The sequence below is a fragment of the Vigna angularis genome, chromosome 3, assembly GCF_016808095.1.
Source record: "Vigna angularis cultivar LongXiaoDou No.4 chromosome 3, ASM1680809v1, whole genome shotgun sequence".
In the NCBI taxonomy this organism is placed as follows: Eukaryota; Viridiplantae; Streptophyta; class Magnoliopsida; order Fabales; family Fabaceae; genus Vigna; species Vigna angularis.
The window spans coordinates 18666392-18738480 of NC_068972.1; the positions used below are offsets into that span (position 1 = coordinate 18666392).

A 72089-nucleotide genomic window follows, 5' to 3' on the forward strand; every position below is an offset into this window, starting at 1 on the left:
ATTACTTACTTTGGTTCATAACTATTTCCCCATTTAACATATTAGGATCCATTTTTATGTTTTCATGGATATTTTTCTTTCCTTCAGATTTCATAGCATTTGTCTTCTTTAATTAATAGCAATTTGCTCTCTTGGATTTCAAAGTGCACAATCATCTTAAGGACTCATGTATGTATTAATGAAGGTGCACCTTGAAATACGAAGTGATGAAAACACATTTTGGAATATACAAATGTGATGAAATCTTATTGAAAGGGGAATCTTCAGAATACTTAAACCATGGTTCACAATATGTTTAATGGTGAAACAAATAGCACTACCATTGCATAGTTTGATCTAATATAGTCTAAATGTTTATCATATTTGGATGATTCATTTATTAAGTTTTTCTGAAGTTATTTTCACGATTAGATTTTAGAGCAAATCATTTGTTTATGTGAAAAACAACTTCAAGAAACTTAAAAAATGAATCGCACTTTGACTTTGACGTCGGACGCTTGCATTGGTCGATGTCTATATATACAAAATGACGTCAGATAATATTAGAAAGTGGGTTTTTATATAAGAAAATAAGCCAATAAGTTGTGATCTTGTATCTGATTTACTTGCCATTAATTTAATCCATGTGTATCTAGACATATCATCCACTATAGTTAAGAAATATTTGAAACCATCAACAGAAGAAGTACTATAGGGCCCCCAAATATCAACATGAATTAAATCAAAAGGAGCTTTTGAAATAGTAGTAATTAATTGAAAAGGCAATTTTCTTTGCTTAGAATAATGACAAGCATCACAATGAGTGTATGTTGTATTGGGTAAAGTGGCATACATATTGCATAATTTGGTATAACAAGAAAAAGAAGGATGCCCTAGTCTATAGTGTCAAATATCTATAGAGTTATGTCTTATTGTAGAACAAGCAATAGAATTCTCAGAAGTAATAGCAGCTGGTGAACCAAGGGGTGTGGGTGCAGGAACTATCATGACATACAAGTCATCTCTTTCTTCAGCTTTCCCAATCATCTGCAGGGTTGACTTGTCCTGTATTTCACAGGAAAATTTAGAAACGTTAAGTTTACAAGATAGAGATTTAGTTAACTTTGTGACCGAAATAAGATTGACAGAAAAATTAGGAACAAACAAGACATTATGTAAAGTAAGGTGTGGGCTAAGTGAAACTGTGCCAGAAAAATGAGCAAATGAAGAGTTCTTGTTGGGTAGTGATACTGTAATTGGTGAGATTCTATGATAAGAAATAAAATGAGACAAAGAATTGGATATATGATTAGTAGCACCTGTGTCTAGAATCCATTGGGAATAAATATTACCTTGAGCTTGAGAAGAAGTGGAAGCATTATGAGAGCTCACTAGGAAGCATAATGGCAAGTAAATTAGATACAAGATCACAACTTATTGGCTTTGTTTCTTATATAAAAACCCACTTTCTAATATGGTATTAGAGCCATACTTAGAGTCTATCCTAGCGAGTTCTAAGTGGGCATTCTATTCTTCTATTCCACCCGCTATCGGGTCGTTATCGGACCACCCAATTTCTAATATCACGCACGAGATGTCTATACCTCGGCGTGAAGGGGGTGTGTTGGAAGTCCCACATCGACTAAAGATAAGGCCAAATTATAATATATAAGTGAGGTGTAAACCTCACCTTACAAACCGGTTTTGTGGGGTTGAGTTAGGCTTAAAAGTCTACTACTAACAGATAATCAAATCATCCAACGTCAAATACCTTCTAGGATTTTAAAAAAAAAATCCATTATTACAAAACATAGGTTCAAAAATGAAAACCAAACCAGCAAAAGAACCATAGGTTATGTAAAATGGAGAAGATTTTTGAATTCCAAATCTGTTAACTTTTTGCTCTAGATTTCTATCATACATTCAAGTTAACAAAAAATTATTCATAATGACGATGAATCAACAACAAAGAAATGTCTTACTTTTGTGAACTTGAAAGAATTAATACAAATCTAAAGACAAAGTTAACAAAATGATTGTTGCTTACGAAAGCTTTGTAGGAAAGCAAAAGTTCAGTGAGACACTAAAAAAAATGTTAAAACAAAATTTTATTGACGTCGATAACTCAGAATTTTTGTTAGTGAGGAAACATTCTTGATAACAAATCCATCAACAATATCCATTAATAATTTATAATGTTTTGTATCAACAAATATTTTTGTTAATAAATTTTGCTGACAAGTTATAATATTTAATATTGACAGATATTTTCTTTGGTAAATTATGTCAATAAAATGGACATCAAAGATTTTGTTGAGTTTTGACCATGTCGTGATAAAATATTTGAGAAATTTATCAATAAATTTGTCAATAAAATGGAAGTCAATTTTTTTGTCAAAAATTTGATGAAATATTTAATAAATTAAAGATAAATGAGAAGAAAAAAAGAAAATCAAACACTACAAAAATTATTAATATTACCGACGGATTTTTACCGACGAATATATATCCGTCGATATATTTTAATTTCCGCCAGATTTACCGATGATTTTTTTTATTTTTTTACCAACGGCCCAAAGCCTTTGATAAATCCATCGGTAAGTGAAATGCACATTACCGACGGATTTGTCGAAGGCTTTTGGCCGTCGGTAATGTGTATGTCATTTATCGACGGATTTACCGAAGGCTTTGGGCCGTCGGTAAAAAGAGCGGGAATTTTCCCGCTCTTTTTCCACTTAACGGCGTTACCGACGAATTTACCGAAGGCTTTTGGCCGTCAATAAAAAGAGCGGGAATTTTCCCGCCCCTTATTTCACTTAGCGACGTTACCGACGGATTTACCGAAGACTTGTGGTCGTCGGTAAAAAGAACAGGAATTTTCCAGCCCGAATTTCGCCTCTAGTGCCAATATATGTGGCAAACATCACACTCTTTTCTCCTTCTCATTTCTCTCCATCTTAGTGTACAACTTCTTCCCACCGGTAGTGCCACCCTCCAATGTTTGGTCACCGGAACTTCTTGCCACCACTACTCATTTCTCCTTCTAATTTTTGCTTACCGTCACGTAGTCTCATCACTATTGCTCTTCACCATCGCAGGCTCGCCACTGTTGCAACCCACCATTGTCCACTTTTCAGTCTTTCCGACAAGCTCAACTTTTCCGGCGAGCTCAACTTTTCCGGCGAGCCATTGCAAAGTTGATCTGTGCGATTAGGACCATCACCGGTCCTAATAACATCTTCTTTCTCTTACAAATATGAGAATTGCAGAGAAACTCTCTATGATTCTCTGTGATTTTAACTATTGAAAATAAATTGGTTGTTTGATTGTTTGGAAATGAGTTTGTTATTGGCGTGATGCTTTTTTGGTGGCGAAGTTCGTGAAAACGAAAAAATGACACGGAGGTAGGAAGGAAGACGAAGAAGATGAACCAGATCGCGGTAATTATCGACGGATTTTCTGAAGACCACAAGCCTTCGGTAATTACCAACGAATTTACCGAAAGTCAAAAGCCTTCGGTAATTACCGACAGCTGAAAAGGCCGTCAATAAAAGTTACCGACAATGATTTTACTGACGGTATTTTGATAGTCAGTAAACGACAATTACCGACGGATTTTATACATTACCGATGAGTTACGACCGTCGGTAATATCAATTATTCTTGAAAAGAAAGAGAAGGAAGAAAAGAAAAAAAAATGACGATAATGATGATTATAATCACCACATAAACAAAGGTGACGACGATTATAATTAAAGAAAAAAAAATAAAAATAAAAGAATATAAAATCGTGATATTTATCAAATTCATCAGTAGCTAAATATGGAATATGAAAGAGAGTAGGTAACGGTGGTTAATGGGTTATTTACTATTCAGTTGACCTCAATGCTTCTTATTCAATTGTTTCATTCAAAAATGGAACATTGTGACTACAGCTATCATCTTTGCCAGTTGCCATTGCTGATCTATTTTTAGAGAGTAGCATGGAGCCTCTGATAGATGGCTGTACCATTGAATTCTTCATTCAATCCTTTTACCTAACGTATTAACTAACAGTAACCATACTTATAATTACCTCGTAAGTAGCTGCAGCAGTTGATACAAGTTTGTAAATTGTAAGTATCTTTTGAAAGCTAAAGAATCATAATGAAGTTGCATTCAGAAATTAGGGTGGGAGGTGTTAAATGTAAATAAGTGTAAGAAACACTTGCTATAGTGCTGTTGTTTTGTTTAAGTGAACTACACTATAATATCTGACAATATTTTTTCAGACTTTTGTATGATCTTGTTTATTATATTAGAACTTTGTGTGTTCATGCAAAATAATACAGTTTTAACCTATATTATGATATTAACACTTGTAACAAAATTATATCACCTGAGATCTCGAACAACCTCTTCTCACCGAGGAATACATATCATTTTAAGATCGTAAATTAAAAAAGTTAAGAAGTAAATTTTAAATCTAATTCAATCCACGTAATAATTTTTTATAAAATGAGGTTTGCATCTATTTTTATATTATAAATTTAACTTTATGAAAATTTCAAAAGATAATAGTTTAGAAAAACCCTTAATTACGTCTAATTGAGTGAGAGAGAGAAAGTTGCAATAAGTTTATAGAAAAGCACATACGTAGATGTTAAAAAACATACATGTTCTAATTCAAAGTGAAAATAACATCCCATACAACTAAGAACCATAACACACACTGGTTACACACCTCACAGAACAATTATTTTCGTCACGAAATAAAACAAAAGAAAGACTATTACAGGCTATATATAATAGCAGCTGAAAGTAAGAAACAGAAAGAAGGAGTGTGAGCTCAAGGGAGAGGAATGCCGGGCCCTTCGCCTTCGGCAGGGCCTCCGAGACCGCCAAGCCCACCAGGCCCGCCGAATCCTCCCAATCCACCGATCCCGGAAGGCCCACCCATGCTACCGTCAAAGCCCGAGCCAATTCCTCCGAAGGGAATCCCGTTGTTGCCAACTCCTGAAAAACCGTAGCCGAGGAAGTTCTTCTGGTCCCCAAAAGCAGCGTCGCTGGGAATGGTTCTGGCACTTGCAACCACTGCAAGAGCAAGAATCACCAAGATGCACCACTTAGTCATGTCTCTCTTCTTTTCTTGTCTCAATACAACACAACAACACTTGCTTTTATCAGTCTTCTGTAGTTGGTTTTCTTTTTCTTTGTGGTAGAACACTGCTTGGGATTCTCCTTTTTATAGTGGAAAAAGTGACAACCATGTGCGACAGTTGAGTGTGTGGTAAATGACACTTTAATGTCATTGCAAACTCTTGCTGTCTCTCACCTAGCAAGTTATGCCCATCACTATCACCATTCTTTGTTTCCCATGCAATAACAAATATTAACCTCAACATATAATTCCCAATAAATTTTTTTATTATGAATCATGATAATAAATCGTGGGAGATTATACAAATACTAAACATAAACGCAATTTTATAATATATAAATAAATACGGATTCTATTTTATAAATCAATTTTATAAAATTAAATTAAACTTAAAAATTCAATTCTTATCATAATGTTAAAATCATAAATTTGAATTTATTTAGTAAAATTAGTTATTTGTTACACCTATTGAATCACTATTGAATCATTATTCATGTTAAATCTCATGTTGATATGTATAGAGTTTGATATGAAAAAATGTGTTAAAGATTTAATATTATAAAAAAAATAAAGAAAATTAATTTTATAAAATTAAATTAAAATTAAAGCTATTCTTTAATTTCAAGTATAAGTTTTTCACTCTTTAAGAGATTACTTTGTTAGAATTTGATAGCAAAAAAGTTATTATAATGTAAAACAGTCCGTAATTAATTTTACAGATTTAAAATAAAATCAAAAGCAATTTTGCTTGCTTTTATGATGAAAAAAATTTATTTATAAAAAGCTGATTTCACCCGAAGATTTTAAAAAAGAGCTTCTGATTTTTTAATTGTTTCAAATTGTTAACTTTTGATTATATGAAAAGATAAAACAATCACTACAAAAACATTCAATTTTACCAGAGGTTTATTTCCGGCGGTTTGGGAAACCTCCGCTAAGTTTTGGCGGTTTCGTGAAACCGCAGTTAAGTTATAAATATTTTAAAAAAAAATCACTTTCGGAGTAAAATATTATTTTGGTTAACCTAATCTGCCTTCCTTAGCGCGTTTTTATTTTCCTTCACTGCCGTTTTGAGTTCATCTCTTCATCTCCACTTCAACTCTTCATTTCCACTTCGACTCTTCATCTTTGTCGGCCACCATCTCCTTCACGCCGTCATTCACTGCGCCACCTTCATTAGATCTCCATCTTCTTCACCTTCCAGCCACCACCTCGCGCCCGTATCGATCACCGTGAGTCATCAGAATCAACAACAACGTCATTTTTGTTCCCTCATTGAATCAAAACGCAAAGCCCTAAATCACCACCACAGTCTACGAATATATCAACCACAAATCACAAATCAGCACCTGCAAAAAACCAAAAATTGCAATCCGCTACCACGAGCAACATTGCGCCACCCAAACTGTGAAAACACAGTTCCGTCTTGAAGAAAAGAGGTTGAAAGGGTTTTCTTTTTCTTTTTTAAGGGTTTTTGTGACTCACCATTTCTTGCTTCACTCAAAGTTTTTCATGGTTCTACTAACGAGTTTCATGACTTACCTTTTATTGCATATACACAAAATGAAAATTTAAGCTCTAGTTTGAAAAGGGAAAGTCCGGCTGCGGCTGCGGCTGCATCAAGCTCTGTTGAAAAGCTTAAGGCTTCAAATTTCCCAACTTCACTTTTAAGAATTGCTTCGTGGAAGGTATATTCTAGATATAACTACTTGTCTCTAGAATTTTGGGAAACTATTATTTTCATTGAGTTTTAAATAACTCAAAGATGTCTCTCTTTGTGGCAGTATAAATTAAAACATGAGGGTGATTTAGTGGCAAAATGTTACTTTGTTAAACGAAATCTAGTTTGGAAAGTTCTTGAAGGCAAACTAAAGAGAAATATGGAAATCCAGTGGTCAGATATCATGTCACTTAAGGAAAATTGTCTTGATATGGGACCTAGCTCGTTGATTGTAGCTGTAATTTGTTCACATACCTCTCTGTATACTTACTTTGAGTGTTCTTTTACAATGCAATAATACAAACACGTATGTTGTGGCTGAATGTTCAGTTTCATTTTCATTGAACTATTGATGTGTTTGTGTATTGCAACTCGCAAGACCACCTTTTTTCTTCAAGGAGACTAGTCCTCAACCTAGAAAGCATACACTATGGCATGTTTTTATAGTCAAGCATGTTTTTGTTTTGTGTAATTTGAGTAGACAGTGAAGAAGAGGAGGAGGAGGATCTTCCAGTGAAAGGTCAAGATAATGGTAAATTTGTTATGGAAATAATGACTTGTTTTTTCTTATCTGATTATGTGATAATTTCCATCATTGAAAATTGTATATGGATGATGATAGCGAGAGTGATGAGGAAAGTGAAAGTGATGAAGAGATCCCTGTGAAAGGTACATCCCATTTATGTGTTTGATTGTTGTACATTGTAAGAATAATGTTAGTTCACTTATTCATTCATTAGTAAGTCAAATACTTGAGTGTGGAATGGCTTCAAAAAGCTTTTTTCTTCTCTATTTACATGATGCATGTTTTATGAATTTGGTATTTGGTTTCAGTGTTAGTTTATAGTTGGTTTTTGTTTAGCTTTGTTTTCTTCTTTTTGTGACAAACCCCGAAAATCAAGAAGGTGATATGAGGAGTTTCAGGATTTTGACGTTGGTACTCGTTCTTTAGAAAAATAAGTTGTTGAATTGCAGACAGAGTTATTGAGAATATAATTACTGTTTTTTTATATTCATGGTTTCATGCATTAGTAGGCCTAACTTTCATGTGATTGTTATCGTTTCTCACTATTTTTTATTGTTATTTGGTCCAGAATATAAATTTTACGTCAGTTGAAATATCACTCACATTTGTATTTTTATGGGCTTTGTCATCTTTTTTCTTTTTGGTTTCAGAAACCTGCTGCCAAGAATGGCTCTATAACTGCCTCTGCAAAGAAAGGCAAGCCAGCTGCAGCTGCAAGCTCTTCTGATTTATCTGAGGCATCCTCTGACGAGGATGATGTGAGTAACACGTTTCATCATGTCTCAACTGGAGAAAACCAACTCAGTATTTGGGATTTTTGTTTGTTGAAATATTTACGGTTCCTCTTTTTTCCATATTGTTTTAAGGTTCCAAAAACTAAGGCGGTCCCTGCTGCAGCAAAGAATATAACTTCTTCTAACAAGAAAACTCAGCCAAGTGGAAGTTCTGATTCTGATTCTGATAGCAGCTCTGATGAGGACGATGTAAGTTTTATACTCAGTGGGACATCACCAAATTGTTGTATATTTTATCTGGAATTAAAATAAGAAATTATATCAAGTAGATTGTTCAATGTGTTTCTGTTTGGACAATCTTTATTTCGCCAATATATGTGGGAACATTGTGCAATAATTTTCTATTTTTTGTCTCGTGGTTTACTTGCTTGATAATATTAGAAAAAGAAAATATCTGCAACTACAAAGCTGCCTGCTTCATCAGACGATGATTCAAGTGAAGACTCTGATGAAGACGATGTAAGTTGTGGGTGATTGGATGCAATTGATAACTGAGCTTATTTTACTCTTATAAATTTGTTATTGGGCGTTATGTTCTGTTCTTATAATTGTTAATATACAGGATGTCAAGCCCTCTGCAACTACTGTGTCAAAGCCTGCTGTGTCAAAGAAGAAAGTTGATAGTTTTGATTCTGATGATAGCAGCTTTGATGAAGACAATGTAAATTTACTAATTTTATTTATCTTTTAATAGTGCTTTTTGGTTCATGTTCTGGAAGTCAAATGATTAGTTGTTTGTGATTGTTTTTATCAAGTAAATCAGATATTGAACTTAAACAAACCCAATGTCTCTGTGTTTCCAGAAGAAGGCTGCCAAAAAGGTTTCCAATGCCAAGTCAATGCCTGTGTCTAAGCAGCCTGTTAAGACCTCAAGTACTAGTGATTCAGATGAAGAGGTATTTTATTTAAATCTTCTCCGTTGGTTTTGGTTTTATAGTTTTTAATTAAATTCATCTTTTCTGATATTTTGGTGATATTTTATTTAACTAAATTCTTATTGCAAGTATTTAGAGCATTATCTTCAACATCTTGGGTTGTGTTCCGAAAATAAATAAAATGAACAAGGACAAAATTTGCATGGCAAAAAGTAGTGGATGGAAGTTGCTTGGGACCTTGTGGCTTCTGATCATAATGAAGTTTGTTCCATTTAGGAATTGATGAAAGGAACCTTGTGATTTTATAGCTGTAGTGATTCAAGTTCGTAAGCTACTATCGGTTAATTCCTGTAATTAGACGTTTCTCCTATCTTTTCTATCTTTAATAAAAACAACTTTATTATCTGATTCATTCCCGTATTATTTATATTTTATCAATATATTTTTCCTTTAATTATTTAATATCATCAACTCGTCATATTTTCATTATATATTTTTAACTCTTTAACTACTAATTTAGGATATTAATTGGCAACACAAAAAACAGTAATAAAATATATGAAAAATATTTTTTTAAGAAAACAATATGAAGTGTCAAATTTGTAATTATTTTTCTAATATAATTAATAGGTAGAGACATTGTGATAGCAAGAACGTTTTTGTCAGATAAAGGATTCTAGCTTGATATCTGGTAAACTTCCCTCCCTTTGCAGGTTATTCTATTCAATGCTTTGTTCAAGTCCTAAACTTGATTCACACCAATTCAAGGATATTCTTGGTGAGACTACAGCTTCTGGTAAGAATATCCTTATCTATTTCTTGTTCAAGTTGTTCCTGCAAATGTCAACCATATTCTTGATCTTAGAAATGCATGTGTGTACTGTACATATAATTTGACACAACTGATATAATTAAATTTACAGTATTTATATCAGTGTTTCATTTGTTGAATATATATATATATATAGCTATATATATATATATATATATAGCTATGAAAATATCATTGACGTGATGATAAAAAGGTTATTTATCATTATGTGATATAGCAAAATATAAGATTAGTGTGGGACACACTCAACACATAGCCACTTCCTCTTAAATCACCTTAGAATTAATGTCTTAAGAAAGCAGGGTAAGAAATAATCTAACAAGATAAAAAATTAAATAGATAAATAAAAAGAAAGGGAATTAAAAATATAAGTTATAATGTGAATTCAGTCTTTGAAATTATAAATAATCTCAAAATTTAATCCAACTCAGAACTGGGATATAATCTGATTATATTATACTGGATAATACTACTGTTCACTGATAAAAACAGGAGCAATACCCTCTTTACAAATTATATTATATATACATGTTTTTAATTTTAAATTATCAAATACAAATTTGTAAAACTGATTATTATTTTATATTATATAGTAGAAAAGATATAATAAGAAGCAGGTCATCCCCAAATTATTGCTTCTAAATTCTATTGAATAAAATAAAAGAAGTCATTATTACGAAGTTAAAAAATTAATCCATTTCACCTCTGTTCAAAAATAAAATGATTTCTCGATTAATTGAATGTCATACATGAGACTGGAAACTAATTGAAAGATTGAAAAGATACACTGAAGGGTGATGAAGGGGATACATGTGGACCTGAAATGGTGTTTTATATGATCATGTAAACACTAGGAGTATGTTGCACATATGATTTTTTTAATTGTTAAATTTATTTGTATGATTTTTTTATTAAATATATTATCGACTAACTATTATCTTATATTGTAGGTATCTGATCAAGAGAGTGGGCCAAACAATAGATGTAATGAAGAAAAAAATTAGATATTGTTATTGAATACTTTTATGAGTCATACTTTTAGTATTGAACATAATGAACCGGTTTCTTTTTAATTTTTATGTATGAACAATTAGTTATATGAATGATATTAGGTTGAACAATGTAGTTTATTTTATGCAATATTATTAAATTTTAGTTCATATTAATTTATTGTTTGTTTTGTCAATAAAATCATTTTTATTATAATATAATTTTATTACAATAAAAAAAAATGAACTATACAAATTCCCGGCGGTTTTAAAACCCCGGTAAACAAAACCATCAAAAATAGGGGCGGTTTTAAGATAACCCCAGCTAGTTCCGGCGGTTTTTGAGTAGCCCCGCTATTTCCGGCGGTTTTAATAAAACCCCAACTAATTCCGGCGGTTTCTACAAAATCCCTGGAAATTCCGGCGGTTTCTGGAAACCCCCGCTAATACTGGCGGTTTTTTCCAGAACCGCCGGTACTTGCTTGGCGACGGACGTTTTCCCACCGGTTTTTCCAACCGCGAGAAATATGATTTGCAGGGGTTAAAACCGCCGGTAATATTTAGAAAAACCCCCGGTAAAAATACAGATTTTTGTAGTGAATAGTTCATTTTTTATTAAGTGGTAAACTTTTTTTCTAAAAGTTCTCCCTTTTCTATTGAGACAAATAAAATATGAATTAAAGTTTGTGTTTATACAATATCGTCCAATATATAGGTGATTTAGATTATTTTACAGAGTTGCTCGGATAAATTATTAATAAGAATATTAATTTAATTTGTATAAACATGAGTTTTTTTTTTTAAATTGAAGAAAGTTAAAACATATCTTCAATTATAAAAAAGATTAATATTTGTGAAACTTATACGAAAAAATATTCAAATTTTAATTTTATTTCTTTTGTCAGAGAAATATATTTCTCAAGCAGTTAGAACAAAATATATATTAAAAGATGTATATCTAATGAAAAAATTATTTTGATAAAATTAATTATTGTTTATGGTAGTAAAAATTAATGATTATCTCCGTTAGGTTGATTTATTAAAGAGAATTGAGAATTTTTTTTTAAATAAAAAACAATTGTATTAATGCTATGGTAAGATGTAGAAAATTGTGATTTATAATTAATAGCTTGTTTAAAATTGTGAGACTCGGTTTCTTTTTAATAATAAAAGTTTAAAGTATAAATAATGTTTTTATAAACTAGTTTCATTATTTAAAAACAAACATTTTATTTATAATCTTTTCTTAAAGCTCTCTTTCCCTTCTTTCTATCTTTTCTCTAAAATTTCTTATGATATGTTCATCTTTTTGCAGATCGAAGACGGTAAGATTTCTCCTTACGATGAGTTCTTAAGATCAACTCATTAGTTTGTTCAAGGGGATAAGTTGGTTTTCTATCCCTTTCTTGGTCTATTTGTTCTTCTTCTACATGTTGCTCTTTTTGGCTTGCATATAGTGTTTGTGTTCTCTTTGCTAGTCTTTATTGATCAGCAGTTCTAATTATGTGCCCTGATAGGTTTTGCATTATTTATAGAGGCAGATTGAACTTCATGTGCATCTAAAGGTGTTGTAAGTATCATCAAGTTGTTTGTTTTGTTTTTCAGGTAAGGAAAGTTAATTGTTTTACTGTGCGTGAGTTTGATAAATATGATGTTGTTGTATATTAATTGAATCTCATTGTTGTGTATGCAAGAATTGAATTAGGTAGTTTAAGGATTGAATTGAGTTTGCTTGTTGTTTGGACTTACGTAACTGAGAGAACTAAATAGTTAAGAAATTGAGCAAATTGGTATAAGTTTAAATGTGTAAAAATTGTGTTGAACCAACTCTCTCAAAGAGGAATACCAATTTGAGCAATTGATCATGTCCAAATTCACTTAAATCACATATATGAGTTTGTTGTAATTGATATACTGTTGACTAGTTGGGCATTGAGCGCAAGCTTGATTGTGCAAGTTTGAGAGCATTTTAGCTTTAGACTGTTAAGCGTCCCGCTGAGTGCCTAGTTTTACGAATGCTTTGGCGTTGAACTGTAGTAGGGCACCGTTGAGCATCATTTTGCACTACAGGTATGAAGAATTTAATTCTAGGACACCGAGTGGTAGAAGAGTGTCATTGAGCCCAACTTTTTGCAAGAAGAATAACACTAAGCACCACCTTTGGAAAGAAATAAGCACCACCTCTAAGCGGCAATATACATTTTGATTGATTTTCTTCTTGGCTGTCTGACATTGATTTAAATAAACTTTAAGTTTGTTTGTAAGTATTATGACTATGTGTGCAGAAATAAGGATTTTGTGATGGATATGTTTGGAAATGTTGTTGAGAGAATTTCAAGGAAAAATTTTGTGTGGTGGTATGTTTAGTGTATGCGTTGATATATGAGAGTTCAGAATATATCCTTATATTCTACCAACCATTCAACTCATATAGAGAGGAGTGATAAGCGGGAGAGAATGACAAATGGTCCTGACCGTTAAACTATTTGGTCCTACGCACGAAGGGGGCTGTAAATAGTAGGGTGATAATCCTTATGTTACATGAGTTATTGCATTTATCAATGTTTAACTTATATGTGATGTGATTTAATTATCTTAGGATATTTCTTTTTGCACACTAACTTACCTTGTTTTCTTTTCTTTGTGTTTTGATTTTCTTTTGCGATTTTCACTTCACGGTGTGAGCATATGCTGAAGTAGGTGATGATATGCATTTGGTGATAGGCGATAACGCAACAAAATAGTTTTATAGTTCTCTTAAGTTGTTTTGTATGCGAGTTCTTTCTTTTTTAAAAATTCTTGTAGTTTTTATTTGTTTTGTATATATATTTTGTTAGTACAGTGATTAAGATGGATAATTGTATTAATATTATATATATTTTCTAATTATATGTTGTGTATTATCAAACTTTTTAAGTTCTATACTGCTAAATGAGATTTAAAGTTGTTAATAAATAATAAAGTTGAATGAAAAATATTTTATTTGAAAAAACCAACCCTAAGCATAAAACACGGGCTATTATTGTAACGTTAATATAAAAAAATTAATAAAGAAAAACTCATGTTCATATTTTAATTCATTTATTTGTGTCAAATATGAATATGTTGAAATTCCTTATATTTATCTTTCAATCGTTCTTTTAATTATTCAAAATTTGTCTGTAGTATTTCTTTTTGCGCTAAAGTATTCTTTTTTTTTTATCATGACACAAATTAATATGATATTTAAAAACTGTCATGTGCATCAAGATTATGCGACTCATTTGTTTAATCAAGATTTTGAAAAGTGAACAAATATTAAAATGTATGAGCTTTATTTTCATGTACTAATGAAAATTAAATTCCTCTTGAAATAAACATTAAAATATATTTTATTGTTTGTTACACTTTCTTTCATTCAAATTAAAAATATAAAAATTAATAGTGGAAAATTCAAAATTAGTATTTATTTATATTTTAATAAATTTAAATATTTATTTGGTCGTAAAACAGTGCTATACAATTTTATTTGCAAATGGATCAATGGGAAACATGCTAAAACCAAAGAAATTGGAGTATCTTATGATGGGGTTGTCATTGATTTTGAGCCTTGAATCTTTCTTCTTACACCACCTCATCTTTTTTCCTGCATTTCCACGTTTCAAAATTATCCTTTTTTAACAAATTTTAAAATTCCTTAAAAGTTTTGAAATTTTTTTTAACAAATTTCAAAATCGGTTGAAAAAAAAAATCCTTCAATAAATTTCAAAATTTGTTGAAAAAAAAAAATGATTTGTTGAAGGTTTTTTTTTGAAAACTTCAACAAATTTTAAAATTTGTTGAAAGTTTAGAAATTTTTTTAATAAATTTTAAAATTTGTTGAATGTTTTTTTTAACGAATTTCTCGAAATCTATAGAAAAGAAGTGAAATATAAGACTTTTTGAATTGTATGGAATAGTTTAAGATTTTTAAAAAATGTGGAGGTGTAGGAAGAAACCCTCTTGATACATCATGCGAAAAAAAAATGAACTCGCCCAAAAATATAACCAATGGCCCATTTGAGCATATAAATCAGGGCAGCTTTTTCCTGCACTTCCAGTCCATAGTTTCAATCAGCACCTCGTAAATTCTAAAAATTCATATTTAGCTTCTGATTTAGAATTTTCACTTTTAGTTTCTGATTGTTTAATATGAAGACTTTCAGAATATAGAAATTAAAATATAAAATACATAACACATTTTAAATTACACAATTTAATATTTTCAATAAAGATACATATTGAAAGAAGAAGATATAGAGAGAGAAAGAAGTGGAAAACTGGTGTAAGAAGAAGATGAAAAAACAGGGAAGAGAGATGGAAGACTAATATTGGAAGAATAAGATGATGAAGAATGAAAGAGCACAACGCGAGACTAATATAAAATAGAAAGGATGAAGTGTAGAAAATGATGAAACTTGTGTTATTAAATTAAAGACTGGATTTTGGAGTGATAAAGGAAGGAAATGAGAGGAAAGTTTGTAATGTATGATAAAATATTTTTTTTATATTAATACATTTAAAAATTAATTTACAAAATAAAAATTGCAAAAGTATTTGATATAAAAAATACTTTTAAAAATATAAATTAGAATTAAAAATTTAATTTATAATAAAAAAAATTATAGAAAAATTTAATAAATAAAAATGTTATATTTCAAAATAAAAACATATTAAAAATAATTAATTTACAAACTATTATAATATAAAACATATAGTAATAAAATATTAAATTATTTTATTTTATTTTATTGGATTACAGAATAAGTATATATTAATAAAAAATTAATAATATAATTATAAAAATTTATAGATATTTATAATTTATCTTTGTAACGGTAGTTATTAATATATCATAATCTAAATTTCTTACAAAATTAATTATGATTGGAATATTTTATTAGTATTTAGGTTTTTAATTTATCATAAAAGAAAGTATAATAAATATATATTAGCTTTATTTGCAAATCTGCTTTATTTATTGCGGAAAGTTCTTGGAAGAAAATTTATTGCGCAACTGTAGGCATGAATACGATCTTACAGATATTGGAAGAAAATATTAATTATTTTTTGTTTTTATTGAATATTTAAAATTTGTATTTTTTAGTTGAAAATCTAAAATATTTAAATATATTTTTAATAAATTTAATAAAACTAAAATATTTAATGAAAATTCAATATGCATAAATTTACAAAAATAAAATAAAATTTATTTGATAAAAATAAATAAATACGAAAGTAGAGGATACATGCACCAAAATTCCAACTAGCTAGTTACAGCACCAAAATAAGCTGGTCCCAAAGCACAACCAAACACCTCTTAATTTTCAATAAATCACCTGCCACACAGTAAATGCATCATATTTAAACTCAACATCTATCTCTGCCAAATTTATTAAGCAGTTGTTAAATTATTTTTTACATGGATTTATACATAATAGTATATTTACATTATGATGTAAGTGGTACATATAGAATTAGATTAATCTAATTTTAAACTTAGTTTAATTAAATATCAATGTATTAAGTTTGTTTTTATTTAATTTAATTATAATTGAGTTGGATGGAATCATATTAAATTAAAAAATATATTATCTCTTAGCCTTTAAAATGGTACATAAAAATCAATCATTTTAAAAATTTATTGAACTAGCAACTCATAAACAATAACTTTCATAATACCGAGACATTTGTAACTCACTAAAATCCAAAAAATAGGTATGAGATATTTATTCATTAATTTCTAAAATTACTAGACAAATAAATATTTTTATTTATTCATTAATTTTCAAAATTATTAGATAAGAGAGTTTACATGGAGATTTAGCTCTCTATAAATTATAAAAATAAATATAAGTAATGAAGAGAATTCATCTCTTAATCCTATAAAGATGTTATATTAATTACATAGGACGTGGGTGAGAAAACTCTTTAGAGTCTCTCTCTCGCAAAGTGCTCTCAAAAGTGTTTAAAACTGAAGTCCTTGAAGTTTCTCTAATTTGTCCAAAATTATGATATTTATAAACACTGACAGCATGACTCCAGAAGTGGTTCATGGCTTCAGTTGTGAGGTTTCTTCCCTTGGTCGGTTTTCCTTATTGCTTTAAGTAGTGAGTTATGGACTAGAGTTGTCTGACGTTACTTCATGATGAAGGATTCTTCATGGCTTGAGCCTTAAGTCAAGGCTTGAGGAAACCTTCTTTGCTAGGTTTTCTTCGTGGCTCAAGCCCTCAAAATGGTGTTGTAGTCGTGCTGTGACAAATTTCTTTAAAGATGTTTGAATTCTTCTTCTTTTCTTCAAAATACAGTTTTGACTCCCTGAATTCTTCTACTCCTGCAAAACAAGTGAAAATGGGGTAGTTATCAAGCATTTTATACAAAATCGAAACAAGATATATGTCAAATTAACATTGAGATATACTAATACTATGCACTTATCACTTTGTTCTACTATTGAGGAGTGGTTTATCTTTAGGGTGGGATTGTACTCATTTTCCTCTTTATTCCCACATACAAGGCCAGTACAAGGTGGAGTTTTCTACACTAAGACCGTGTTATCAAGGGTTTCTTTCTTCTTTCCCTTGCCATCCATTACCTTAGTCTTGACCCTCCTTTTAACCTTACATTTTCCTCCCTTAGAGCATCCATCTCTTAATAAACTCCTATTGGATCTTTGCATGGGCTTCCAGGATAATGGCTCTATCAGCCAGGAAGGGTTTTGCTTATCATTCTCTAACCATCCTGCTTCTTGTGGACATCATAAACACTTTTCTATACAGAATACAAGTTGGCCCTATGGTGGGTGCCAATTGTTCTTATACACAACTGAATAAGTATCCTACTAAGACTTCTATGAACTCTCTAAATACTTCCAACATTCAAACTTTGGGGTATTAGTTCTTCTCTTGAGTACTCTCATTCTCCTTACACTAGGTAGGGTGTGTGCCTGTAGAAGACACTTTAAGACTCAAGTTAGTCTCTCACGTCAATAAGCAATAAATGAATAATTAAATAAAGTATAATAAATTTATATCATAAAATGCATTATTTATACTTACAATTTATTACTTATTTACCTGGATGGGTCTCGACTCATTAACCCAAATACATGATATCTTATGGATTATCATAATTAATGATTGATTGGTGATTACATGTATTGTATTATGTTTTACTAACCGAATACAAATGGATCAAATACATTTTGATTTAGTAGTATGACATGTACTCGTTCAAGAACTAGAGTCATACTGATATGACCGATAAGCATTCTGTCATGTATAATACAAATTTTGAATTTTATAATTGGTCAACCAATCAATTTTAATTTGTATAATTGGCTTACACACTCCTAAATTGTGTTTAAATTTTTTAGCATTTTAATATTTCTTTTATGAAGCATTTATTTGTTACCCCTTTAATCATTCATCTGAAATTTCTAGGCCACTACTTGTTAAAATGAAAATAAAAGGGAGCTGTCATGCATTTATCTAATTTTTATTGTTTTAATGAATATAATGGGAATGAAGTAAAAGAAATATTAAAAAGAAAAAAAACACCTTGGAAAGCAACGGTGGTGAGTGAGTGTGATTGTTGAAGTTAAGTTCTAACCTCAAGTGATGTAGAATAATTAATAATTGGAATTAGATGTACCCATTTACAATAACACCTTCCCTGGTTACCATCTTTGCTACCCTTATTATCTTAAAAACTCTATTGACACTAAAAACTTCTAAGGTGTACACGTGGTGCGATGGGAGGTTGCAAGGAGCCAAATAAATTAGCTATTAAAGTATTTGGAGAATCATATTAATTACAACCCTTCAATTTCACTTCTCTCATTCTTACTTTCTCGATTTTCAATTTTTCTTCTTTCTTCTTTTTCTTTTTTTTATTGTGGGTCAACTATAATAAATCAATAATAGAGGTGATGAGTTGGTACATTGAAATGACCTTTTTCTTTTATCTTAGGTTTGATTATCATTAAACAATTCTAAAGGTGACTTTTTTAGAATTTACACTACGGTTTCCTTCATATCGACTTTTCTCTAATTTTACTTTCTTTGTTTTTTATTTCGCACGTGCAAGTCAATTATTAGTTGCGTGTCATACAGGCAATAAAAATTATAAGGTTAGATGTAACTGACTTGTTTAATGTAACACTATAAGTGAGTTTCTGTTTCTCTTCAAAATAGTAAAAGGTAAAATAAAATTTGGAAAGTAATGAAAATTTAAACGTTGGGATTATGCGAGAAAAATCACAATGTTATAATTTTCTTTTACGGTCTTATAATTTTTAAACTTCAATTATAATTTTTTTCTCTCTCTCAAATTTTAATAATTTTAGTCTTTTTTAAACTTTAAAAATAAATAATATAATATTTTTAGTTCAATTATGTTAATTTTCTTTTGAGTGTTAAACAATATTTTAGATTGTATTTAAGTTGCAATATATCAAATCATGTAAATAGTTTAAATATAAGTTTAAAGCATTGACACATAAAAAATAATAATGCAATTAAGTTAGAAAAACTGTATTTATTTATGGTGAAGTTTGTGACTAAACTGTATCAAAATTTGGAATATGGTAATTTTAATTTTGTATTTTGAGATTAAAAATATATTTAATTATTTTTTTTCTTATAATATTTAACTTTTAAAATATAATGTATAAAGAGTTAGACATAATCAAATATTCTATTTAATATCCTATCATTTATCACTTTTGATTTTAGCTATTTAGAATATCAATTTTTATTTATTGTGTAAAAAGTATCAAAGCTTTTGATCCATAACCACAACAATCATATCATTCGTGGTCAATCAGAAAATTGACCTCCTATATGCTAGGAACGATAAAATGTCTTGACAAATTTATTGTTACAGATAAACACAACAACAAAAATCAATCTTTGTTACGAGGATATGAAAATTCAAGATCAAACCATTTTAAGATGGTTGATGAATTTTATGTCAATTGATATTGCAACTCAATTACTTCAGTGTGAAAACCGTATTATAATATGAATCTCATAATTTTATTGTATACCTCTTATTTACTAATATTATTATATATTAAGTCACTTTATCTTCATTGAAACTTATCTTTAAAAACACCAATTGCCTCTACAAAGTTTCGATAATATTGAAACTTATCTTTAAAAACACCAATTGCCTCTACAAAGTTTCGATAATGATAAAACTTCTCATTTTGTTTTGTTTAACACCTTTTTGTGTAGAGAAGTGTAGGCATAAATGCATTTTTTAATCACATGGAAGAGAAATATACTAATGAACCCACTTATATATGTTTGCCATTCAAATTTGCTCGTCACAACCTTGAACATAGGATCATGTTGTGTTCAAATTTGTTTCTGGATGTGTTTATATGAAGAGTTTGAGAATAAAATAAGGGGATTGATAATAGTTATATCGTTCGGTTATACTATTGTGCCGATCGCTCTTGTGTTGTGTTGATTGCTCTTGTATTGATTCAATGCATCGTTCGGTATCACTGACCTGAATCGCTCGGTTGTGTTGATTCATTACATTGTTCGGTTATATTGTTGTGCCGATCACTCTTGTATTGTGACGATCGCTCTTGTATTGATTCAATGCACCGTTCGATATCACTAACCTGAACCGCTCGATTGTGTTGATTCATTATACCGTTCGGTCTCACTGACCTGCACTGCTTGGTTTATAGTTAGGCTTGTAGTTTTTGTTATTTTGTTTAGTTCCTGTTATTCTGTTTTAGTTTCTTTTCCTATATATTTCTTTTCCTGTATCTCTTTCACAATTCAATAAACTTCATATCTTTCTGAGCCTACTTTTCTCTGGCTTCTCTCTTCTCTTTTCTCCCCTTTATCAGCTTTCTTTTCCACTATTGCATAGTAAATCTATGAGGGATAACAAGCAACATTGAATCAATTAAGCATAATATTTTATGGACATGGAAGACGAAATAGATGAATGATTATTAGTGATAAACTGTTATCATTATTATGATTCCATTATAATGTTAATAAATCAAATTTATTATATTAATTATAATATTATTACTGAATCAAGTGTCTTTTATTAGGTAGTTATAGGTTAATATGATGAGTTTTGCATGATTTGGTGAATGTCTTATATTGTCTACATGAATGAGATAGGGATTGGTGTAATATCCTGAGTGTGACTTATTTGACAAAAGTGATGACACAAGTTCAAGAGATAATAATCTGAACTTTAGGACAATTTATTTAAAAAAAAATACCAGAAACATAATCACGAGCTACCTTATCCTCCAAAATTTCAAACCAAACACTCTCAAAACTCCGAGTAACAAGGTGTGTCATATGTCAACGAAACTAAAATAGACTTTTTGTTGTTGTAGATTTAGACTTATTTGAGTACACCGAGTAATCATCAATAATTTTGAATATTATTATTGGTTAAGAAGTGGACTTTGAGTCTAACTTAATCTCATAAAATTAATTTGTAAAGTGAAATTTATATTCATCTATATATTATAAATTGATCTTATCTCTAATTAACGTAGGATTTTTAACATTATCATATTTTTATTTTTTTAAGATTCCAATTGAATAAAAGGATTTGTATGCGGGAATTTTTCAAGTACACCAGATCCAATGCAAAAGTAATTTAAAATCACTTTCGGGTGTTTTATAAAAGAAATATTCACTATTATACTTGTTAGCAACATGTCCAATGATAAATAATAATGTTTCACCGGTGTAATGGTTTTCTGAATTTTTTGCATAAACAAAAATAAATTTTAAATATTTAAATATAAAAGTTATAAAATAATTAAATAAATAGTCAATTTAGTACACCAAGTAATGATATGTTTTATTTTTAATAAAAAAACACAATCTTATTACACAAATTTTAATTTTATTTAAGTTATATTAAGGTTTAAATGCTTACTTCGTACCCATGTTAAGAGGTGAATTTTTGTTTAGTACCCGGTTTTAAAAATGAAGACATTGGGTTCCTATGTTATGAAAAGTATATGAATAAGGTCATGTCTGTTAAGTTGACAGCAACAACGTTAACTCTATGATGATGTGGCCGTACTTTTTCTCTTCTCTCTTCTGCTGTCCAACTTTTTCTCTCTCTTGTTCATCTTTGTCTCTCTCGTCTACAGTAGGACTTATAACGGGATTAAGGATAAAGCATAATCACACATTTTGTCACTCATAAAAATTATAATATAAATATAAAAAAATCCGCATCAGCTCTCCATTTCCATTCATGAGAAGAAAAATGCTCAGCCAGAAAATAAAAAAGGATAAGAAGAAGATTCTGCTTCTCCTTGAAGATTAAGATTATCAGGGGGCCCTTTCTTTGATAATCGTGGTCTGTTTTTCTCCCTATTTCCAATGAAGTAAAGTCCACTAGTCAACTAATGAAGATGAGGACTATTCATACCCAATCATTCTTCAACTAATATATGATGAAAAAACCAAAATAATTGAAATACATTGATGCTTCAGAAGGTTCCACGCTAGACTTCCCAGCATGCTGCAAGCATAAAATATAAGAACTATCAGAGAGTGCCAAAATTGTAACTTTTATAAATCAAAATCAAAATAATAAAAGAAGAAACCAAGGGCACATAACTATTTGAATTCCTGATCATCTATGAAAATTTTCATAAACAAAAAAAGGTACTAAAAAGTTAGTTTACCTTCGACAGTCGAGCCTGCTTGTCGGTCAATGATCTATTTTTAATATGCTCTCTTGGGATGGAGTCTGAAGCAAAAGTACCATTGGAAACAGTAGATGCTACCTCTTCACCTTTTCCATCTTTGTTCTTTTTAATTGCACTTGCATGAACACCTCTGGGGCTTGGTGACTTTGCATTCTTACTCTTGACAGTACATTTTCATGCTTTTGATTCCTCTGTCTGATCTACGATTTCTGCTTCTATTTCCTAACATTGAGAAAATACATGAGATGAAATACTAAATTTGAATAGTATTAATGATTTAATTAAACCAATTCAAGGGAATAAAAATCCTCTCACCTTAGAAATGGTGACATTGTTCACACCTATGCAGTCACCTGATCCTTCCTTGATTTCTGCCTTGGATGAGTAATCAGTTGCAGTGTTATCATACTGGATGAATTTTTCAGAAATTCCATTTGGAGCTTCAATTTGTGTAGTTTTGGTGACAACAAGGTCTACATTTGAGGCAATACCAACCATTTCAAAGTTAGACAATTTGCCATTAAAAACATTTTGGTAGACCTCTTCAAGTCCATTGGCTGGTAAAAGGTTGCTTGGATCCATCATTCAAGCCAAGCTACAAGTTTCATGAAATCAATGACCAGCTACTTAGAGATAGTTTAATACTAGTGAAAGGAAATAATTATAACCATACAAAACAAGATTGTTCATATGAAAAATTCATCATTTATCTTGTAAGCAAGAATGGTTTCCCAAAAAATACGAGTGTGGAAGTGAAGGCGCATGGCAAGAGAGAGAAAAAACTAAACAAGAGAGAGAAAAAGCTGGACAGTAGAGGAAAGAAGAGAAATAGTACGGCCACATCAGCATGGACTTAACGTCGTTGCTGTCAACTTAACGGACATGACCTTATTCATACACTTTTTATAACATAGGGACTCAATGTCTTCATTTTTAAAATCGGGTATTAAACAGAAATTCACCTCTTAACATAGGGACGAAGTAAACATTTAAGCCTTATATTAATGATTGGAATAATTGAACCCATTTTTAATGTTTATTATTTTCATTAAAATAGAAGTTAATATTAATAGGAATAGAAAAATGAAAGGTTTCAATCAATACTAATTAAATATTAATATTAATATTTTAAATAATCATGTGATAATTAATAAATATCAAATATATGCTTAACTAACTCATTATAATTAATAAATTCAAATTCAAACAAAATAATTTTTTAAATTCTATACTAAAAATATTCTTCTTTTTTTATACTAAATAAAATATATGTTTAATACTTATTATGTCGAACTAAATATTTACTCAAAGTTTTGAATATATTTAGACACAACAAAAAATAGCGATATAACTTTTTTTTCATTGTATTATACCAACTGCCATAACCATGCCGATGAAATATAAAATTGAAGAAAAGAAAAAACTGAATGTGAGATAAATGATATCTGTGAATTTGTCGGACTTCTTAACCCGAAAAAAGAAATATCTTTAACTACTTCATGGCTTTACCATAAATTAAATTAAGAAAATATAAATATAGCAAAAGGTATCTTCTTTGTAAAAGGGCGTGTACTCATTTCAATAAACTTTATAAAAATGAATATATATTTGACGAATAAGGAAAAAAAACTTTTACTTTTTCATAAATAAGTTGCCATACTTGTTGAAGTGATGAACAAAGTGTTTAGTTTCTTTAAATAGAAATTGAGACTTAAATTTTTTGTGCAAAAATTAAGTATAATAAGAAATTTACTCCTTGAAATTATTCTATTTTAATACACTTAATACCAATTTTGGTTCATAGTTTTGTTAGGTGTGTTCAAAGTGATTCTACCTTTTTTGAGATGTTCACAATTATCCCATATTTTGTAAAAAGGGTTTAAGTTGGTCATTTTTGCTTATAATGTTAAAAACGCTAACCAACCTTAGCCAAAAATGAATGAGCACTCCAGTTAGTGATTGCGTGACAAGCTCAGTCAAAGAGGGATTCCCACCTAAATTAGGGTTTCGTACAATTACAGAATGGTCTCTCCTTCTCGAATCAGGGTTTTCAACCCTCATATGCGGCGACTGTTGGTTCTTCCATTGCATGAAGGAGACGATGTCTGCGTTTCTTGTGCGATGAAGAATATGATGCTACAAAGAATGAGATGTTTATTGGCCATGGTGGTTCGCGAGAACGCGATCTAGGTTCTAATATCTACATAATTCAAGTTTCTGTTGTACGTGTAAAAGCACTTACCGTTATTTCTATTATTACACTTTTTTGCATGTATATAAACCATGCAACTCTGTTATAATAAAGTGTACGAGTTATCTTTCTTCATGTACAGTTTTCATTGCTTCTGCTAGATTAGAAACTTTTTCTTTATCCTCTATTGCTCCTGGTTCAATAGTGGTATCTAGAGCCAGGTTGAAGAGACCTGGGGTGTGCGTGTTTTGATTCACTTTTCACGGAGACTCTGTGGTGGTTGAGAAGGGTGGTTGAAACGTTTGAACAGGGGCAAGAAGATTGTTCTTGGGCAAGAAAGAGAAGGTGTCATGGATGATATTCCTGCTGGAAGCTTCCCTGTTCTCACAAGCAATAATTGGAGCAGGTGGAGTGCACAGATGAAAGTCTTGTTTCGTTATCAAGGTGTTAGTGTTGTTGTGGAAGAAAGGGGATATGAGGCTGATCTTGGTGGTGACATGGAGGAGCAGAAGGAAAAGTTTAAGAAGAAAGATGACAAAGCCCTGTTCATCATCCACCAATGCGTAGATGATATGCATTTTCAGAAAATACAAAGTGCAGCTACGGCGAGAGAAGCTTGGACAATCCTGGTGCGCTGTCATGCTGGTGGGGAAAAAATCAAGAAAATTAGACTTCAAACGTTAAGGAGACAATATGAACTTCTTCAAATGGAGGAAAATGACAAGGTTAGTGAGTATTTTAACAAGGTCTTGACACTTACTAATCAAATGAAAAGTTGCGGTGAATCTATCAGCGACCTCATGATAATAGAGAAGATAATGCGATCTTTGCCTCAACAGTTTGATTACATTGTTGTTGCGATAGAAGAATCCAGGGGTCTTGAGACGTTGAAGATAGAAGAACTACAAAGTTCTTTAGAAGCACATGCAATGCGATTGTTGGAAAGGAATCCTGTTAAGAATGATGAGCAAGCTCTAAAGGTGCAACATGAAGGTGCAACATGTTAAGAGCGATGGGAAAAAGAAATTTAAGAAATGGAAAGGGAAACTAGGAAAAGGAAAATGGAAGAAAGAGAGTAGTAGTGCAGATGAACCAGATGAAAGATCTGATTCAGCAGAGAAGAAAAACAATTTTGAAAGGATCTCGAAGAAGAAAGATAAAAGAAACATCGAGTGTTTCAACTGCCATAAATTCGGGCATTTTTCATATGAATGTTTCTCAGGCAAAGGGAAGTAAAAGAAGAAGTTTCAAAGCAAAGAGAAAGAGGCTTACATTGCACAGGAATAATCAGATTCAAAACCACTGACCTTAATGGTTATGACAACTAATGAGTGTGTGAAGTCGTTGAACAAGAACTGGTATCTTGATTCAGGTTGCTCGAATCACATGACGTGCAATAGAGAATGACTGGTTAATTTTGATGGCACAAAGAAGAGCAAAGTCAAGTTTGCAAACGATAGCACACTAATGGTTGAAGGAATGGGTGACGTGATCATCAACAGGAATAATGGTTCACAGGCGATTATTTCCAGCGTGCTGTTCGTGCCAAATATGAAATGTAATCTTCTCAGCATTGGACAACTGGTGGAAAGGGGATACATAGTGATCATGGGAAATCATGATCAAGTTGAGTTGTATGACAGCAACAGAAGACTGATCTTGACCAACAAGATCTCAAAGAATAGAACATTTCAGGTGTGTCTAGATGTTGTAGAAAGTTTACAGTGTTTGTCTACTGTGAAGATTGAAGAGAGTTGGATGTGGCATCTACGTTTTGCCCACTTAAATTTTAGAGATGTGCAGAAACTCGAGGAAAAGACCATGGTGTCATGTATGCCACGCGTTTCTTTACCAGTTGATGCATGTAAATCTTGTTTGGCAAGCAAGCAATCTAGGAAACCTTTCCAGTCAAAGATTAAGATGAGATCGAAAGAGTGTTTGGAAGTAGTGCACTCAGATGTTTGTGGTTCGTTTGAGGTACCATCATTGGCAGGAAACATATACTTCATTGCTTTCGTGGATGAGTTCATCAGGATGATATGGGTGTATGTGATCAAGACAAAAGGTGAAGCATTGGAGGTATTCAAGAGATATGTAATTTGTGTAGAAAGAGAGAGTGGGAAGATTATGAAAATTTTGAGAACTGATGGTGGAGGGGAATTTACTTCACATGCGTTTGAAGACTTTTGTCAGATCAAAGGTATAACACATGAGGTTACTGCACCGTATACGCCTCGACATAATGGTTTGGTGGAGAGAAGGAACCGCACAATCATGAACATGGCCAGATGTCTCCTCAAAGAGAAGAACTTGCCACGAAGTTTTTGGGCTGAGGCTGTCTCGACAACTATTTATCTACTCAATAGGTGTCCCACTAAACACATTGAAGGCAGAGTGCCACTGAAGGTCTGGACAGGAACAAAGCCATCCGTGAAGCATTTAAGAGTTTTCGGTTCACTGGCTTTCACTCATGTTGCAGATCAGAAGCGGACCAAGTTGGAAGATAAAAGCGAGCCAATGGTGTTTGTGGGGTATCATGCTACTGGAGCATAAAAATTACATGATCTGATGAAAAGGAAGATGATCATAAGTAGAGATGTGATCGTACTGGAGAAGGAAAGCTGGGATTGGGATCACATGCATGCAAGTCCGAAGAAGACACTGGTGCACAGAGTTATTGATGATGCACATAAGAAAGAGTTGAGGTTACTCCTAACAGCAACACTGAATCAAGGAATGCTTCTCAAAGACCAAGGAGACAAATGGTAAAGCCATCCAGATTTTCTGATTATGAGGTGTATTCGGATGCAGAAATTGATGAAGAAGGGAGCCTAATTCATATAACTCTGATGGCTGGAGCAGAACCTGTGGATGTGGATGAAGCATTGAAGCAATCGATATGGAGAAATGCAATGATGGAGGAACTTAGATCAATTGAGAGAAACAACACGTGGAGGCTGGTAGATCTTCCACCTGGAAAGCGAAGTATTAGCGTCAAATGGGTGTTCAAGAAGAAGCTAAACCCGGATGGCACCGTTTCAAAGTACAAAGCACGACTCGTGGCCATAGGCTTTCTGCAGAGAAAAGGAGTTGATTTTGATGAGGTGTTTGCACCTGTTGCGAGGCTAGAAACCATACGTTTGGTTGTTGCGGTTGCATGTGCAAGAAGATGGCCAATATTTCAGCTGGATGTTAAATCCGCATTTCTGCATGGGACATTAGAAGAAGAGGTCTACGTCTAGCAACCTCCTGGATTCAGAGAGAGATAAGGAAGAAAAGGTGTATAAAATGCAGACAGGTCTTTATGGCTTAAGACAGGCACCCAAAGCCTGGAATAAGAAGATTGATTCATCTTTGCTTCGTAGTGGAACATGGAGTCTACGTGAAAGAGAATTAGAAGGTAACTTGTTGATCATTTGCTTGTATGTAGATGACCTTTTGGTGACAGGATCGAGCTTAGAGGATATAGAAGAATTCAAGGAGTTGATGAAAAACGATTTTGAGATGACGGATCTAGGAGAACTTAGCTATTTCCTGGGAATGGAATTTAGTCGTTGAGCTAAAGGTCTTGTTATGCATCAGCAAAAATACATAAAGGAGCTGCTGGAGAGGTTTAAAATGCATCAATGTAATGCTGCCAAAAGTCCTTTAGAGGTGAATGTGAAATTAAGAAAGGACGAAGTAGAAGAGGAGGTAAATGAAACGAGATTCAAGTAGATAGTGGGATCTTTGCGTTTTCTGTGTAATAGCAGACCATACTTGACGTTTTGTGTAGGTCTGGTTAGTAGATTTATGTGCCAACCCAAGAAGAGCCATATGAATTATGCTAAGTGTATCCTAAGATACATCAAAGGCACACCAAACTATGGGATATTGTTTTCTTATGGGAATCAGGAGAACGGTTTAAAGCTCATAGGATTTTGTGATTCAGACTACGAGGGTGATACTGTGGAGAGGAAAAGCACCTCATGATACATTTACTTCGTGAATGGAGCACCAATCTCGTGGTGCTCTAAGAAGCAGTCAGTTGTTGGACTGTCGAGTTGTGAAGCGGAATATATTGCAGGATGTTATGCTGCTTGCCAAGGAGTTTGGCTCAAGGAGTTGCTTGCTTAACTAAAAGTTGTAAGGGAGAGTCCAGGGAAGTTGAAAATGGACAATACTTCTGCCATCAATCTAGCCAGAAATCATGTGAGTCATGGGAGAAGTAAACATATAGAAGTGAAATATCACTTCTTGAGGGATATGGTGAATAGAGGAAAGATTGAATTGTCTTACTGTAAAGCTGCAGAACAATGGGCAGACCTGTTCACGAAGGCCCTAGCGTTTGACAAATTTGAAGCTATGCGAAAGGAAGTTGGAGTTGTGTCTCTCACTGACTTGAATTAAGGGAGAGTAATATCTACATAATTCAAGTTTCTATTTTACGTGTAAAAGCACTTACCGTTATTTCTGTTATTACACTTTTCTGCATGTATATAAACCATGACACTCTCTTATAATAAAGTGTACGAGTTATCTTTCTTCATATACAGTTTTCATTGCTTCTGCTAGATTATAAACTCTTTCTTTATCTTCTATTGCTCCTGGTTCAATAGGTTCTTCGAGTTCGTGGAGAAGGCAAAGATGGAGGAGAACTGTTTACGGTGCACGAAGGTGATAGAGGAGATGAACTCGTCGTTGCGACTCGATTTAGGTTAGGGCTTTCGAATGTTGGTCGTGGAGGTTCGAATTAAACAATTTGGTTTTAGGCTTTTCTGATATCTGATGTAGGTTTTGAATCGAGGGAGAAGGAACTCGCGATTAAGGTTTAAAGGAGTGAATCACGATTCTAGTTTGGGATTTTTCTGCATGCATTGTCGCGATTGAGTGAGCATGGTTGTGGTGGAGGCGAGGCGCGATTTAAGGTTTGATGCGTTTCTGATTTTGTGCAGGTCGCCATGGCTGCTAAAGGTGTGTAGTGAAGGTGGATGGTGGTTCTGCAATTCAGAACGAATATGGTGCAATGTTTGCGCATGGAGGTTGATGGCGTGGTGGCTATGGAGGTTTGATTGCATGAGAAAGTGGTGGCGCTAATGGCGGCATGATGGCCTTGTGGTGATACTTTTCACGAACCTTAACTCTTTCCTTTTACTCAATCACTTAAACTTTTAACATTTTTACCTATGTTACTAAGTCAATTGACCTCAACAATATCACGTAATTAGTAATTAGAGAACTCATTTAGTTTTGGTTAGAAGACAATTACATCATTAACACTTTTAACGCAATAAATAAAAAGGACAACTATTTTTACAAAATATAAAACAACTATGAACATATTAAAAAAGATAAGACTAAGATAAGACTATTTTGAATACTTTTAACAAAACTAGAGAAAAAATGGGTACTAAACCACCTTAATATAATTTTCTCAAAAGAGATTTTAAAAAAATGCCGTACACGAAAACGGTCTAGTCAATTAATGAACTGAAAAAGTTGGAAAGATTCTTACCTTATCACATAACGGGATAATGCTCGTAAAATGTTTGATTTAATAAAAGCTAAATGTAGAACCGTAGAATCGCTTTTGCATAAACTTTTTGACGTGAAAAGTACTGAGAAACACGAACTAAACGCGCAACCAAACACGGAAACACCTAACTTATTTGTGTCTCTATATATTAAGTAATATCCAGCACTGGATTTGAAAAGAAAAAGGTAGGGATAATTTTTTTTAATTTAGTAGTTTTAAAATAAATAAATATATACGGGGTGCCTTAGTATTTTAACGTATTTTTATTTGAAATTTAAATTATGTTCACTGTTTTATCTATTTGAAATGATATTTCCAACTGTACAGATATATAAATAGTTTTCTAAAGAAATTTTTATACTAAAAATTAATTTATGAAAGAAACTTCATTTATATATTTTTTTCTCCAATAAATACTTGTTAATAAATATTTTAAGAAAAGTTGGCTGCCTTTCAGTTGTGCATTTGTACAAACATTCACGACGCACTTTCTATCTATATATATATTAGACTTCAATTTCAATCCTATATTACCAATTTTTATATTATCATATATAATAATAAAATATTTAAAAATTATAGTTTAATTACATAAAATACTTAAAAATTATACTTTAATTTCACCAATAAAAAATTTTCTATTTGATATTTTGATCTACATTATTTCAAAAATAAATAAAGTCTAGAAATCTCATCTCTTAATATTTCTAACTTAATACTAACACTATACTTGTAGTAAAATAGGTTATCTCCCTAATAACCATCTATATACACATTATTCATCCATTTAAAAATATATAATCTTGTTTCCTATGCCAAAATATTAAATCAATTATCACCATTCTATATAGCCATGTTTTTCATTTATTATTATATCAATTAATTAACTCATTACAAATAAAAAATTCTTCAAAAGTAAACAATTAGAAACTAATTATGTCAAACATGTTAAAAAAATCAAGGAAATATCCCTTAAACAAGAAATTTCATGTGAGAGACCTTCCACATTTTATATGGTTGATAAAACAAGACAACCACATCTTGTACCACACACATATACACACATAAAGGATCAATTCTAAAGTCATATAATTCATCCCATATAAAGAATTCAAAAATAATATATTTATAAAAAAAAATAGAAAGATTAAGATTACTAAAACTAACACTAGAAAAAGGCAATAGAAAAGTACACCGCTGAACGACAATAGTGAAATAATGAGTATTTTAAAACTTTTGAACTTCATTTTACTCAGACGATAAGAAATCACTCACGTAAAATATTTCTCATTTATGTAATACTTAGTTATTTAATAAATATCCAATTACTTAAACAAAGAATCTAAAATTAAAAATCTTGAATTATATATCGTTTGAGTAAAAATTACCTTAAACAATTGAACCATTCCAATAATATTACTTAAAGCTTTAAACAAATTTCAATTCAATATAAGAAGTCTCAAAAAAACAGTAAATATGCACAAAACTCGAGTTCAATTGGATTATGAGTGGAAACTATATAGAAGATCAATTAAGTCCAACTTAATTACTAAAATTTATTTTTATCACCGAGTTAAAAAGATTTCTCGGCCTAATACAATTAAATTCTTTCCTCCAAATCAAAGTAAATCCAAATTTACCAAGTAAATTTCCATACTAATTTCGTAAATTTATCCAACGAGTCCTAAACTCTTGGTACACAATTATGATTAAATGTCAAACAGTCAAGCAAGAAAATTTATAAAATCATACTATTAAAGTTCAACTACAACACAATTACTATTAAAAAATCTTAGCCCGAACAATCTAAAACCCAACAACTCAAAACCACTAACTACATCATTCATAAATACAAACACATACATTATGCATACACATATAATTTATTGGGTCAAGGCTTAAACATTAACTAATTTAATATCATTTTAAAATTATTTTACTCATATATATTAAGACTCGGAAATATACCACTCCTTAATTAAGAGACACAAGTTGCTACTACTTGTAATAAACAACGTGGATGTCAAATGTCATTCTTTAATATTTAAATGAAATATAATTTTTTTAATTTTATTTATTTATAATTTTGGTTTTCATAATCATCCATTTCTATTTATCTTCATTAGTTTTTTTTTAATTTTAGTCTCATATTTTAAAATAATTATAAATTTTAGGTATCATAGAAACTTGAATCTATATTGACAATAAACTTAACACATCCCTTTTAGATATAATAGAAAATTATCAATCAAATAGAACTTCTAAAATACAAAAACTAATTAAAAAAAATACATAAAGATAAGAACACACCCCCACATGATGATGGTCCACAGCAACTTTGAAAAGTGATAAACAAAACAATATATCTAATTTCTTAGTTTGCTAATAACTTGTCCTTCGAAAAGCTCAAAGGTCGTATTGGGCAATGGCCAATTATGATCTTGTTTGGGTAGTACGTCGTACGGATAAACTACAAGACACACACAAGTTCATATATCATCCAATGTATGTGATTATCGATGACGTAAGCAGCTGTAAACTCTCGTAGGTGATAACTGATATGTTCGTATCTGTTCTGATGCACCACGTGTCCACTACACATCATAAAATTTGATTATAATATGCAAGCTTTTGAGCTTTTCCCATGTAATAATGCCCATTTTCTTATTGTTATTAAGTGGGTGAGTAGAATAAGTTTTCCAAGATCTAGTTGCATCCCCTTTTGCTCAATTATTACAATAAACAATTCACCTTATTTCATCATCATGCTTTCTTTCTTTCTTTCTTTTCTCGTCTTGCATTTTTCATCTCATCAACAATGCCAGATAGTGGAAAGTGTTCGACCCCACTCCTCTCTCCCATATTCTTTTCTTTTCTTTCAATAATAATTGTGTTAGGCTATTACTATATCTTTTCTTTTAAGAAGAAATTGATTCTACATATGCTATAAGTAAAATATTTTTCTTGTTCTATATCATTTCTAGCACTTATATTTGTTTCATTAAACTAGTGTGTAACCAATAAGATGATGTAATTAGAAAAGTCAAGCTAACAAGAGAAAAGTAATGAAATTGAAACATATTTATAAGTATAGTGGAACATATTGATATATAATAATATATGGTGTTGTATGAGAGGAAGTAGGGTAGAAGATTTTTAAAATGGAGGTAGATGGTTGGTGAGTTGTTTGTTTTGGATGATAAATAAAACTAAAAAGGGTGATATGTTTTAAGATGTTAGAGAAAGGGTATTATTGAAGAAAGTAGGGATAATATGAAATTATCACTTATCAATGACTTTCCACGATTCCACGTGCAAAAATCAAACAAAAACTTTCTGCCGACAGCAATTTGAGCCAACCAATTGCATAAACAATTAATGTCTTCCTTTTCTTTTTAAACTATAAATGAAAGTTTAGACAATGAAAAAGGTTAGGTTAGGTTTTACCTAGGATCACAGTAAGGAACTATATCCTCTAACGTTACAATAAAAATTTACACTTATTTTTATTTTAATATTAAATAATTATCAAATTTATATATTCATAAATTTTTAGGATTAAATATATTTTTAGTTTTAAAATTTTAACATGAAAATATTTTTTTTATTTAAAATTTTGATATATTAGTGATAACATTTCAAAATAGTATAAACAACTCAAATGATAAAATAAAACATATTTTATATATAAAACAAATTTAACATAATTAAATTAAAATTATTATATCAATTTATCTTTAAAGTTTAGAAGCTGTATCTAAGTTTCATACATTTATGAATTTTAATTTACATTAAAGTAACTAAAAAATGTATTTCATACTATTTTTTAAATATTAAAAAATGTAATATTATTTAAAATTTATTGTAAAAATATCATTTTTTTTTCTTCTAAATAAAATGAAGAAATTATAATTGTACAATTACTATACAAAACAAAAGAGATATATAAAAAAAAATACAATTACAATAAGAAGGAGAGAGATTTAGATCATTTAGTTCTTTTCCGTTTTTATATTTAATTTGGAAAATTAAATGTTATTTATATTCATATTCTATCAATAGATATCATCCGTTAAATTGGAACAAGTTTCAACAATATTTAAAAGTTTATTTACTATGATTAATTGAACTGAAAACCTAGATGAAAATATGATTATTTCATAGTAATGCTATCCTAAATGATGTTTTATACAAAAAAAATAGTTTTTATTTTTTAACCATATTATTTATTATATTTTATAATTATTTTTCTTCTCTCCTTTGTTTAATTTATCATGGAAATTACATTTTTCTTTTAGCTCTACTAACTAGCGAGTTGCATGTTCTAATAATTAGATAAAGGAGTCGAATTTGGAAGGGCCAAATATGACACTTTGACGTCATAAAATGGCATGCGAATTGAATTATTTAATGTTGTATTAAAAATTATATTTTTATTATTTATAATGGGGGCAACTTTCGTAGACAACCTTATCTATATTACATGTCTTTTGTGACAACTATTTTTATGTTTGATCTAAATCAAATTAATATTTTTTAATTAGTTATTTTAATCAACGAAGAAAGATTAATCAACTCTTTATTCTTTTCGAGTAACATTAGGAAAAATAAAATGAAATAGGACATTAGCAACATTAAGATAATTTTCTAAGAAATTAGCCAGAATTCTTTAGATTTAAAGAAATTGAAAGTTTCAGTCAAACTGATATTTTTTATTATTCATTTTAATTTAATTTTATATTTACTATATAAGGACCATGTATTTTTAATAGTAAAAATATGTATATTTATAGCAAAATATACTAAGAATTTCCTTAGTATTATATATATATATATATATATATATATATATTTTTTTTTTTTTCAAATTTATCCTTTAGTAAAACTATTTTCTTTGTAATATTAATTTCACGATAAAGTAAAATGTATTTTAATTTTTTTTATAACTTTGTAATTCTAATATTTAATAATAATTCCTATTATTTTAAAAACTTTGAAAAGTACAAATTCATTTCTCTAGTTATATATAAACAATAGCAGCGAGAACGTTGTAAATTCTTGTATAATAGATTCATCTAAGCATGTATAAAAGATAGTTTGGAATGAAGAAGAAATGTTTTCTATGGAAGCATGAAGGAAGTTTTGTTGGAGAATAAGTTAATTATAGTTTATATTGTCGCACTATAACTTTGTTTAGTTGGAGGGGAGAAAAGGTGAAAAAAGTGAAAATTATAGAATTTTATAAGACGATAATTGTACCTAAACTTTATACAAATTGGGAAATGCAGATGTTATATCTGAAATGAACCTAGAAAATTATTAAGGAATTAACCAACATGTAACATAGGGCCAACACTAATAAAGTAATTCCACTTTCAATCGTGATGCAACAGATAGCCACATAACCCACCAATAAAAGAAGAATGTCACTAACTGGTGGACACAGTTTTCACTTTTTTTTTCCTTGCAAAAGTACGGCCAAATATAACGCCGTTTGGATCAATTAAAGTACCTCGTACCTACATCACACACACACACACATATATATATATATATATATATATATATATATATATCTTTATATGTGTATGTCTCCTTCAATTTGTATTTATAAATTATAAATACACGATCCGTATAAGCTTCTATTTCTAGTGATACCATGACCACATTATGTTGAAATCACATACATTCAATTTATATTATACTCCAACTTCCTGTATTTTTATCCTAAAAGGACAAATGTGCCTACCCTCCTAACAAGACAAATTTCTCTATATTTTATTAAGGATCTACTTCTTTTTTATAAATTCATCATATCAAATACACGTATTTTTAAAAAGTCTTTAATTAAGAATAAAGATGATAATGTGGGAGGGTGTGTCCCGTTTTGCTTCACATAACTGCTAAACATAGGTCGGGTCGAATTATTCGCATGAGACTTACGAGTTAATAGGATTAACTCATTCCACATCATTGAGGGTTTACATGGTAAATTTATAACAACATTTTATAATATAGTGTGATTATTAATTTAACAAATTTTTGGCAAATTAAAAAGTATAAATATGCTAAAATTTTCCTTTTATGCTTACTAAATTAATAAATTAATTTGTAAGTTATAATCCTTCTATTTTTAAATTTAATCATTTAATTTTTTATTTTTCATAATTTTTTTTAATAAAATACATCACTTTTCTTACCACATAATACATTTATATATTTTTATTTCATATTATATTATACATGAGGTCTTACCCATAACTATACATATACATACATAAATACATATATTATTATTATTATTATTATTTTATTAGTAAGATTATAATTTCATTATATATTCCCTAAAAACAAACCACTGAATCATATAGTATATAATATGTTAACATAAGTAGCAAAAAAATTGTGAAGGTAACAATAATAAGATCCATCAAAGATTCGTCCAGAAAGGTTAAGAGGGACTAACCTTATATAATTTAAAAGTTACACTATTATTATGGGCATTTGGACATTTACATTCATTGAATACACCGAGAAATGTGGCTTCTATTCGAATCTTTTGATATACAGAAAAGTTATTTATATGTGATAATTTTTATTAAGAAAATTGTTTCTACGTATCAGTCTCCAAGGTCGTACAAAATTGTTTGAATGGTAACCGTAAAAAACAGTTTAATACTTAAGCTAGCAAGTGTTTGAGCACAATGATATTAAATGCATTATTTGGACCTTTTATATATACTACTTGTAATAAGTTTTTACTTATGATGACATACTTCTTAGTCATGATCAAATATACTAAAAAAGAATTAGAGTCATATGTGCAAGGTAAATCCAAACTTTTATCATCATGGACCATCAGTGAGTTCTTAGTAGATTAGGCTTATTTTGAGTCTTGAATAATGGGTCAAATAGTCTAGGGTTTCTTTAGGGCCTTCTATTAGACCTTAGGTTGCAATGTAGGGTTTTAGGCCTAGAAAAGATGCCCTAAGGAGACACATGGATCTAGGATAAAAATTTTGGTTTGAGAGCAAACCTTCTAGAAGCTTGTGGGCCCTTGGCGGGTGATCTCAAAGTTGTTCTTTTTTGTGAGACACGTGCCCTTGCCACGTGGCATGCTCCTAATGGAGAAAATTTCTTCTTAGTAGTAGCAATGTTTCATGCTCCTAAAAGAGAATATTTCTCTTTAGTAGTGTCCATGTGTCATCCTTCTAATGGAAATGATTTTATCTTGGTCTCAAAGTTAGAGTATTAGGATTTTTCTTCTAGAATTTGTAGACACCTTTAGGCTTATAATAGAGGAGTATCCCTATGTAAATTTATCTTTGAATTGAGTATTTTTATGCTGGAAAATTTGTGTCATGGTACTTGAAAATGCTAGCGTTGACACAATCAAATTAATATTATTAATCATAGTAATTTTAACTAAAGCGCAATCTCAATTAAAAACAAGAACTCTGTAGATTAATCATAGTAATTTTAACTAAAGTGCATTCACAATTAAATATTATTGATGTCTATTATTTTACCTCTTATATCAAGTAAAAAGATAATTAGTCAATGTACATTCTTGATTAATTATTGTTAAATTTTTCCCCTTTAATCAAAGTACATTATCAATTATTGACAAAAACTTATTCAATCACATGAAAGTGTATATTTAATCATAATAAATTCTCAATTAAAAATAAAAACCCTTGCACTTATATGATTAACATGTTATGTAGATTTAACACTATACTAACTTGTTACAATTTAAAAATCATTACTTTTACTTGATTAAGAAGCAAAAGAAATAGATAAAAAAAATCACCACAAGAATCAAAAGAACAAACAAATTTATTTATCTAAGCTTAAAATTTAGTTAAGAAATTACAGTAGAATCAATCCCAAAGGCTTAACACTGCATGAAATCTAGAAATAACATAAAACTAGAAGAAAGAGATGATGGAGAATAATGTAAAAGGTGGTGGAGAGGATGAAATTAGGTTTCCTAAAGGGTTCCTCAACTCCCCTAATGTGTTTTCCTAAGCCTTTTTATACAAAAATTGGACTTGACTTTGTTTTGGGCTTTTCTATTCTTGTAATATTCTTTCTAATAATATAATCTCCTCCAATTATCTTCTAAATACTCTAATATCTTCAAGATATAATTGATTGTTGTGGAAATCTAAAAATATTTGAGAAGATCTTTGTTAGATTAAAAAAGATTTGTCAAATATTATATTTTGATATTTATTGATATAGTTAAATAAAGTAATTATTTAAAAATATAAAATAAAATATGTAAAGATATATTTTCTCCAAATTATCTTTTATCATAAATACTTATCAATTATCAAATCCTTTTTGTAGAAAAAAAAAGGAAACTACAAAGTCCAATTTTTGTTCCTTATTCCCTTTTCTTGGCTTAGTCAAATCTCTTCACTTTTCCATGCTTTTCTTGTCTTTTTCATGCGATGTTTGGCTTGATTTTTTGTGATTTTGATTATTTGCTATTCTTAGATTTATCTTTAAGGTGTCATGAAACTTTAACCAATTTATTTTCACACTTCCATGAGCTCAACTTAGTTGCAGTTGCACAGACATGCCTAAAAATATTCGAAGAACATTTATGCAACTAAAAATATATCTTTAACATGTTTTTGTATCTCATGCTCAATAAATTCAATTATAAAAAATCCTAATTAAAGTATTCTTTTAAAATACAAAAACCAATCAAGAAAATTAAAGGCTAAATAAGAGAATAAATATTCATTCTTTACACCCTCACACTTATCCTTTTGTAGTCTTGGAAAAAACTTAGTAATTTCAAAACTTTATTTCGGGTCAATATTTATATCAACATTAAACCAAAGGAAAAGATATTCACTAGAAACAAATCAACATTCTAAGTCAAGTTGTCATGAACCATGCGAATGGAAAAACTATATTTTAAGCACATGAGTTATCTTTTGAATTTACCAGGAAATCAAGTATGAAAGAGATCACTCAAGCTAAAATGTATATTCTCTCACTAATGCTCTCTTAAGTGTTTAGACTTGTGTTTTTACTCAAAATACTCATGTAAGTAAACACTAACATAACTTAGCAAGATTATAATATTCATATACTTTTGGAAAACATGCATTCAAAGATCATGAAAACTTTTCAAAGGTTGTAATGTGGACAAATCAAAGGTAAGAAAAATTTAGGATATAAAGGCTTAAAATTTTTGGAAAGAAAGAATTAAGAAGCAAAGATTTTGAGAAATAAATATATTATTTTCTTTGTGCTTGTTTTGAGAAAACAATTGTCCTTCTTTTTTTACATTTTGTTTTTCGACTTTTACTTTTTCTTATATTTCTTTCCTTTCACACTCTCTTTTCCATGAAACTTTTTTCTTCCTTTTTTCCTTTTTATTATTTTTTAGGTGAGATACTTACCCACACACTTTATTCGTCATTCATTCCTAATACAATCCATCAGCTCCTTCTTTCATCCTAAGGTAAGGGGGAAACATAATCTTTTTCTTTTTAAGGTTTTATAGTGGCTTTAAACAAGAAAAATAGGTTTAAGGTTCAGAGGGGCTTACCAATAGATTAATATTAGAGTAGACTAATTTGGACAAGTAGATAAAAACAAAAAATGCCTCAATCATATCAAATCATTCATATTTACCTAAGTTATAAAATAAAAAGAATCAAGCTAAATATTAAAGTATAAACAAAACATGAGCAAATCACTCAAGAAAAATAGGAATGACATTTGGTGGTCCATCCACCAAAATTAAACTCAAAACTCACAAGATTAAAAACTCTTTCACAAAAGATTCAACCAAGTAATTCTTAAATTAACTCAATTAATAATTTATAATTATGAATCAATTAGGCTGACTTCTAATTAATTCAATAATTCATTCGACATAAAGCACGATTCCTATTACAAGATTATGATAATTCTAGTTACTAAATCAAATCCTAAATTCTAATGTCAATATGTTTTATTGAAAATAAGAAAATATTTTTGATAAATTTCTTATGAGACATTGTTTAAAAGTCCCACAAAGTAGAAAGTTAATATTTTCACAATTTTCTCAAAAGAAATCACAATTTTTTTTAATTGAAAAAATGTGAAACTTGAAATAAAAAGGAAACAAAAAGATAGAAAAGAAAAATAAAAATCCTAACTATGATTCCTCAGGTATGGCTTCGAGTGACGAGCATTATGTGAATATATTCTTTGTCTTTAACGTCCACTTTTGATATTTGATTTGTAGCTTTGTGGATACATGTAGAATAGCTTATCTACAAAGAGTAGACTAAATTGTGCGTGTAGTAGATATGTCTTTTCTTATCACTTTTATTATTTTTTAACATTGAGCATTTAATGTCCTTTAATGTTTGCTCAGAACAATAAAGTGCTTTATGATTTTTTACCGTTACGTAGCATTTTGCAATTAACCTCTTTTTTTAAGATACCAAGTATTGTATAGAGACTTCATCGCTGGATGAAGTATTGTTTAAGCTTATGGTATCGTTTAGTCAAATAAACGCTTCTTTTGGTTTTGTCTCTTTCTTAGACATATATTGTTTAGCTTGTTAAAGCTTTCTTTTTTATATTTTAATAATTACAATTTTTTAAAGTGTTTTGTCACAGACATCGTCTCGACTGTTTTGCTTCCGAGAGTTATGCTGAATACCTCTTTCAGGAATCATAAGCATCAAGCGTTTATTATCAACTCTTTTATATGCTTTAGGAACAATAATGTTCAACCATGCGTCTCAGTGTTTTAGCCTAGATGTTTTTCTGTTACCTAAAATCCTAAATGTTTTCCTTAGCTTTTCTATGTTGTGGATTCTTGTCCTAAGTCTTTGTGTAGGTTTTCTATGTTTGGGGATTATAGTTCTAAGTCTTGTGTTTTCATCCTAAGTTGTTTACAAATTATTATCCCGTTTTAAGGTTATTTTATTAAACTTCAAAACATGAGAGTGCACTAGTAAAAGAATCGCGTACAACGTCGAATATTTTAGGCTTTTAACGGTGAATTCACGAACGACGTCAAATCAAGAGACGTTAAATTTACGTCGAATTTGTCAATATTCGACGTTAATCAATTTTTTTGTTTTTTTTAATTAATTGTGATCCTTTCTTACAACTCTACGAGACCTAAAAAAGCAAAAAAAAAAACAATAAATTTCAGTTTTTGGTATTTTATAAAACATGAACTATGAACGTGTAGTGTAGTATCAACAACAAACAATAATAACCAACAACAAACAAGTTCAATCAAACAACAACAATAAACAAGTTCAACAAAAAAAAACAAGTTCAACAAATAAGTTCTTCAAAACGAAAACGAAAACGAAAATTAACCTTCAAAAGATGGGTTCATCGGAATAAAGTTTCGTCACAGTGAGAGAGAAAGTAGAATGCACCTATGAAGGATAAGAGCACGAAAATAATCGGTTAAAATAAACAAAAATCATACATAAAGTTATTAATTAACATGCATTTGTATCAAATGAAAGAAAGATTACATGTGATACTCGTCAAACTTCGTTCGAGAAAAGTTTGAGAAGAGAAGAGGGTATCGTGCGCTAAGATAAAGTGAATGAATTTTAAATCTTCCGCTCAAATTTTTATTGAATTGACTAACCTTTTGACGTCGAATTTAAAAGTCATTCGACATTTTATATCTTTTTACGTCGAATTACAATTCTCAACGACGTTTAATAATTGCATTTATTTACAAAAATGTCATTGCTCATTTTTAACGTTGGTTATTCAGTGGTTGGACGTTGAACGCGTGACGTTATACGTTGTTTTTGTACTAGTGGTGTTTAGGCATATTTAACAAATACACATTTAAACGATATAATCTCCCTTAGTTCAACATTTAGTTTTAAGTTTTATGTATTTTGGTTTGTTGTGTGTTTTACATCTTTTATTGTTTTTATCTTTTGCATGCGGTTAATGGACACGGTCGAAGAAATAATATTGCGTATAAAAATAGAAGTGATAAGCGACAATATAAATTAAACAATAGATAAAATGAACAGGTATACAAATAAACAATAACCAACAAAGTTTTATTAAAACACAAAACAGATTACATGAATGTAAGCATGGATTTCCTAAGATGAACTCTAAGAATCTAGAGAAACTCCCCCTGATTTTATGTTATCCTAACTTCTGGTGTACTCCCCGCGAGAACATGCTCCTAGATGCTGACGCGTCTACTCTTTCTCCATTCTCCCCCTTATTTGATAAACATCAAAAGGGAATGAGAGAAAAGACATCACAGCCCAACTCCGATGGTGATGATGTGAGGGAAGAAGGAGGAGGGAGTTGAAAGGTGCGACTGAGAAAAAGAAAAAAAGGGAATTGATGGTTAAGGAAGAGGGTAAAAGTAAAGGTAGAGGATGAAAGGGGTGAAGAAGAAGAGGAAAGGAAACAAATTAGGGTTTTGGGTATGATTAGTTTGGCTTAGAGGTGTGTAGATAAGGTGGAAGAACTACGTGCGTAAGGCATGTAAGTTCTTAGTACAGGAGTAGGAAAGGATGTTGTGATATCATGTGCATCTTGTTCCGATGTCAGATGAGATGACAATGACGGTCAGGAGGTTTGGAAGAGGGCTTCATTGGTTTGGAATGTTGAAGGACTGGGGAATCTGAGAGTTGAGGAGGCATGATTGCGACACAAAACTCTAACCTAAGATTGCTAACATTTTGTTGAAGTGTATTAACATTATCCCTAAATGTAACTACTTTATCTTTTAGCACTAACACAAAAATAGCTTATAACATTTGTTATTTTAGGCTTTTGACGTCTGTTAAACGTTCGACGTCATAGTAGGAGACGTTAAATTGACGTCTGTTTTCTTTGAAAAGACGTCAATTAACGTCTATTGCATTTACAACAGACGTCAATTTATGGGCTTTTTTTAAAAATTTTGTCAATATTTTCTTCCCTTGAAACCATGAAAAATCAACATCGAACACAAGAATTTACCACAAAAATTTTCAGAATTTTAGAAGTAGTAACAACTAATTACAAGTACAATAACCAATGAAAATGCAACAACTAATATAATAAAAACCCAAAAATGAAACTAACAGTGAAGGTGAGGGAGAAAACAAGTGCCGTTGTGAGGGTGAGGAGAAAAACGCACACAATAACGATCCGGAAATTGTCGCCGTAGTTGTCCTAGAACGTGCTCAAGAACTGCACCAAAGCAAATGAAAACGAATTTGAATTGATGCAAAGGAAAGATAATGGTTCCAAATGTAATATAATCGGTGTAAAATAATTTTAAACGGTGCAAAGTGGAAGAAAACTTACCTGAACGTTAATGACAAACGAGAGAAAGTAGAGGAAGAAGTTGAACGAAGCGAGAGAGAAATCGCGTAACCGATGCTCGCGTTTTGGAGTGGGTAAAAATGCAGAGAAAGTGCTCTAAAACATCGACCCCTCTTCCCAGTCGACATCTAAGTGGTAAAAAAAATTAATATTGACACCAAAAATAAGGCAATTTAAAACCTTTTTTACGTCTGTGGGGAGGGTGGCCGACTCCTAGGTGAAAAAAAATTAATATTGGCACCTAAATGAGATATTTTCGAATATTTTTGACGTCTGTGGAGGGGAAGCTGACGTTTAATTGCAATTAGACGTCGGAGGGCCTGTAGCCGATGTCTAAAGGCAATAAAATAGGGAATTTTCAATCCTGTATGCATACCATTTAACGTCAGACCCTGGGGGAGCCGACGTCTATACCTTATTTGACGTCGGGGCCCATTTAACCGACTTCTATAATGTTATTTTATTTACAAAACTGTCACCGGTCATTTTTTATGTTGGATTTCCTTTCGTTAGACGTTAAACACATGACATTAAATGTTATTTATGCACTAGTGTAGGTTATTTCTATGTGTGAGAAGTTCTATGCGTTGATTACATAAATCTTATATGTATAGGATAGTTTAGACGAATACGATAACAGTTCATAATATGTGTTTCTTACTGAGTGTAGATCAGAAAAGTTTACCTCATCATTAAAGTTGTCTGATGTACTCTCAGCATTCCCTGCTATCAAACATACTTTGGCATCCTCGTCCTTGTCAGATGTATCCAGGTCTTCCCAAGTGCTCATCAGCATCTTTTTCTTTTCGTATATGGGCTCGACTGACTTCTTTTTCATCTTTTCAAGCTCGGGACATTCTGATATGAAATGTCCAGGTTTATTGCACTCGTAACAAACAGTTGTTCTTTTGGTTGTTTGTCTTTTGCATTATTCTTAGAGCTAGATAACAAACGTATGCTCCTAAACATTGTGTCTTTCCTTTTCCTCCACATTGATTGGAGCTTTCTTGTGATGAATGAAAGCTCCTCTTCATCGTTCTCGTCCATGAAGGCATGTTCATCGTCTGACTCCTCAGAGGACTCATCTGTTCTAAGAGCTTTGGTAGGTGTCTTCTTGATAGCTTTAAGCGCGATATGTTTCTTCTTCTTGATAGAACAATCTTGAAGAAGCTCGAGCTCATGAACTTTTAGTATCCCTACATTCCACATAAATTCTTTGACATTCGTAGAGTTGTGACCTGAGGTCTCCATTGCTTGGGAAGACTTTGTAGGATATTATCAATATGATCAAAGTTGTCATATTGAACATGCTCTGAATGTTTACGTTTTCAAGCATCGAAAATAGTTCATAATGTCTTGTCACCAGTCTCAGCTTATTCCTTTTGACTTCATTTGATCCCTCATAAATGATGACCAAGGTGTCCTAAATTTCTTTAGCTCCTTGGTAAACGTGAACTTTCTTGTATTCTTTTGATAAGTTGTCGTTGAAGCTATCAAATTAATACTACTTTTCAAGGCAACTTCAGTATTGTCAAGTAGTATTCAAGAAAGTAGATAGGGTTAAAGTAACCCTGAGTCGTCTCCCAACGAATACGGAATTGCCTTTTAATATTTGAATCTTATGAATGCAATGCAATGTTCAAGAATAAAAATGATATTTGGAGAAGGTTTAAAGAACAAATAAGAAACTTAAAAATGATTATAATGAAATAGGCTAATTCCACTGCTTTTCCAAGATAGATTCATCATCGGTTATTTACAGATAATTGTTCAATTGATTATTATTTAAGTTTCAAATTAATTAAAGTACATTCTTAATTAATTTGAGGGCGATCATGCACTTAACCAAAGTAAATTCTCAATCAAATGCAAAACCTTTCTAGATTATTCACAATGAATTCAACCAAAGTACATTCTCAATCAAATCCTATTGTGTTTAATCATGTCTATTCTTAAATCGCCTAACCAAATTAAAAACTAATCAATCAAAGTAAATTCTCAATTGATTATAGTTGAAATTATTACTACCAATCAAAGTACATTCTTAATTGATAGTAAAAACCATTTAATCATATGAAAGTTCCTAAATTAAATCAAAGTAGATTCTCAATTAAACCTAAAAACCCTAGAACTCATATAATGTAGATTCAAACACATTATGATGCAAAAATCTTTGTTTTTAACTTGATAGAGAGATGAAAGACATAGAGAGAGAACAACTTAAATCACTAATCAAAATAAACAATTGCATTAACTCAATCTAACATCAGAATCCATAATGGAATTACAACAGAATAGCCCTAGATGCTTTGCTCTCCATGAATGGAGTTGAATACAAGATGATATAAGAGAGAAAGAAGTGGTGAATGAATGAATAAGTGAAGTCCCTTCTACCTCCCCTGAGTCTCTTTATATAGGCTTGATTAGGCTTGGACTCTGAATATTCAATTGACAGAATCTTTTATCTTATATCTTCCAAATAACTAAAAGATTTAGATAATTATAACATTATTTGGAAGCTATTTTCTGTTGATATTCCCAAATTAAATTAATTCAACAACTGAATTTTATCTTTTAGCTTTTCTGACTTTCTAAAATTGCACAAATATCCTGAAATTTCCCTTATCTACACTTTAGCCCCAACTGAATTTTCCAAAATTGTACCAGAACCCCTTTTTGACCAACTTTGACCAGACTTAAGCAGTGTTGACCAGCTTTGACTGAGGAAGGGCGCGCCCAATGAGGGACTGACACGTGTCAACCCCTTTCCCACCCAAAATTAAGGTTTCAGATTGGGGAGAAAGGGAGCTCCTATGCCGCTACCGTGCTGCTCGCGGTTTTGCTCTTCTCTCTTGCGGCTGCACATGGTGATTTTCTGATTGCAGGTCTAAATGGAGGAAAGCAACGAGGATTGGTAATTATTGCAGGTTGGTTGCGCGAGGAAGACGAATGAAATCACGCATCTGGTTCGCGAGAATGAAGATCGCGATTCGCATAGGGGCTGCTCTTCATCGTTTCTACGTTTCTGGTTCTTGGTTTTCTAAGTGCAGGTTGAACGGGGAAGATGAAGAAGCGGCAATGGGTGGCGGCAAGGCGTGAAGAACTCGCGAAGAAGAAAGGTTGTGTGATGGTGGAGAGACTCACCTAGTGGTGGCGGGCATGATTGATGCGTTGTGATGGCTTTGCACAAGAGGAGGCTCGCGACACGCGGCAGACTTGATGGTGGCGACGGTCTTGCGGTTACGGAGCGACAAGGTGGTGACGCGATGATGATGGTGGCGGTGCTGTGATAGCCGGTGCTAAGTGTGGCAACCTCGCGGCGGCTGGCGATAGATTAGGGTTTCTGTTTCTGAAGGTTGAAGAAGATAGTGACGTGGAAGAAACTGACTGGTCTATTTGGTGTGCAATAGGATCAGTGACATGGCATTATCTGGGTGGTTGGATCTATTAGTGGTAGACTGCCACGTGGCAGAATCTGACAGAGTCTGATTTAGGAGGGGTAGGAATAGGAAAATTTAGGGGTTGCAGGACAAAAGGCTTAGTGTATGGGCTTGGTTGTTGGCCTGTTTCAGAAATAAGAGTGTATGTAGGGATTTTAGGAGGTGCAAGGGTAAAGACTGCCTGTTTGGCCCATCTGTACATTATTTATCAAATAAAATCTGATTTTGGGCCTTAATTTGCAATTTGGACCAATAAAGCTTTAATTCCAGCTGCACAAATAAACATTAGAACATTCAAGAATAATTTATGCGCTAAAACTCACTTTTTACGTCTCTTTAATTCCCAAACCCAATAATTCCAATTGCCACAGATCCACTTTAAATCAACCATTTAAGCACAAATATCCCATCAAAAATTTGAATTTTAAAGCATAAATATGAGCATAAATATGCACTCATCACTTCTTTAGAGATTGCACACACTAAAAAGTCGCGAGCTTTGGAGTTTAACAGGTAGCGCTGCTTCTCCTTGTCAGTCCACTTGCTTTTTGAGAGTGACTCTTCTTCTTCGTCCATAGGAATGTAGTTGTCGTTTTCCACAATGTCTCATATGTTGATATGACATGATTCAAAGAATGCGATCATTCTTTGCTTCTAGTAGTCGAACTTTTCTTCCTTAAATAGGGGAGGACGGTTGACGATGTATCTTTAATTTTCCATTCCTCAAGATCGTTTCCTCTAGTCCTTCTAAGAACTAACTCCGCGAGGTTATCTTTGATATCAATTGAAATACCTGAAAAACACTAGAAAGTGGGTTGATAGTGTTAATTGAAAACTTTTTGCAACTCTTATGATACAACATGTTGTCAAGCTCTTGTGTTTAGAAAATAAAGAGCAACCACAGGTTTTTGCATGAGGATTGTTTAGACAAGAGAAGAGATAATTGTACAAATGATTTTATACTGGTTCACTCCAACTAAGCTACGTCCAGTCTCCTCCGAAGAGGGTTCCAATATAATCTTCACATGATTACAAATGAGTATTAACACCACTCTTGGTCTCTGAGTATTAGCACCACTCTTGGTACTCAACAATCCTAGTTGAGATTTCCTTTGAGTATTCACACCACTCTTGGTACTCATCAACCCTAGCCGAGATTTCCTTTGAGTATTCGTACCACTCCTACTACTTAGCAACCTTGCTAACATTCCTTAACTCAAACCGAGTTCAGTTGTAAGTATTTTAATTATCTTAAGAATTGCAATCAATGATTGCTTACAAGTAGTTTAGACTCTATCTCTTGCAGTTATCCTATATTAGTTGAATATTCACATCACTCTTGGTATCCTTGATCAGCGAATAAACTTGAGTTACCTTAGATTAGTTGAGTATTCACACTACTCTTGGTATCCCTGACCAACGAATAACCTTTAGTTACTCTAGATCAGTTGAGTATTCGCATCACTGTTAGTACTAGAGAATCCTGGAATCCTTTGATACGCTGCCTTGATTTTCTCAATACAATCTATAAACTCGCTCAATGTTTATCTTTTTTCTCTCTTATCTCTTCTTACAAAAGTAAACAACTATTACAATGAAGTTCGATAGAACTTCTCAGTATTTCACTCTATCACTCTCTCTTCTTTCTTCTTACAAAGTAAGTATATATTCTAGTGAAGCTTGAGAGTTCTTTTTCTTGAACTCTTCTCTTTATCTATATTGTGTGTAGAAATTTTACTCTAATAACTCAAAGAAATTCCTTACTCAAAATCAAGCTAGACTTAGTAAACATATTCAATCTAGTCTCGTGTCTATATAAATGAACCGTCATGTTTTAACAAAAACTAGGAAAAGAATCATAATTAAGTGTAACTTCAATGAAACAATATTAACATTAATAAAAAATGTTGAGTCAAGAACATTCAAACTAAAATGAATTATTAGAACTTAACAAAGACAACGCTTAAAGAGAAATAATACAAAGAAAACATACACAAATTAAAACAATTTAAATTTTGCAGATTTTTAAATTTTTATTGCTAAATAAGATTTGAAATTCTTTAATTTTAATAAAACATATTATCCGCGTAATTTCTTAAAATTCATTTTAAAATCTTGTAACCAAACCATATAGTTTATGGAATATTTTAAAATTTTCTATATAAGTAAATTACTTTTAAAAGAATATTCTGTGGATAACTTTTTTTTACCATTACCAGACATCTTTCCTCTTAGATGGTGTATGGTTGGTTATTCATAAATACTTTTAACAGTAAGTTTTTTTTTTTAAATTGTCGATGCTGATCAGTACTTGTGATTTGGGATTATCCTAAAATCAGTAAGAATATTAAAATTTTATTTAAGTGGATAAGCTACTAATTTTATAATAAATAATTTTTGAATTAATAATAATACATAAGACATGTGAATAATCTGAGGAAAAGAAGAGAGTGAGATGGAAGTTGTATGACTGGGACGCAAAGGTAGTAATAAATATAGAACGCGGTGTAGGGAGATATAGGAGGTAGAAGAGAAGAGAAGTTAAAATTGGAGTGTAACTTTAAATATAATGAAAAGCTAAAGACAGAAAAGTGCACCGTCACCGTAAACAAACGGTGGTCCAGGAGGGTGGTTGTATCCAGTGGAGGCTTTAACCTACGAACTTCTTCTTATAATCACACCCTCGCCTTCGCTTCTTCTTTCTCTCTCCACTCCCATTCCACACCCCACCCACACTCTTCTTCTCTCCCACTCCTACACTGTAGTTTTATTTTTATAATTATTAGGGTTTTCATTTGGGGAAATCAAAATAGGGTGAAATAATACTCTGGAGGTGAGTGTGTAGAAAACATGGTTGTCGATGATATGACGAAGTGCATCATCGTCGGCTATGGAGGTTCGTCTTCTCGATTTTCTGATGCTTATCCCAAAAGGTAATAATTGTTACTTCAAGATCTCCCTCTCTTTCAGAACCTACTTTTCTGTTCTCTCATGGATTTCTTGCTTTTCATTCAATGCTTTCCCCCTGATTTTCGAGGGATTTTCGAGTTACCTGGAATAGATTTAAATATAATTCCCCTCTAGCGTTTTCGAAATCTCTTCCTCTCTTCTGGAGATCGAAGAGAAATCACTCTCTCTGTTATATTTATATAGCTAGATGGATAGTTAATTCGTTACCTCTGCTCTTTCGTATTCTTCTCGTTCTGGTTCTCGTTCTGGTTCTCGTCCAGATCTTTTTTTTATTGATTTATTAGAAAAATAGAACAATTGTTATTATTTTCATTAGGTTGGATTTGTTGATTTTTTTCTCTCTCTTGTTTTTTATCAACTCAATTGATAAATCTAGGGGTTTGATGGAGGGGAGATATAGTGGGGATTGATTTGATGAAGGTGTTTATAAGGTTGTTTTGTTGAATTGTTTTTGGGATGGCAATATTGTACCAACCAGCAATAAAACTCATCAGCGAGATGAGGTAGCATGGGTCTTGCTTCTTTGTCAATGGAGAATCACCACCCTTCCACGCTCTTGTCAATGGACTCAAGCGCATCTTCTCATGAGGAACTGGATTTGGAGATGAATCGCCAAATCATACTCTCTCGTCCGCCCGATATCAACCTGCCCCTCTCAGCCGAGCGCAGCCCTCCCCCGCAGCCGTGGAATTCTGAGCCCTGTGATATTCTTGATGTTGGTCTTGGCACTCAAGGGTATGAGACTGAGAGTTTTATTAATCTGCCCAAAGCTGGAAGGAAGTGCGCGAAACGCGTTGATAGCATATGGGGTGCTTGGTTTTTCTTCAGTTTTTACTTTAAGCCTTCTCTGAATGATAAGTCTAAGGCCAAGATTGTCAGGGACAGCAATGGTGTTTCTGGGTTCGATAAATCTGATCTGAAACTTGATGTTTTCATGGTTCAACATGACATGGAAAACATGTACATGTGGGTTTTCAAGGAGAGGCCTGAGAATGCGTTGGGTAAGATGCAGCTGAGGAGTTACATGAATGGGCATTCCCGTCAAGGGGAGCGCCCCTTTCCCTTTAGTGTTGACAAGGGTTTTGCTCGATCCCACAGGATGCAGCGAAAGCATTACAGAGGATTGTCAAACCCTCAGTGTGTGCACGGCATTGAGGTTGTTTCCGCACCCAATCTGATGACCCTGGACGAGGATGATCGAAAAAGGTGGATAGAACTCACAGGGCGAGATCTGAATTTCACAATCCCACCAGAAGCAAGTGATTTCAGTTCATGGAGAACTCTTCCCAACACGGACTTTGAGCTTGAGAGACCACCTCCCCCTATCAAGAATGGTCATAATGCTCATCCGAAGAAACTGCTTAATGGTTCTGGACTGAATTTGTCAACTCATCTATCTAACCACAGTAATGGCGATGGGTTGGACCTCTCTCCGGTCAGCAGCAAGAAGAGGAAGGACTTTTTTCCTCATGGAAATGAAGAGGAATGTTACTTGGCTGTTAATCCTCCATCTGATCGTATTCCAGATATAGAAATGCACCCAAGTGAGCCACACTGGTTAAATGACTTCAGCGGGGTGATAAAGAGTGTTTATGGACCTGTTACAGCTGCAAAAACTATCTACGAGGATGAACAAGGTTATTTGATTATCATCAGTCTTCCCTTTGTAGATCTTCCAAGTGTGAAAGTTTCGTGGAGGAACACTCTGACCCACGGTATCATAAAGGTTTCCTGTATGAGCACATCTCGAAAACCTTTCATCAAGAGACATGACAGGACATTCAAACTTACAGATCCATCGTCAGAGCACTGTCCTCCTGGAGAGTTTGTCCGAGAAATCCCTCTTTCAACCCGAATTCCTGAAGATGCTAACATAGAAGCATACTATGATGGACCAGGATCTGTGCTTGAAATCCTTGTGCCGAAACATCGCGTGGGACCAGAAGAGCATGAAGTCCGTGTTTGCCTCCGCCCTCATCTGGGAGGGAATGATCTTAAGTTAACATGAGATAGGCGCTAAAAAATTATTAGGGATTTCAGTTTGTTGCGCATGTCATTGTTACTAACTATGTACCATACACTGTTATCCGCAATAGAATTGTGTCTTACATATTTGTCTCTAGCAATTTTAGCTGCCTGACTGCTCTGGTTCTTTTTGTTCCGGAGCATCTGTATGCTTTTGATTAGCAGTATTGAACAACTAGTCCTCATAATTAATAAGAAATTACCAAATCAATGCCTGTGAAATGATTTGTAATTCAATTTCGACCTTTAATTGGATTCTGATTTATTATCTGTTCTAATTATCTCTTATTTTGAGTAATTGTATTCAAGAACAGACGATACAAATAAAACTGCTCCTATTCGTCTCCATCACTTTGTGTGTACTATACTAACGTCGTTCGTTATGTTAGACTGGGTGGGCTTCTTACGCAAAGTCTGTCTGAAACCATTGGGCATAATATCCACACCTTTTCTAAACAGAAATTTCAATTCGAGGTACCTACCTTTTTAGACCATGTTGGAATATTGGTAAAACGAACAAAGTCAACACTCATTATTAAATTAGCAAACCTGAAGAACCTGTTACCTGTGGGATAATTTTCGTTTTCTGAAATTTCCAAAATTATACGTTGACTAAATAGCACAAGATATTTTACCTATCTGGTTATGTGATTCGGGAGTGATTCCTATGAAGATTGTAATGAGACTATGATGTTGTGGCTGTCCAGAGAAAAAAGATGGGATGATATTTTGGGTAACAGAAGGAGGAGGAAGCAATTGTTGACTAAAAGATTGGTTTATTTGTGTGGTGAGTGTTGAGACCATTGGGGATGATGGATGGATGACATAGAATGGAGTGGGGAAGTGTTTCCTTCATGTTTGTTGGCCAAGGATGATGATTTTCTCCCTCTCCTTTTATCAGTCAGTGCATGTCCTTTTCTTTGAACTTTTCTTTGAACTTTTCTTTTATTTTTCTTTTCTCTCCATTTGGCATTAAATACTTTCCTCATTTTAGTGTTAGGAAGCCTACCATCCTCCGATAAACAGATGGATGACCAGTGGTCCAGTTAACCTTTATTTTTGGAAAGGAGTGCCACTGCTGCTAAATTTCATATTCAAAAACCCTTTTATTATTATTTCTTTATATAGTTAATAACTCTCTCTCGAATATCTTATTAGTGCTTTTTGTATCTTTTTATTCTAGTAAAAAGGAGCCTAGAGTAGTTTCTTTGCATTTAAAGAAAGCACCTTATTTTCATCCTATAAGTTTTTTTTTTTTGCGAGTTTAACCAATCAATTGAAATTCAGATTATGTTTAGGGAAAAAATTAAAGTGAATAACTTCTGGTATAAGATTTACATTCCACTTGGAATAATTAGAAAATTAAGGTGAAAATATATTAAATTTTGAAAAATATAATTCGAAGTTAAACTGAATTTCCACATTAAAGAAGAAAATATTTCTTCAAGAATAGACAAGACAACATATAAGTGGTACGATAATTACTCAATCCACATACACTATCAATGATCAAAATACCATATTTATAAATAATTTCATACATTAAAGTTATAATCTTCATTCCCAAAATCAATCATCTATTTATAATCTTTAAAATCCATGTTCATCACCAAATTTGATTTGTTTACACAAGAACAGTCCAAGGCAGAAGCACCAACGGATGAATAATGGACATTCCATCTTATCTATCTTCTTATACCACTACCAGATTCCTCCTTCCCATTCTCTTATCCAATTCTTTTGCTCTAGCAATATATATACTTAGTTATACTTCTCACAAAAATTCTTTTATTGTTGCTCCATCCATGTATCAAACTAGAAGGGTACATCATTCTCTTTACCAATATTTCTTCTAACATTCTCATCAAATCACCCATTTGGACTATTTTATCCACACATCATTATTAAATTCCTCCACCATGTATTAGCTTTTCTAATATTCTCTTTTCGTCTAACTTCATTCCTCTCACCATACTTTGATTTTAGTACCGTGCACACCATAAGGAATTGTGTTGCTGAATCAATCCCCATTCTCATTTACCAAATAAGGTCTTATTTAGGGTTGGGCAAAAATAACCGATCTGTATTGTACTATAGTTAACTATACTATATTATACTTAGAAAAACTGATCCACTTTTACTAAAAGTTCAGTATACTATTTTATGGTTTAGTTTTTAAAAACTGAACTTATAACAGTTTCGGTTCAGTTAACTGTGAGAACTGTATCTACACTTTTCTCTTCTCTAGTTCTTGTTCAATTGCTCCGTCTTGCTAAGAAAACGTTATTTAATAATAAAATATTACTAAAAGAAACCGTTCAAATAAAAAATTAATAATGAATTTTTTAAGACAAAATTTTTTTATCACAAATTTTTATATTTTTTTTATCAATAAACATATATTACTTTTTAAATAATATTATTTTTTAAGTAATAAAAGTAAAATATATTTTTTTAAATTTAATTTTATTAAATGATTAAGTAATATAAATCATAAAAAAAAGACTATATAAAAAAAATAATACTTTAAATATATTATATTCTTTAACATATTATTAAATATGTAAAAATATGTTAAAAAACTTTTAATGATATTAAAATGTGTGTAAGCGCACACACTAAAATAACTATTTATTTTAAAAATCAACTTACTTAAAAATAAATATCAATATTATTATTTTTAAATGATAGTATTTTACATACTAAAACTAAAATATATTTTTTAACGTTAAATTTTATTAAATGAATATATAATGAAATATCATAAAAAAATAGTAATGTAGCAAAAACAATTAATATTATAGAAATATCAAATGACAAAAAAATTAACAAACGTTTATTAAGAGTAATTTTTCTAGTATCATCTTTTATTATATTATAATAATTAATAAATATTAGTTTAATTTTTACATAATAAAATATAAATAATAAATAATTGATTAATAAAACAATTTTACGAGGAAACAAAATAAATATAAATAAAAAATTATTTTAAAATACAATAAGTAGATAAAAAGATAAAATAAATTATATACACATATAAAACAAAAAAAAATATAAATAAAAAATTAAAAAAATAAATATAAAAGTAAAATAATATTCATGACAAAATAAATATAAATAAAAAAATAAAAAATAAAAAAAAATAAAATAAATAAATAAATAATAAAATAATTTCCATACACATATAATAATAAAAGAAATATAAATAAAATAGAAAATAATAATATCAAATAATTAAAAAGTTAATTTGTAAGACACTTATGAATAAAATAAAATAAATATCAAAATAAATTTCAATTAAAAGGAACATGTATTGTTATACTATTCAATTTAAAAACTAGTACAATTCAGTTTAAAAACTAGTACAATTTAGTTTAAAATTAGTATAATTCAGTTTAAAATTAGTATAGTTAGTAGTTCAGTTTAGTTTATATTGTAGTTTATTACAATTTTGTATAGTTCAGTTCAGTTCAGTTTGATAAAACAAAAAACAGTTCAGTTCAGTTTGTCTGAACTGTTTTATAGCTCAGTTCAGTTTAGACAAATTAGTTTTTAGTTAAGTACATATTTTAGTAATACAGTACAGTTCAGTTCTATTTGCCCACCCCTAGTCTTATTAAACAAATTTATATGTTTTACCCTTAAACCGCCTGCTTCCTTAGGCTTACAAATCCCATCTTTCCTAGTAGATTTTTCTCCTTTGTCAATCTCCTCCCCACAGAAATTCATTCTGCAGTTGAAGTAGCTTTTTCACAACCTTTCTAAGAATCTTATAGAACGATATGAAAAACAAAGTAATTGCTAGTAGCACAAATTTAACTGTGCAAAGTCTCTTACCATATGATACGAATTTGCTCTTCGAACCCTTAGTTTCTTCCTCACCCTTTTCAAGAAAGGTTGTAGGTTGCTTCCTTTCTTTGATTAGCATTGATAAATTGTCCAAATTATCAAAAAGAAAAATATAAAGTTTCACAATTGAATTTATTAGTTACGAATGCTTCATGTTGTCGTCAAGCTTGTTTTTGAAAATCCATCTTGTTCCAACCACACTTTGGTCAGATGAAGGAGGCACCAATGTCAAAACACAATTTATGATAAAATGATTTAGTTCTTTCTCCATGTCTAAAATTTAATCTTCATCTACTAGAGCTTTCTCTATATTCTTGGGTTCTACTTGATAAACTAAAGTTGTATTAGCTCTATCTTTGAACGATGATTTGGTTATGATGTTATTGTTTCTCTCTCTCCTAATATTAGATATTGAGAATGTGATGAAACATATCTCCATTCGGTTTGACTAGTGTATGTTGAGTCTAATGGACCTTTGTTGAAAACGTTAGCTTTTTGATGATTTTCCTCTCCCATGTGCAGTTCCTTTTCTTAAAAATCTCTTTCTTTTTTCTCTCTTTCACGTAGGATTTTGGGTTTTCCTAAAGTGTAACCCTCTCTTCTATCTTTCTTTTATTTTTTTGACTTTATCTAAAACTCTTCCTAACTGATTTTTAAAACAACAATTACCTTTGACTCTTTCTTTCTCCTAGGTAACAGATTTTCAAATCTCAATTTGATATAAAATTAGTTTTTCCTCCCTTCCACATTCTATCTCTATCTTTTCACCCTATTTTATTTAAATTTGCATATTTTTCCTTCCTACACCCCATATTTTAATTTCAACACCAATTAATAAAGGGCAAAAAAACCTTTTTGCCGTTAAAAAAAATTATAAATAAAAATCTAAGGTTTCCCTAAAACTTTCTCCCTAGGAATTGAACCCACCTCCATTCACTCCTAGAGACATATTTACCAACAAGTTAATAAATTACATTAATAACACATATCAATATTTAACAAACACTCCAAAAAAACATGTGTTGCACTTTATTAAAATAAACAACATTTCATTTATGTTCTAACAAAGATTTAACCACAAGACCACTTAGCCCATTCAAAGAGCTCTCACCAAGTGAGCTACACAACACCTTGTTAAATATACCAACTCTTAAAGAAAAATATACTCAAGTCTCAAAACAATTATACTTCTAAAATAATATATTTTTCTCAAAACTTATAGCTTTTGTATGATAAAGGGTAGTAAGGGTTGTCTAGCTCCAATATTATCAGTTATGTTAATATAACTGGTTAGGATGAGTGTTATTGAGCTGTAAGATATTTAGGGTGTTACTCTTGTTATTGTACAAGAGTGAAAGGATTGGTCAATGGTGCAGTTACGTGAAACCCAGTGAATTTGAGGTTTTTTTTACACCTGTGTAATATAGTGGAAAGAGGTCCTCTATGCCTGTGTGAGTTAGTGGAAAAGGATAGGTTACGAGAAGTACGATAATGGTGTTCTATGATAATTGTTTAGCTTAGCGAGAGAGTCACGGTGTTGAACCAAGCATGCAGTATGGTGTTAGCTATGTCTTTAAGTATGCCTTCTAGTTATACTTCCCTACTCCAGGGTTGTCTATTTCTCTTTCAAGGGGGGTAGAAAGGTATATTTTCTCTTGCAAGGGGTTAGAAAGGTGGATCTCTTCGTTTTTAAGAGGCAATGAAAGAGATATGTCTCTTCGTCCATGATAGGTGGTGGAAGAGACTGGGATTTGAGTGTTGCTTTTCCTCTTGCGAGAGGTTAGAAAAGGATAAATGTCCTGTTTGTTGGGTTTCGACTCATGCTAAGTTTAGTGTTGAGGTGAGTAGTTTGGAGTCTTTACTCATGAACTTTGAGAAGCAGGGGAGATAAGGCTAAAGTTGTGGTGGAGGATCACTCAAATCATCCTATTGACGTACGACTATAGAGATGGTTGGTTCTAACATCGGTTACCTTTAATGGACATGTTGTGTACAACTAATAGGTTAATCACAGTTCCTTTTAAGTGAATTTATGCGTTGTTATTGTTGAGACTATAAGACCCGAGAAAAGATAGAGCTTATCAATAAGATTTGAGTTACGTTTTATTAAAATCTGCATGATTTTACAATTTGTGGTGTAACTCGGTTGATGTGTAAGTCTTGAGTAGAACATAAAGTTCTATGCTATTTATTTATTGTTGATATAAGAGCAACACATGTTATTGTATGGTTGTTAAATTTGTGATGTCCTATATTTTCAATATGATGTGTTGGCTTATTAGTAGAGATGATGGTCTAAGATTGAATGGATGTGAGTTCAAATCCTAAGAATAAAGATTTGATGTGAAACCTTGTTTGATTTTATGTATATTTTTGCCCAAGGGCAAGAATGTCTTTTACCCTTTGTGTTTTGAGGTGTAGAAATTATAAATGGGGGTGTAGGAAGTAAAGGCATCCACTTGAAATAAAATAAGCAGAAAAATAAAATATTTAAATGAAGTGGTTATGATTAAAACGAGTTGAGATTTTTAAGGAAACATTATCTATGCAGTTACCTTATAATGGATTTTAATTAAAAAAAGGTTTATTAAAGGATAAATAGAAAGAGAAGAACCCTAAAAAGATATGTACGTATAATTTGAGAGAAAGAAAAAGAGAGCAACCTGAAACAGAGGAACTATAGAAAGAGTTATTTTTAAATAAGATAGCAAAAGTGTGAAAGTTTGTGATTGATGAATTGGTATCGATAAAGTCCTATAATTAGCTAAAGTATGGAAACTAGCCTTATGTTACTATTGATATTTACATTTGCTAACTTTAAATGCTTTGAAAGATGGTGTGATGTTTATGCTTTAATTGGGTGATTCATGGTGTTTTCTTTTCTTTCTTTCTAAACAAATTTGGGAAGGAGAAATTTTAAGAAGACATAAGGTTGATATTTAATTAAAATTATGAACAAATTAGGATTATGATTCCTTACTAATTATAATGAGAAATAAAGTAAGGGATAAGGTTTTTATTTCATTATCATTAAGAATCGATTAGGAATTAAGATTAGGGTTCTAAACCTTAATTAAAATCCTATTATTATTATTTTTCCTAAATTGAAATTTTAATTCCAGAATCCTAATTGGGCAATTTCTCCTAAAGCCCCAAATTTTGTTTGGGCCTTTCTTCTCTCGCAGGCCCAGCTTTGGGCTACCGCAACATGACGCTTCATTCCCTTTCTCTTTGCCTCGTGCGAGAAGGTTGTTAGGGAAGCACCTTTCTTCTTCTCGAACCTAGAACTCCACCAATGGGAGTCTTGCGGCGTGCACGGGAAAATTATTTCCCTTTCTCTTTGGTTCGCACACACTTCTTCATCTTCATGGACAAACCCAGCGTTGAGGTCCTTTCGTCGCGTCGCCAAGGAGAGTTTTTGCTCCTTCTCCGTTCCACGGAGGTCGCGGGGCAGAAAGGGAGATCCCCTTCTCTTTCTCTTTTCCGTTTTGGACTACTTGTAGGGGAACCACTCTTCTCCTTCGTCTTTGCTCCAGATCGCGCATCCAACCCAGCCTAGGGTTATTCGTCACGCGCGAGAGGCTAGGAGAGCACCATTCTTCTTCTCCCTTTGTTTTCTTGGTGGTTCGTTTTGCAGGAGGGAGCCGTGATCTCTTTTCTCTCTGTTCTTGCTCTGATTCGCGTCGCAAGGGAGAGAGCTTTTTCCCTCTTCTCTTTGGTCTTGACAAGGGTTTGCAGGAAGGGGATACGCGTTCAGGCGCAGTAGAGGCGAGGCCAAGGCGCGGCGTTGGTTTCTGGGTTTCGTTTGGGATTTGGGTTTCCTATACTCGCGTGAGACTCGCGATTTGGGTGGTTGATTTTGGTTTCCTTTTCTGCAAGTTTGAATAGTGATTTAGAGTTCTCCCATTGCGACATTGAGATTGAGTTGTTCTAAAATTGAATTGGGGATTTGCGTTTTGTTTCTGCATGTTCTCGGTCTCGCAGGGAAGGGTGTTTCTGGTTCGTTTTGGGTTTGGATTCTCGCCGTGGTTGCGAGGGCAGCGACAACCATTACGGGTGGTGGTTGGCAGCGGAGTCGTGGTAGTTGATTGTGGCGTCTTTGGGCCTGTAGGCCAGCGTTGTATGTTTGGGTTGGGCTGGCAGATCTTGATGGTATTAGTTAGGCCTGTAAATTGGTTGTTTCGGCCTGCGTTTGGGTTGGATTAATTGGGCCTAAAGACCCATTCTTGGGCAGTTTTGAAATGGTTAATAATAAGATGAGGGTTTCACCTGAACCTTTACCTTTTTTAAAAATTTCATATCTAACTTTAATAAATATATTTTTATTTCCTTTTCTTTTTTATTAAAAAGACTTTAATAAATATTTTTTATTTTATTTTCTTTCTTATTAAAGATATTCTTCATCACCTTTATAACAATCTAATTTAATTTAAAATTTAAATATTATTTAATATAATTTTATATTTCAATAATGGTTTAAACCCTCATTTGGTCCTCATATTTGTGTGTCAATCTTAAGTAGATCATTGTATTTTTTTCGATCTCAATCCGGTCCATAAACTTGTAAAAATGAGCCAATTAGGTCTTCTCCGTTAAGTTATCACTAACTGCGTCTAACTGTGCTGAGCTGTTATTTTTTTTATATGACGTGGTATTATATATTAAATTGAATGGGTGATCTGTTTTATAACCAACAATTCTACGTGGATATGTTAAATTTTTATATTTTTCTACTGTCACAGGAAACCCAAAACCCTCCAAGAATCGCCCCACTGGTCGCGGCGCCTCACCGGTCGCGGCGTCCTCTAGATCTTTTATGTTGGGGCTTTTCCAGGTTTGTGTTCTCCTCTCTCACGTTCCTCTTTCTCTCACACTGCTTATTGATGCTCTCAAGACTTTATCTATATATGTCTCTCTGATGCGACAGGTGGCTCTAATTTTCCGGCAAGCTTCAAACTTTCCGTCGCCGGCTACGATTTAGATTATTTTCCGGTATGAATCGTTTGCGACATCCCCTTTGTTGATTTAGGGTTGGGGTGTGTTTGAAGGAAAGAGCAGATTTTGAATCTGGGTTTTTGTTGGATGGTGGAGAATATGGATCGCGACTTAGGGTTTTGATTTAGGGCTTTCTCTGGATCTTTTGTGTTGTCTTGGTTGCAGGTTTGAATGGAGGCAGCTCGTAGAGATTGGAGAGGTTAGGGTTTTAGGGTTCTTCCCAACAGCTAAATCTGGAAAAGTTTCCATCACAGATATCAATATGTTCTACAGAGCTGTGGCGGGATACTTCCCTGAGTACTCCACCATCTCCACCACCAACAACTAAAACCGTTTTGGGGTTGGAATCGAAGAGAGGGGTAGATGAGCAATCATCTCCTGATAAGCACATTCATCCTTCTCAGTCAATTGAACAATTCCATCAAGTACTAGTACTTTCCTCTTGGTAATATGACTTTTCCCTGTACAAGATCTTTTCAACTTTAATTGAATGGGCTTCTCCTAGCCACATCGGGTTGTTGAAATATTTTGATTTTACAGATTTCCCTGAGAAAGTTTGAGAAGCCAAAAACCATCCAGAAACAACAGTGGAATGACACTTTGCCTCTGACTCAGGGGCTGAAGCTTTAGCCTTCAAACAACACGAAGGAATTTCCTTCTCTATCCCACTCCCATTACTCGTCTTCCCATCCATAGTCTTCGGGCATTCCAACCTTTTCCTGCGCCGGCCTCCATATATTATTCTTTTCTTCTTTGGCTCCAGTCTCTGATGAATGATGCGAAAGGCGGAGAGTGAAGCAGAAGCGAAGCGACGAAGGAAGATGTATAACAACTAACTCTAATGAGTGATGCGATAGGCAGTGGCGTGATTCATTGTGGGTGGTGGCGCACGATGGAGAATGATTGTCCAATTAGAGGAGCATGGTGGTATGCCATGGCGGCGAGGATGGTGGGGAATGATACTGTTGCGGCGGCTAGCTTCACCTAAAAAATTCCACGTAATATAACACTGCCACATCAGCATTTTAAGTGTGCACCACGTCATCACAGACATACGGCGTTAGTGATAACTTAACAGGGAGGACTTAATTGGCTCATTTTTACAAGTTTATGAACCCGATTGAGACCGAAAAACACGATGATCCACTTGAGATTGACACACAAATATGAGGACCAAATGAGAGTTTAAACCTTCAATAATTATTAAAATTTGATTTATATTATAATAATAGTTATATGAAAAATAAAAATAATAAAAATAAAAATAAAATAAAAAATAACAATTAGAATGATATAAAATTTGATTTAATATATTAAATTATATTAAAATAAATTAAACAGTTATTAAATTTTAAATAAAAACAAAATTTTTAAAAAACTTGATTATTGAATATTAAAATCGATAAAATATGTTAAGAGTTTGTTTTTTATTTAAAATTTAATAAATATTTAATTTAATTAAATATTACAATATTATTTATTATATTTTTATAATTTAATAATTATTACAATATGATTTATATTTTTTGTAATAATTTTATTAAAAAGTAAAAATAATAATTACTAAAATAAAAGTAATAATAATGAGAAAAAAGTAATGGTTAAAATTACATTTTAATATATTATATTATATTAAAATATTAAATTTAATTTTATAATTATTAAAATTTAAATAAAAAACAAAATTTTAAAAAATTAGTTAACCGGATATAGAAATCCGATAATATATGGCACGGATATCCGATTAATAAATTTTTCCAAAATTTTGTTTTTTATTTAATTTTAATAATTATTTAATTTAATTTAATATTTTAATTTAATATATTCAAATATATTAAATGTAATTTTAAATATTATTTTTATTTTCATTATTATTACTTTTATTTTTGTTATTATTTTTTGAATTTTTTAATAAAATTATTATAAAAATATAAATAATATTTTGATGTTTATTAAAATATAATAAATAATATTATAATTTTCAATTAAATGAAATATTTATTAAATTTTAAATAAAAAACAAAACTGTTATCATATATAAAATTTTTGTTTTTATTTAAAATTTAATAATTATTTAATTTATTTAATATATCAAATCAAATTTTATATTATTATTATTATGATTTTATTTTTTATTTTTTATTTAAATTATTTTTTATTTAAATTATTTTATTTTTATTTTTTTAATATAACTATTATTATAATATAAATCATATTTTAATAATTATTAAAATATGAAATTATATTAAATAACATGTAAATTTTAAATTAGATTAGATTATTATTAAGCAGAATATTTAATAAGAACTTCAAATAGCTTGTTGCCTGACCAACTGTGTAGAAGAAGACAATAATAATTATGAACCACAGCAATAAATTAAGATAACATAGAAGTCATTAATTGAATTTACCTAATCCAATTTTTAGTTAACTGAGATTCCTTTCTAAATCTGGATAGGATCTTGGGACAAATGGATCCAGTAAATGATGATCTGCTTGACCTGTTCTTGGCCCATCTTTGCATGAGGTAAAGCCGTATCTTCTCCAACAAAGTAATTATGGGTTTACTCCTGGTAGAAACGAGGACACTGTTGAAGCCCTCACTCATATTGTTTACTAAGGTGTCACATTTAGCTCTTTCAGTGAACCTTGATCTTGACCAATACCTACAACAAATAATAGAATTATTATTAACATTATATGAATAAGGAATTATGTTCTACTTTTGAAGACTAACCTTGGAGGGATGACAATCAAATGCTTATAAACATCTTCGTTCACTACTCTTATGTTTCTCATTTCCATCTCCCAGGTTTGTGGATGTGTGGCTGTAGCTGCCCTCCACATTAAACGCTTCAGATTTTTACCAAGGTATTTCTTCCTGAAGTTGGCATACATATGCCTCACACAAAACCTTTGGTCAACTCTAGGAAACAATTCATCTATTGCATGAAGTAGACCCTGCAATACAATATACAAGTAATCAATACAGCCAACCAATACTTAAGACCCTAAAGTTAAAATGTACAATTACAAATTAATGATTACTATTACCTTTTGTTGGTCTGATATGAAGGTAAATGAAGAACAAATTTCAGCCCCTCCAAGGTCATCTACCAATAGTTCCAAGAACCACCTCCATGAATCCTTGTTCTCAACTTCAACAACATAGTATGCAATTGGCAACATCTGCTCATTCCCATCTCGGCCCACAGCTGTCAACAACTCACCACCGTACTTACCTTTCAAAAATGCTCCATCTAAACCAATAATTGGCCTGTATGACATAAAACTGTCTTTGCAAGCCTTTAAACATACATAGAATCTCTTGAAAACGACTTCACCCCCCACATCCTCAATCTTTAGTTTCACTGTTGACCCTGGATTTTTGGCCAGCAACTCATGGGCATAATCATATAACCTTTTATATTGTTCTTTGAAAGAGCCATCAATTTGCTCTGTTGCTATGTTTTTGGCCCTATAGGCCATACACCTTGAAATACCAATGTTCCATTTCCTTTGAACTTTTTCCCTTATATCCTCACCCTTAACTGTAGGATTATCTCTAACAGTTTTATGTATCTTCTTGCTCAACCACTTGGCATCAATTAATTTAAGGTTGAACTCCCTGCTGCAGGTATGGTTGTCCAGCATTGTTCTCAATTGCCATGTTTTGACTGCCTTCATATAACCACAATATAACCTCCATGGGCATTTACCTTTTACACCCACACACTTGAACCTCATTCTTTGTTTATCATTCTTAACAAACTTAATATTTCTTCCATTATCCAACGCATAACTTTTTATAGCCTCCAAAATGTCTTGTTTTTCAGCAAAATATGTCCCAACTTCCCACTTAAAGTCAACCATACTTTTTGGCAACACAAATGTTGCAAAAGTCCCATAACTCTCTACATCGGTATTGTCTTCATCACTTTCTGCTCCACTAATTAATTGTTCAGATTCCCACTCATCATCTGACAAACCTTTATCATTCCCACCCTCCACATTAACATCAAACATGTTGTCAGAACTCACACTGGAACATGGTCCACTAGAGTCATTTAACATACTTTGGACTTCCACTTCCACATTTCCCTCCAAATCTGCATGTATATCATCATCTATATCACAACCAACATTGACATCAACAAGCCCCTCCAACCACTCAGTATTTCCATCACCACTACCATTCTCAAAAGAGGAATTCCAGCTTCGGATTTCCACATCTGCTTCAACTTCATTCTCTTCTTCACCTTCATGTTCACCATCACCACCAACTTCCTGAACTTGTTCAACTCCATCAACCTCTTCCTCCATAACAACCTCAACTTCCACTTGTTCACCCATCTCTTGTTCTTCACCATCAACATCACCCATCTCTTCCAACACAGCACCAACTTGTTCAAATCTAACAACCTCTTCCTCCATAACAGCATCAACTTCCACTTGTTCACCCATCTCTTGTTCTTCACCATCAACATCACCCATCTCTTCCAACACACCACCAACTTGTTCAACTCTAACAACCTCTTCCTCCATAACAGCATCAACTTCCACTTGTTCACCCATCTCTTGTTCTTCACCATCAACATCACCCATCTCTTCCAACACACCACAAACTTGTTCAACTCTAACAACCTCTTCCTCCATAACAGCATCAACTTCCACTTGTTCACCCATCTCTTGTTCTTCACCATCAACATCACCCATTTGTTGTTGTTCACGATCAACATCACCCCCTCTCTTCAACTTGTCCTTCATCATTACCAACATATTCCAGCATATGTATGACTTCGGGTTCAGAAACAGGGTGTATCACAAACACATGCACCTCACCATTCAGCCTAGCTAAATTAACCATATGCATGGCAGCAATGTCATCACACAGAGACTCTAACTTATCATCCAACACTGAAGCCCCTCCTACAGAGTACCACATATCTTTAAACCCATGGTATCCCAAAGATTTCACTACACTAACAACCACGAAATAACTCCAAACATCTGGGTCAAACATAAACCTAGATGTCTCCCCCTTCATACTTAAGCTTCCCATCATTAACTAATTTCCCTCCATGGTGAAAGACAACCTCAATATCCTCGTCCATGATGCAAAACACTATATATAAGTATTTATACACCTATAATGTAATCACATGACGACAAAACATGTATTAAAACCATAAACAAAAAGCACTCACAAACACACAAACAAAAATCACTTTAAACATGGGGGGACCACAACAATGCAATAAAAAATGGAACACAATACAACGACGGGACCACCACCCAACATCGCAATAAAAATATTCAATACAAAACCAAACTTTTATTCACCTGGCCACTCGAGATTGCAACTGAAGAAGGTCCCACAACTCCGATGACGACGACAACTGCACACTCTGTCAAGGTCAACTTGGATTAAACCCTAAATCCCCAAAATGATACCCCAATTTGTGAAATGGATTGAACTTTGGACGAACCCTAGAACAACTCAGAAGAATCCCAATCCCTAATTTGATAAAATAACAATCTCAATCCCAATTTTGGTTTAAAACTTTCATTTTCTTTTTACTTAAAAATTGAATTATCCACGTGCTTGAGCTGCCCCTACTTTAGTCAGCCACGACAGTTAAGAAACTGACTACAGCGTGCCACGTCAAACACACACTAACGTCGTTGGAGACAATTTAATGGAAAGGATCCAATTGTTGCAATTTTCATAAATTTGGGACCCAATTGAGATTTCCATAAACAACGGGACTAAATTGAGATTTCACGCGAAAATAGGGACTTCGTGAATGATTAAACCTTATTTTTATTATGATTATTTTATTTTATTATTTTTTTTAATTTTTTTAATATAAATCATACTTTAATAATTATTAAAATATAAAATTATATTAAATAATATTTAAATTTTAAATTAAATTATTATTAAGGTGGTGTATAATCTACCTTTCATAAGAAAGAGAAAAAAATAAAAAGATATTTATCAAAGTGTTTTTAATAAAAAAGAGAAGGAAAAGAAAAAAAATATTTATTAAAGTTAAAAATGAAATTTTTAAAAAAGTTAAAGATGCATGAGGTGTTAAAAAGTTAAAATTGAAATTTTTGGAGGTGTAGGATGAGATATTGAAGGTGTAGTATGAAACACTTATAAGACAAAGAGAATTGAAAGTAAACTTAACTAAAGAAAATTGGAAATAAAATTTATTAAAAGTATAATTGGAAATAAAAGTTAAAATGGTTTGAAAAGGAAAATAATGAAGTTTTATTTAGATTTTAAATTAATTGGAAATCAAATTAATTAAAATTAAATTCTAGAATTAGAAATTAATTTACTTCAAAAAGGGAAGTAATGAGATTTTAATGATTAATTAAAGTAATAAATGATTTATTATTTTTGGATTGATTTTGAATGATATTATTTTTTTTTTTGTTATTTATTGTTTGAGTGGAACCAATGAGAGGTTTATTGAGCACATGGTTTTTTCTGGTTTTTTCTAATAGACTTTAGATAATAATGAATGAATAACGTTATGCAGTGAATAAGTATATCAGGATAGATCTATACTCAATAAATTTTGAGACTATTGATTGTCTGATACGAGATGGCGACTTCCTTTGGCCTTGTGAGCGAAAAGGGAGTGCTCGGGTATTGAACCTTCTTTGTATGGGGTGACGGTGTTTGTCTTGTCCTTCTGTGATAGTAGGCATATTCCTTAGCTAGGATGGCACGACTACTCAAGCAGACCTGTAGGGAAGGCCACAAGGGGCCTGTAATGGCGACTATAGGTTTGTGAGGTAGGGTGCAGGAGTGTGACTGATTCTTTTCACTATGGAGTTATGATACTGTGAAAGCTCATGGTATTATTCATGATTAAGGATTCATGATGAGGTTAATTCTGATGGAGGTACATGTGATGATGATTCGTAGTGACGATGTGTTTGGAGACGATGTTGATAAGGATAACGTTGATGGTATGGTTATGATATAGTTAATGGGGATGTTGATTATGATCATGATATAGAAATGATTTTGTTAGTAGGATAACGTTGTACATGACTGATTTGTTATTAAGTTGTGATTGCTTCCTATGTACAAATTTTATTGTTATCACTACAAAAATTATTAATATTACCGGCGGATTTTTATATTTTCGTCGGTAAATTTTCATTACCGACGGTATTACCGACGGATTTTGAATTTTATTTACCGACGGCCAAAAGTCTTCGGTAAATCCGTCGGTAAGTGACATACACATTACCGACGAACATGTTCCATCGGTAAATCCGTCAGTAATGTCAATGTCACTTACCGACGGTTTTACCGAAGGCTTTTGGCCGTCGGTAAACAAAGCGGGAATTTTCCCGCCCATTATTTCACTTACCGACATTACCGACGGATTTACCGAAGGTCCATGTCCGTCGGTACAAAGAGCGGGAATTTTCCCGCCCAAATTCTGCCTCCAGTGTCAATATATGTGGCAAAGACGCTCATTTCTCCTCATTTTCTTTACCAACTCAGTTTCACGCCACCACTACTCATTTCTCCTTACCGTCTTGTGGCTTCAGCTCTCTACCATTGCGGGTTGCTCTCCACCATCGCAAGATAGTCTCCACCATCACGGGATGCTCTCAACTTTTCCGGCGAGCTTCACTTTTCCGGCAAGCTCAAGTTTTCTGGTGGGCTGTTGTAGAGTTCATTTGTGCGATTAGGAACATCACCGGTGCTAAACTTTTCCAGCGAGCTCAACTCTGCATGATAAAATGACACAACATCACCGGTTCTAAACCGGTCCTAAATTTTTCCGGCGAGCTCAAATCTCTATGATAAAATGACACAACATCACCGGTCCTAAACTTTTCCGGCGAGCTCAACTCTCCATGATTCCCTATGGTTATTCGCGTGATGCCGTTTTGGTGGCGGAGTTCGTGGAAATGAAAAAAAAAATTGACACAACGACGAAGGAAGAGGAAGAAGATGAACCAGGTCGCGACATTTACCGACGGATTTACCGAAGGCCTTCGGTAATTACCGAAGGCTTTACCGACGGCCAAAAGCCTTCGATAATTATCGACAGACGAAAGATCCATCGGTAAAGTTTACCGACAACGTTTTTACCGACGGTATGTTGGCCGTCGGTAAGCCATCGGTAAATGCTAATTACCGACGGATTTTATACATTACCGACGAATTATGACCGTCGGTAATCTCAATCATTCCTGTAGTGTATTGATTTTGCTATGGTAGCTCACCCATATTTGTTTGTGTTTGTGGTTGTGTGTGTGTCTTGCGATGATCGTATGACTTTTGGTTATACAAAAGCAGGTGATGTTGCAGATGCTCCAAATGCATGATAGAGACGTGAGAGTGGGAAAAAGACTTGAATTATTTAAAGTTTTTGTGTTATAAATTTTAGAAACAATGTAATTGGGTTTACTTTATTTCGTTTTTATTTTATTAATTTGGATATTATATAATTGGATTTCCGCAATGGTATCCCTAGTTTTGAAGTTTAACAAATATTCATTAGAGAAAAGAGCGTATGAAGAAAATGAATATAGATACAACTTGAGAAAACATGGAACATCCCTTAGTCATCACAAGAGAGAGAGTCTAAACACTAGGCAATAAACAATATCTTAGAACCATCAACAACATCTATGAAATAGAATCATCCAAATGACTATTGGACCAAGAAATAAAAACAAAAAGAATTAGTCTCAAATCATTTAGAAGCATCTACCAAAAACAATGAAAGCCTAAAAAGACTTACGCTCAAAGGCTTATAAAGGCTAATTCAAAATTCTTTTCATAAGAGATCTTACAAAACGACATTTTGCAAAAATACAAGAGCTAACTTACAAAAGCATCTTTCAGATGATATCTCAATGAGATAAATGAGCATTAGACAATATGACGCACTCTTAAATAGAAGCGTCTGATCAATAGGAGAAGCCTACATATACTTAGGACATTGTGCTTAAAATATAGACTCATTCACAAAGTGATGAGTGAAAAAGTGTCTAAGAGAATCTTGTAAAACAATAAGCATGAGAAGCTATCAAGTACAAAAATGTTTTACAAAAATAAATTTTAACAAGCATTGTCTAAGGAAGACATGCAACAATATCAGGATAAATTCTAATGTGTTGAAACTAACACATCTATCCTTGATAAGAACAAAACACTGAAAGCTTAAACATTGTATATTCAATCAGTGTTAATGAGAGAAAAAGAGATAAAGCAAAGATATCATCTAATAAATATAAGCTTTAAATAATGAAGCATGGTCTTAAACATGTTTTCATTGAAAATGTCTTATAGAAGAAACAATTTATTGAAAAATGGGCCAAACAAACATTAAAAACATATGATAAAATGTTTTTGAACATTCAAAACATTAAATTCTTATTAATGTATGTACTGCAAAGTGTTATTTTTCTTGTATGTTTTATCCTTGTTTACTGTGCAGATAAGAAATATACAATGGATAATAAGAACAAATGCACATGTTGGATAAAAACGTTGAGAGAAGTGGAGAACATTCTTGGAATCTTTTCATTGAAGACTTTTGTTTTGACAAGTCATACAAGTTGCGCATAAATGAAAAACTATGATAAATCATTGTACAACTCAGAAAGGACATGAGTTTGACTTAGAAGCTAAAAAGGCTATTGACCTAATCTACAAGAAGTTAACTCAACACTCAACGAGCATATTTTCAAGAAAGTTATTAATAGTCAAACATATAAAGAGAAGAGGAGAATGATAACGAAGTGAATACATTTTCTTATTCAACTCTTTATGCTTATAGTTAATCAATTGTCTGAAGCTTCTGAGAAAAGAAAGACCTTCAAGATCTACAAGAGTGAGGATGCATGCACCTCTCAAGATGCTTTAGCTTCCAAGTAATGTTTAAGAGTTACTTAAGGCTTAAGCGAGTACAAAGAACTACTTAGTTCACATGATTACTAAAAAATCAAGTTAAAATATCAAAACTGCATAAAGTTATCTGTTTTAATCGATTATGAGATTTACATAATCAATTAAATTAGAGACTCATAAACAAAAATAACCAAAATACAAACTCAAATGAAATGTAAATTATCCCAAATACAATACTTAAAGAAAAGTTTTATTTACATGTATACAAAAAGATAAACTAACAAACTATTATATACAAGAGTAGGTAATTGATTTTTAAAAAAAAATATCAAATAAAAATAGTTAAAATTTAGAGAAACTAGGGTAAAATTGATAAAATAGTACTTTAATTTAATTTTTTTTTATTTAAAAGGTAAAATTAGAAAAAACAAATATAGACCCAAAAAGAAGAGTTTTCTTTAAATATAGATATAGAAGATATAAATAAATAATTTGTATATTTTTTAATATTAAATATTTTTTATATAAGTGATTATTTGAAATTAAAAAAGCAATTTATTAAAAGAAAAAAAATGGTAAAATAATTAAATTTAAGCAACAGTATAAAAATGGAAATGTAATTATTTTAATCTAAAATAACAATTACTTAAGAAGTAAAACTGAAAAAAAATGTGTAAAAAATAAATCTTATATATATATATATATAATATTTATTAATATATAGATTATGTATAACCTTTTTAATGTATATATTTTATTATTAATTATACTCTTATCAATGTAATTTATTTTATTATTTTATTTTAAATTTTATGCTATTTTTAAATTTAATTTATTGTTTAAAATAAAAAAGTACTTATAATAAAATATTAAAATTATTTATTTTATAATTATATTTTATAACAGTTTTAAAAATTTAATAAAAAAGTTCTATTTTTTCATTATGTTAAAAAATTATTTCATTATCATGATAAAAATCTGATAGGCAGATATTAATATTAGTATTGATATTGATAATACAAATATTTAAAGTAAATTTTTAAATTTGATTGAAAACCTCATCAACTATATTAATGTGTGTCTGTTATGAAGAAACGTATGAAACCGCTTCTTCTTTCTCTCTCCGTTCCGATTTAACTCACAACCCACCCGCATTCTTCTGTCTCACAATAACAAAAATTACAAATAGGGTTTTCATTTGGGGGACAAGAAATTGGGGGAAATATTCCGGAGGAGAATGTGTAGAGAACATGTTTTTTATGAT

The 72089-nt window shown here is 31.7% G+C and overlaps 4 protein-coding genes, 1 long non-coding RNA gene and 1 pseudogene across 7 annotated transcripts in view; 4 read left to right on the plus strand and 2 right to left on the minus strand.

The window, feature by feature from the left end:
- Positions 1-4617: 4617 nt before the first annotated feature.
- Positions 4618-5189, minus strand: LOC108325499 (uncharacterized). The gene has a single exon (XM_017558580.2). It carries the CDS (start codon positions 5090-5092, stop codon positions 4808-4810), a length of 285 nt encoding a protein of 94 aa, XP_017414069.1. The 5' UTR covers positions 5093-5189; the 3' UTR covers positions 4618-4807.
- A 2258-nt stretch (positions 5190-7447) lies between these two features.
- Positions 7448-12224, plus strand: LOC128195807 (nucleolin 1-like). The gene is made up of 8 exons (XM_052874486.1): positions 7448-7501; positions 7702-7776; positions 8016-8123; positions 8232-8348; positions 8541-8618; positions 8722-8820; positions 8963-9055; positions 12171-12224. Exons 1-8 carry the CDS (start codon positions 7448-7450, stop codon positions 12222-12224), a joined length of 678 nt encoding a protein of 225 aa, XP_052730446.1.
- A 9927-nt stretch (positions 12225-22151) lies between these two features.
- Positions 22152-23180, minus strand: LOC108324660 (uncharacterized; annotated as a pseudogene).
- Positions 23181-49645: 26465 nt separating this feature from the next.
- LOC108326215 (uncharacterized) lies at positions 49646-52288 on the plus strand. Of its 2 annotated transcripts, none has more exons than XM_017559575.2 (2): positions 49646-50015; positions 50429-52288. In XM_017559575.2, exon 2 carries the CDS (start codon positions 50561-50563, stop codon positions 52058-52060), a length of 1500 nt encoding a protein of 499 aa, XP_017415064.1. In that variant the 5' UTR covers positions 49646-50015; positions 50429-50560; the 3' UTR covers positions 52061-52288. The 2 variants fall into 2 exon arrangements, with proteins under 2 accessions (XP_017415064.1, XP_017415065.1); XM_017559576.2 differs by having other exon boundaries at positions 50531-52288.
- A 6753-nt stretch (positions 52289-59041) lies between these two features.
- LOC128196003 (uncharacterized) lies at positions 59042-62020 on the plus strand. 2 transcript variants are annotated; one of them, XR_008248034.1, is made up of 4 exons: positions 59042-60763; positions 60857-60921; positions 61090-61369; positions 61465-62020. It is a non-coding gene; the product is annotated as an uncharacterized LOC128196003 (long non-coding RNA). The 2 variants fall into 2 exon arrangements; XR_008248035.1 differs by having other exon boundaries at positions 59168-60763; positions 61090-62020.
- Positions 62021-71917: 9897 nt separating this feature from the next.
- Positions 71918-72089, plus strand: part of LOC108326600 (uncharacterized) — a 2390-nt gene continuing 2218 nt past the window's right edge. The window contains exon 1 of the mRNA XM_017560192.2: positions 71918-72089. This exon is cut by the window's right edge and continues 58 nt beyond it. The gene's annotated coding sequence lies outside the window, so the exon portion shown is untranslated.

Excerpts from the sequence above, each read along its gene's own strand:
- LOC108325499 (XM_017558580.2), bottom strand. The coding sequence starts at position 5,092 with ATGACTAAGTGGTGCATCTTGGTGATTCTTGCTCTTGCAGTGGTTGCA.
- LOC128195807 (XM_052874486.1), top strand. The coding sequence starts at position 7,448 with ATGGATGATGATAGCGAGAGTGATGAGGAAAGTGAAAGTGATGAAGAG. Across the intron at positions 8,619-8,721 it reads AAGACTCTGATGAAGACGAT|GATGTCAAGCCCTCTGCAAC; the intron begins GTAAGTTGTGGG and ends GTTAATATACAG. Across the intron at positions 8,821-8,962 it reads GCAGCTTTGATGAAGACAAT|AAGAAGGCTGCCAAAAAGGT; the intron begins GTAAATTTACTA and ends CTGTGTTTCCAG.
- LOC108326215 (XM_017559575.2), top strand. The coding sequence starts at position 50,561 with ATGGGTCTTGCTTCTTTGTCAATGGAGAATCACCACCCTTCCACGCTC.